The sequence below is a fragment of the Manis pentadactyla genome, chromosome 4 (genome assembly GCF_030020395.1).
Source record: "Manis pentadactyla isolate mManPen7 chromosome 4, mManPen7.hap1, whole genome shotgun sequence".
Taxonomy (NCBI): Eukaryota; Metazoa; Chordata; class Mammalia; order Pholidota; family Manidae; genus Manis; species Manis pentadactyla.
This window is the reverse complement of record NC_080022.1, coordinates 26,234,378-26,306,466: the sequence shown is the minus strand read 5'-3', so window position 1 is coordinate 26,306,466 and position 72,089 is coordinate 26,234,378. Positions and strand designations below refer to the sequence as shown.

Here is a 72,089-nt window from a genome sequence, read left to right as displayed (position 1 = left end):
TCAGTGGCTCCCCATTGTTTTGAAATAAAATCTCATATTGCTGATATGGTTTGTGAAGTCCTGCATGATCCAGCCTCTGCCTTTCCATCTTTGTACTCCAGCCACACTGGCATTCTCTCACTTTCTAGAACATAGGAATATCTTTCCCACCTCAGGGCCTTTGCACATGCCTTAGCATGCTTTTCTCGTTTTCTCTGAGCTAGCGTCAGCTCAAGTTCCAGACCTCAATTTAAATGTCACTCTCAGAAAAGCCTCCTTTGACTGCTGAAAGTAGGTCAGGTTCTGCATTATCTATTCCTTCGGCACATGTTTCCTCTGGGAACTCTATCTCAACTTCATCTGCAGTTCTGGTGTGTGTTCAGTGGTTTGCTATGTGTTTAATATGCTTGTGTGTTCAGTGCCCTCTGTTCCTTTAGGCTGTACTCTTCAAGGAGACCAGGTCCAGAGGTTGGGTCACGGGACTCACGTTCACTCTTTCATCTGACCATCTGGCACAGCTGCTGGCACACAGTAGGTGCCTAATGAGTACTTGATAATGAATGGATGAATGAGTCTGTTTATCAATAGTAAAGGAGCCAAGAGCAGTGCCAATGGCACTGAGGCAACACTGTTATAAGAACACAGGCTCTGGAGCTGGCCTGGACGATTTCCACCCCAGCTGTCCTGCTTGCTGGCTGTGCAACCCTGGGCAAGTTTCTCAGCCCCTCTGGGCCTCAGTTTCTTCATCTGGAACTTGGGGACCACTGTAGAACCTACCTTATAGGGTTATTGTGGGGTTTAGATGAATAGAAATACATAAACCATGTGTTCCTGGCATATGATAAATGCCTAATAAAATCTAGTGGTTGTTATTCTCAGCTAGGACCACTACCTGGGAGTGAGACCGAGCTGATGCTGCTTTCTGGATTTCTTTCCCTCCTTATTTTGTGATGATCTTTGGGAGAGTCTGTCTCAGCACTGCTGAGGGGAAATGGGGGGAGAGGTAAATGGCCACATGGACCTGAGCACCCCATCCTTCACCATCATGGGGAGGATACAGAGATGCCACAGATTTGGCTCTTGCCCTCCAGTTGCTTAAGACTCAAAGGGGAGTGCGGGACACCCAGTTTCATAGGTTCTGGAGAAGAGCAGGGCCCAGCCCCCCAGGGAGAGCTCCCTCTGCAGATGATCTGTCTGTTGCAAAGCCTAGGCCAGTTTGAGCCAGATTGCCTGCTCCTTTGCTAGAGAAGCTGTGCTTTCTCCTGGAAATGGAAACACTTGTGAGTTCCCATCCCCAGTGAGACTGAGGACTGTTCTTCTGCAGAATGATGGGAGTTGTAGGATGGCAGGTGTTTAGGAAGGAGGTAAGGGTGGGAGGCAGGCACAGATGAAGAGGCATAGCTGCGAGATGGGGAGAGCTGTGTGACAGACAGAATCTACACAGACCTGGGCTCAAATCCCACTTCCAAGGGCCTCTCCCACTTTCAGGCCCAGCTTCTCCCCCAGAGAGCCTGGTGGGGGCCATCCTCAAAAGCGTGCTCCTTACCTTCCTCATCCCTGTCCCCTGCCCCTGGCCCCAGGCCATGGCTGCGGCCCAGGGTCAGCTGGGCAAAGACACGTGCAGTGCAGCTCAGGGGCCACTGGTGATGCGAGGGCTGCAGCCTGGACCTAGATCTCTGCCACAGCTGCCTGCCTCTGCTCCCTGGGGCCCCTTGCTTTGTGCAAAAGAAATTCCTTCTACCTAGGGGACTTTACTCTCCACCAGGCCCATTGAATGCACTGTCCCTGCCAGAAAACTCATCAGCTGGAAGATGCATGACAAATTTCAAAGTTCATAGACCTGCCACTAGAAAAGTTAAACGAAAAAGTTTAAACATGGAAAACCTGAAGCCACATTCCATTTTAGAGGATATCAAGGGCCCAACCTGCATGCAGAAGCTGTCTCTTCAATAAATATTTGTTGAATGAAAAAAAAAAAAAACCAGAACAAAAATCAATTAGTCCCTGCAGCCTTGGTCAAAAGGCATTTTTCCTTTCCAAGCCTTAGTGTCCTTTCTGCAGGCTTAGGGGTCACAGAGCTGTTGTGGGTAGTGATTGAGAGACCCTGAGGAAGCACGGTGAGTTACAGTCGGCATGGCCCCCGCCCCTTCTGTTACTTCCCTGCCATGCAGGCTGTTACTCTCTGGTGGGTATGGAGGACATCCTTGTATCTTCCTGGGGCCCCAACTGGACCTCATGGTCATGTTCTTCCGCTGTGACCTGCATCTCTTCCTGGGTCCCTAGACCCACCCCACCAGTTCTGCCAATGCTCCCGAGCTCAGCCTGATGGGGCTGGAGCTGGCCTTGCCCTTTGTTGTCTCTCTACTATTTTGGAGGCTCTGGGTGAGCTGGGTCATGCTGGCTGTGAGACCTGCCATCCCTGAGACTGGGGGCCCAGTGCTTCATGCCTCCTCTTCCCTCTAGCCAGGCCCACAGCAAGGCTGAGTCGATGGTCCCAATCACCTAGTACCCTGCTGTCTCTGGGCAGCTAGTCCCTGTGGGGTCTCCTTTGCAAATGATTGAGAGACTGATGTGTACTTCTTACAGATTTGGCCACTGGCCACCACATTCCCCCAGCTGGCATTCCAGGGCCAGGGACCTCCCTTTGGGCTCTGGCATGCGTGCTCAGAACCCCTGCTCATTTGTGGTCTAGTGTGGGGACCATGTGGCTTATTGCAAGCAATCAGGCAGATCTGGGTTTTAAATGTTGTTCTATCAAGTGGTCACTACATGTAGTAGGTGCTATTGGTACCCACTCCATGTCTCCTGGGCCTGCTCCATTTTGGTGATTGATACAACTTATATAAAGCATGGTGATTTATAGGAAACAGGCTCAGTGGCCAGTGGCCAGTGCCTGTCATTCTGCCTGGGGCCCTCTGAGCTCCTGGGGCCTTTCTGCCTGCATATGGGTTAGACTGGAAGTGCCAGTGAATTAATCTCTCACTGGGAGCTGCCCTTAACCAATGACTGATGGAAGTTAGGGCATAAATCCTCCAGCCTCTGCATCTGCATCCTTTGGTTGAGATAATTGTGAGCCCACATCCTACTCTTTTCCAGAAGTCCCCAGCAGGGTTAAGCTCAGGTGCCCATGGAGGTAACTCGCTCAATTCCATGTCCTTCCTCAGCTTCCTGCCCTGCTCTGCCTCACTTCTCATTCCCGTGCTGATATTTCCTGGGATCACCTTTCAAATAAACAACTTGCAAGCAAATCCTTTTTTCGGGCTTGGCTTTGGGAAGAGCCCAAACTAGGACATCTCTTTTTGAATAGACAGCAACCTCCTTGCCTGTGGAACTCGCCCGTTGCTGCTCTACTGGGCCGCATTGCCTCGCAGAGCTCACCCTCTTGGTGGTGGTTGATTGGCCCAGGGCTGGCACTGGCCTCAGATCGAGTTAATCAGCCATACTTCCATTGCTCATTGTTTGGCCTAATGCGAGAACGCAACGCCTGCTGATCTAAGGGTCCTTCCCTGGGACTTCTGCACACGGGACAGGGACAGTGTCTGTCCTATGATAAGCCCGGTGAGGCTCTGGATCTGCTGACTGAGACCACAATTCTGGGACAAAAAGCGAACAAGAAACAAAAGAGGTGCAAGTGAGGTAAGTGCTCAGAAGGTCTCTGTCCTGATTCCATTTATCTCTGGAGTTCAGTGACATCATTTTCCTTCCTGCATGCATGTAAGCCATACATAGTCCCTTTGCCTGAGTCTGTTTAATTTAGGTCTCTGTAGCTTGCAGCCAGGAATATTCTGTGTGACCTTGGGTTTGACATAGTAGGTGTTTGATAAGTATTTCTTGACCGACTTATGCCCTCTGGACCTCACTTCCTTTATTTGTGTGTTGGGATCAATAACTACCTTCTAGAGTGTTGGAGAGATAAGCAAGAAATTGAAAGGGAGGGGGCTTTGTCAGACCCAAGCAAAGAGCTCCATTCTGCCCCGTCCATTGGGAAGGGGCTGGGGATGGCGAGACATCTTGGATGAGGTGCTCAGAGCCCTGCTTGGGTCTCTGGATGGGCAGGGCCTGGGGGCTGCTGGCCAACCACAGCTGCATGAAGATGAAGAATAGCTCTATGTGATGACAGGAGTAGAATGGGAGGAATGGCTTGGGGAGATTTTTTTCCCCTTTTGAAGGAATCAATACGAAGGGCAGAGAAGGGAATTAATGTTTATTGGCTTTGTTATGAGCATGCACTGGGCCCAACTCCTTGCACACATCAGAGAATACAAAGTGGCAACCTGGAGGCAAATGTTTTGTTTGGCCTCCATGGGGCTAAAGTAACATTTCAATTGATTGCCAACATATACAATCTGGAGGTTCCACTTGAAAACATGGTTGGGAAGTCAGAAAACTGGAAGTTCTGCAACAGGGGCCCATATCCCCTGTGGCATCAGTAGCTGGAGTGACAAATGGCTGTCCCCTCTCAGCGGGGCATCTGCTGTCCAGTTAGCCACAGACCCCACCAGCCTCTTCGCTCATGTGTGTTACTTGTCTGGCCCGGTAGTTACTTGAGATTGCAGTTCTGTACATTCTCAACCTATCTTCCCAAAGCCCTACAGGCTCAGACATTTACATTATGCAGGTGATAAAATTGAGGGTCAGAGGTAGAAGCCATCTGCTTTAGGTCACACAGCTGGGATTGCAGCTCAGTTCTTCCCAACCCCCAAATCCATTCTCCTGCCACATCACAGGGACTGCTTGACTGTGTGTAGGGTGAGCAGGAAGGCGTGGAGAGGTTTGGTATCAGTGATTGGGAAAGGGGGGTGCCACAGATGGAGGCAGAGAGACTGGGGGAAGGTGATATAGTCAGACAGGGGCACTGCCAGTTGAGGGACCATGGGCTGTCCAGGGGAAGGGGTCCACTCCCAGGTAACTTTTAGGACATGGAAGCTGGTCCTGGTGGTTTGAGGTCAACAGAGAAATAGATGGTTGTGGCAGATTAGCTGACCAGAGGGAGGCAAGAATGATGTCAGCTGTCTTGTGGAGAACTGGGGTGGCTGGTGCTTCGAGAGTGGAGTGGGGGTTTGTGGGGAGAGGAAGCAGATCTGGTAGGGGGACGGTGCGTCCAGGTTTGTGGGATGCGTATGAGAGGTGTCCCAGGGAGAGTCGGCTGAGCATGGCCGGAGCGAGGAGAGAGCTCCGACTGGGGATAATGACTTAGAGATACAGCTGTGATGTCCAGGACAGACAAAGGGGCCCAGGCCTGGGGGCTCAGGGCCTTAGGATGTGGTGGAGGTTGGGGGCTGCCCCCGTTCACTTTCTCTGACCTTCTACATGGTAATGAGGATCCCCACCCCTCCTCACCCAGCGGGCCAATCCATAATTGGCTTCCCTGGAGAAGTTTGAGCAAAATGGATGAGAGGAGGCAGGCAGGGGAGGAGGGAGGGAGAACTGGTTATCACTTCTTCTCGGCTCCGAGTGGATAATTCCACAGCTCTCTGAGCCTCAGGACTGGGCCGGGTGGCAATCCATACAGACAGCCTCTCAGAATTAATGGACTCCAAGGGGTTGGGGTTGGGAGGGCCAAAGCTTAGAGAGGCTGGGTGAGATGAAATGCAGGGTCTGAAGCAGAGAGGGAGGGAGATAGAGGGAAACAGCAAGGAACTGAAGCTCAGAGAGGTTAAATCCCTGATCATAGTCACACAGTAATGAAGCGGGGGTTTGGCTCCTGTCGGTCTGCCTCCAGAGTGACTGATCTCAACCCACTCTGTGGTTCAGCCTTGTCTTCACCAAGAAGTCCCAGGGAAATGGGCCTGTAGGAAACCCTGGTCTGGTACCTGAGGAGGAGCCCGGATTTCTGGAGGTGGTAGAGGAGGCAAAGGGAGCAAGCGCTGCTTGTGCCTGTAGGCCTGGGACCGTCCCCTGCTGGAACCCAGGGCTTCCCCCCAGGGCCCACCTGCCAGCCCGCCTCCTCCAGCTGCCCTTGTCACAGGGCAAGTGCCTCCTTTTCTTATCTGCTCTTGGCGCGTGAGCTCCCTGAGGCTAGGACCAGGCCTGAAATATCTCTGTCCTAACAAAGAAGGCTCTGTAATTTAAAAATTGAGCCAAAAAGGGACATTAGTGGAGTTGGAGTCTGGATACATCTGGAGTTTGGTTGACAGTATTGTGCCAATATTAATTTCTGGGTCTGATAAATACACCACGGTCACTTACCATGTGAGCAAGAAGGGCGCTGGGTGAATGGCAGAGAGAGCTCTCTGACCTGTATTTGTAATTTTTACCTTTTCCCCAAATTAGTTTATTAAAAGGAAACAACAGCACATTCCAGCTGTTGGTTGGGGCAGGGAAGGGAGCTGAAAAGAGCTGGGCAGAGGGCAGGGCTCGGAGGGGTGTGGGGGTGCAGATCAGTTCACCAGGACGGTTGGGGGTAGGGAGAAAACATCAGAAATATCCCAACAATCTCTACCATTTCCTCTACACCTGTTATGGGCTGGCAGCTTCCTAAGCTGCTTCATATGTAGTACTGAGTTAAATTCTCACAAAATTCCATTTCATGGAGCAGTCTAAGGCTCAGACAGGTTAGATAACTTTCCCAATGTCACACAGTGTGTTCTGGCCAGAGCTCTTCTGAGAGTCAGGATGGAGACTTTGTAAGCTTACCCCACAAAGGCACCTGCAGAGCCAGGCCTTGGCGACCAGGCCTCCAGCAGCCCGGAGCTTGGGAGTCAGCAGGAACAAGGTTGTCTCCAGGCCTCTCTCCCAGCAGCTTCTTGGTCTTCTCATCTCGGCTCTTGTCTAAGTTGCTGCTCTGTCCTCCCTGACCCCCGGCCCTGAAGGCTGTTCTGTCCCTGATTCCCAGCTTTTCCTTTGGCTCCATGCCGACTGCCCCCAGTCTGGCTAAAGGAGCATCTGATTGGCCCAGCTCCTCCTCTTGTGAACTGGCCACCCCTCGGTCCAGGTGGCTGCAGCCTGGATGGGAGGGGCACACAGGCCAGCATGACTATCTGCACTCTGCTGACGGATTGCCTGGGTTTGAATCCCCACTTCTTCCCTGTGTGACCTTGGTAAGTTACTTCACCTTTCTGTGCTCTCAATCCATCATTGGAGGTGATAATGGTACACTGCTCCTGCGGTTGCTGTGAAGACTGAATTCATGGAAAGGTCTTAGGACAGTGCCTGGCATAGGGGATGCACCCTCCCACTACTGATTATTATTATTATTGCTAATATCATCAATAGATAATGTGGTATGTCTGCCTGGCAGGGGCAGTGAATGCAGCAAGCAGAGGTGGGCGTGCTGCTACACTCAGTCCACCAGCTGCTGTCTCCAGCATTCTTACTCCTAATTTGTTTGTGATGCTACATGAAGAACTCATCCCAAGGAAAGGGAGAGTTCAGGCTTCAGGGCATGGGAGCGTGTGTGCATGTGTGTGCGTGCCCATAATTCTGGCACCCCTCCCCCCACCACACTGTGGCTGAGACCTTGGACTGTGGCCCCGCTTTGGCACCGATGTCCTCACAGTGGTGGAGGAGGGCTTCTCCTGCCTAGCAGAGCACAGGTGGTTATATGGGCAAATTGCAGGCGTTTAGTAGAAAGTAGGGGCTTTGTCTGAGAATCAGGAATCTCCCAGGATTGTAGGAGACTCATTGGGTCTGGGTAAGTTAGCAAGTGGGTGATGGAAAAGGAAGGCAGTGATTTCAGGGGACAGCTGCAAAACTCCTCCCACCCCCATCTGCGAACACCTATTTCTCCCAGCTCAGAATCCCATCTAGAAGCCTCTCTGGATCCCCAGTGCTGGGAGTATTGGTGGGGAGCAGGGACAGGAGCAGACTGAAGTGGCTGGTGAGAGGATGGCTCAGGCCTTCAAATGCTGGGGCTGTGAAGGATGTGGGAGGAGGAATAGAGGCCAGAAGGAGGTTGAATAATAATAGCAAACATTGAGGCCTTACTTTGTACCAGATACTGTTCATTTAATCCCAACAACAACCCAGGGAGGAACTGTGATGATAGTCATCCCCATATTACAGATGAGGAAATTTAGGCTTAATGAGGGTAAGTAATTTTTTTTTCTGTTAATTTTGGACATGCCAAGATTACTTCGTTCCCCAGGGCTTTTGTGTTTGCTCTTCTCTGTCTGCAGTGCTCTGCCCTCAAATCTTCATGAATCCAGTATATTAGTGCTCTCTTGCCATATAACAAATGACCCCCAAATGTAGTAGCTTAAAGTAACAAATACTTATTATCTAAGTGGGTCAGAAATTTGAGAGCAGCCTCAGGACCACATTATGGCTTTCATGGAGTGGAAGCACTTTTGCTCTCATTGGCCCCTTCCTTCTTAAAAGAATGTTAAAAGTATTTTATGATTGTATTAGTATAAAGATGGAGATACTACCTTGAAAACATTTTCCCTAACCTTACATTTCCTTATTATTATTACTATTATTTTTTGATTTTGGTTTTTATAGTAATATACATAGCTAATTAAATTTGAGAAAATGTTTCCCTTTAATTTGATCACAGGATCACAGAAATTCCCTTTACTTTCTTTTTTTTAATTAAAAAATTAAAAGATTTAAATTAAAAAAAATTAAAAATATCTTCATTCATTTCTTCCACCCTCCACCCCCTGCCTCTGGCAATCACCAATTTGTTCTATGAGCTCGGTGTTTTCTGTTTTTAATTCCACATATAAGAGAGGTTGTAAGTATTTGTTTTTCTCTGACTTGCTTTATTTAGTGCAATGCCCTCGAAGTCCATCTATGTTTTCACAAATGTCAAGATTTCTTTTTTATGGCTGAATAACATTCCATTGTGTGTATGTGTGTGTGTGTATACACTACATTTTCGTTTCCATATCTTGGCTATTATAAATAATGCTGCAGTGAACATGGGAATGCATACATCTTTTTGAGAAAGTGTTTTTGTTTTCTTTGCATAAAGGCCCTGCTAGATTGGATGGTAGTTCTATTTTTAACTTTTTGAGGAAACTCCATATTTTTTTCCATAGTGGCTGAGCCAATTTAAATTACCACTAACAATGCACAAGGGTTCCCTTTTCTTCACATCCTTGCCAACACTTAGTATTTCTTGTCTTTTTGATAACAGTCATTCTAATAGGTGAAATCTCATTGTGGTTTTGTTCTGCATTTCTCTGATGAATAATGATGTTCAGCATCTTTTCACGTATCTGTTGGCCTTCTGTTATATGTCTTCTTTGAAAAAATGTCTTTTCAGATCTTCTGCCCATTTTAAAAACTGGTTTGTTTGTTTTTTGGTTTTGAGTTGTATGAATTCTTTATGTATTTTGGCCATTACCCCCTTATCAGATATATGATTTGCAAATATTTTCTCCTGCTCAGTAGGTTGCTTTTCCATTTTGCTGTCCAGAAGCTTTTTAGTTTGATGTAGACCCACTTGTTTATTTTTACTTTTGCTGTTTTTATGTTAGGTGTGAGATTCAGAAAAATCATCACCAAGACCTTTGTCAAAGAGCTTACTGCCTATGTTTTCTTCTAGGAGTTTTATAGTTTAAGATCTTTTGTTCAAGTCTCTAATCCATTTTTAGTTAATTTTTGTGCATGGTGTTAAGATGCTGGTTGAATTTCATCTTTTTGTGTATGGCTGTCTGATTTTTCTAAGACCATTTCTTGGAGAGACTATCCTTTCCCCATTGTATATTCTTAGCTCCTTTGTCATAAACTAATTGACCATATGTTGTCATAAATCACTTGACCATATGTGGATGGGTTTTTAGTTCTGGGCTGTCTATTCTGTTTTGTTGATCTATAAGTCTGTTTTTATGACAGTGCCATACTGTTTCAATTATCATAGCTTTATAATATAGTTTGAAACAAGAGAGCATGATATTTCCAGCTTTGTTTTTTCTCAAGATGGCTTTGTCCAGGGAAAAATGATGGTGGAGTAAGAAGGCAAGGCCTAATCCTCCTCCCCACCACACACAGAGGAAGCAACTACAGTGGTACAACTAACCTTGAAAATGACCTGAAGACTGTAGAACACACCGCCTACCCCTGGTGAAGAAGAGAAGACCACACAGAGAAGGGTAATGTGTAGCTGTGATTGACCAGGATCCAAGCTCTTCCCCCATCCCAGCCCAGAGTCTGGAGGGAGAGGAATGGAGTAGGGAGGGGATAAGTGCTCAGGAACTCTGCACACCTGGCCATGGAGATGCTCTCTGGGAACATGAGTTCACACTGCACTAGGTTCTGGTGGTTAGTGGGGTTGGATACCAGGGAGAATTGGAGCACTCTGGGAGACTGAGACTCCAACTGCTGTGGAGGACAGGAATGCTCTATTGGTCGTGCTGAGACCCAACACAGAGGTGGTAGTTTGAAAGATTTGCCAGCAGCGGGAAGAGTGACAGAGGGGTGAGGGTTGGACAGAGCTCTCTCTATAGGAGAAAAGGCAGGTGAACACTTCCCCAGCCCTCCCTCAGCCCAAATGGTCAGGTCTTTGCAGGAACTCCAAATTCTCCATGCCCCTTGCTGGTGGCTCAGCCCCTAGGCACTTCCCTGCACATCTGCCTGCCTGCCTGGCCTGCTTGGCCAAGCTGTATCAGACTTTGCTGCCTGGCAGGCAGAGGGAGGCTTTTAAAGCTTTCTTGGTCCTTTCTCAGTCCAACTGGGGAGTCCTATGGGAGCCAGATCTGAGCAGTCCTTCCTCCTTGCTGGTGGCCTAACCTGGCCATGCTCCCTTGCACACCTGCCCCACCCATCCCATCAGCTCAGCACTACAACAATTACTGCAGGGCAGGGAGAGGGCAACCCCTTCCAGAAGCATCTCAGCAATAGCTTTGCTGGCTCACAAAGGGCAGGCTGAGGTGAGATGCCACCTTCTACTGACAGAGATCATCCACTGCTGGCAGACAGGCAGAAAGGCAGCCCCATCCATAGCCCATCAATAGCAACTGTGGCTCCACTGCAAAGGAGAACCAGGCACTGGTGAGCAAAGAGTCTTGAGCTTCTGGGCACTATAGGATGCCTTCTCCCTAGACAAGGAGGCATAGCAGATCTCTTTAATACAAAGGAAGAAACACAGACACCTTAACAAAATGAGGAGGCAGAGGAATATGTTGCAAACAAAAATTCAAGATAAGACGTCAGAAAGAGGGTTAAATGGAACAGATATCACCAATCTTCTTCATAAATATTTCAAAGTAAAAGTCATAAATATGGTCACTGATCTGTGGAAAAGTATTGGGGATCTCAGGGAGGACTTTAACAAAGAGAAGACCTGAAGAATATCATATCTGAAATGAAGAATACAATGGAGGGAATGAATAATAAATGGCTATAAGTAGAGGAGACAATGAGATGGGGAACAGAGAAAAAAGAATCTCTGGAAATGAGAGGATGCTAAGAGAGCTGTGTGACAACTATAAATGAAACAATTTTCACATAATAGGGGTACAAGAAGGAGAAGAGAGCGACAAAGGAGTAGAAAATCTCTTTGAAAAAATAAGTGTTGAAAACTTCCCCAATCTGGGAAAAGAAATAGACACTGAGGTCTTGGAAGCACAGAGAGCCCCTAACAAAAGGAACCCCAGGAAGGCAATACCAAGACATATAATAATTAAAATGACAAAGATTAAGGATAAAGAGAGTTTATTTAAAGAAGCTAGAGAGAGGCAAAAAAAATTATTATAAGAGAAACCCCATTAGGCTATCAGCAGACTTCTCAGAAGAAACTTTATAGGCCATAAGGGGGTGACATGAAGTATTTAATATATTGAAACAAAAGAACCTTCAACCAAAAATATACCCAGAAAGGTTATCATTCAAGATTGAAGGAGAGATTAAAATTTTCTCAGATAAATGAAGGCTGAAGGAATTCACCACCACTAAGCCAGTCTTGCAGGATATGTTAAAGGGACTTCTGTCAATGGAAATGTTCTTAAGCCTAAACATTTCTCACCATTGAAAATGATTTAGCAATTTCAGTGGTGACCAATCACTTGGCAAGCAAGTATGAAGTTAAAACAAAAGTAGTAAAACCAACTATACACAAAATTGGTCAACGGATACACAAAAAATGCAGATTATGACATCTAATACATAAAGTGTACAGGAAGAAAAAGAATAAAAAAGAAATAATTTTAGATTGTGTTTGAAATAGAGCAACCATCAACTTAATATAGCCTGTTATATATTTAGGAGACTATCTATGAACCTTATGGTAACCACAAAGCTGAAGCCTATAGTAGATACACAAAAAAATAATAAAAAAAGAAACCTAACCACAACATCAAAGAAAACCATCAAATAAAAAGACTGTAAGAGAGGACAAAAGGAATAGAGAAGAACTACAAAAACAACCAGAAAACAATTAATAAAATGGCAATAAGCACATATCTATCAATAATTGCTTTAAATGTAAATGCACCAATCAAGTGGCAGAATGGATAAATAAACAAGACCCACTTACATGCTGTCTACAAGAGACTAATTTCAGACCTAAAGACATACATGAACTGAAAGTGAAGGGATGGAAAAGGTATTTCATGCAAATAAAAGAGAGAAAAAAGGAGAAGTAGCAGTACTTAAATCAGACAAAATAGACTTCAAAACAAAGAAATTAACAAGAGACAAAGAAGGATATTACATAAATTCTTCTTGATAAGGGAATCGATCCAACAAAATACAACAATTATAAATATCTGTGCATCCAACATAGGAACACCTAAATATATAAAATAGTAACAGACCTAAAGGGGAGAATAGAAATACGATTATATTAGGGAATTTTAATCCCCCTGTTCCTGAACTTATACAAATGGACAGATCATCCAGATAGAAAATAAATAAGGAAAGAGAGGCACTGAGCAACACATTTGATCAGATGGGCTTAGCAGATATATACAGAACATTCCACCCAAATACAGCAGGATACACATTTTTCTCAAGTGCACACAGAATGTTCTCCAGATCACATACTAGGTCACAAAAGAGCCTCGATAAACTCAAAAAGAATGAAATTGTATGAAGTAACTTCTCAGACTGCAATGGTATGAAACTAGAAATAAATTAACCAAGAAAACTAATCCCCCCACAAACATATGGAGGCTAAACAACATGCTTTTAAATAACCAATGGATCAAAGAACAAATCAAAGTGGAAATCATGGAGACAAATGAAAACAAAAATAAAACAGTTCAAAATTTGTGGGATGCTGCAAAACTGTTTTATATGTTCTAAGAGGGAAGTACATAGCAATATAGGTCAACCTCAAGAAGCAAGAACAATTCCAAATAAGCAGTCTAAACTTGCAACTAAATAAACTAGAAAAAAGAACAACAAATGAAACCCAAAGTTAGTAGAAGGAGGGACATAATAAAGATCAGAGTAGAAATAAAATAGAGAAGAATAAAACAATAGAAAAAATTAATGAAACCAAGATCTGTTCCTTTGAGAAGATAAACAAAATAGACAAACCTCTAGCTAGACTTATCAAGAAAAAAGAGGACACAAATAAACAGAATCATAAACAAAAATGGAATAGTCACAACTGACACCACAGAAATACAAAGAATTGTTAGAGAATTCTATGAAAAATTATATGCCCATAAATTGGACAACCTAGAAGAAATGGACAAATTCCTAGAAAAGTACAACCTTCCAAGATTGACCCAAGAAGAGAGAAAATCTGAACAGGCCAGTTACCAGTAATAAAATAGAATTGGTAATCAAAAAACTCCCAAAGAACAAAAATCTAGGATCAGATGGCTTCACAGCTGAATTCTAGCAAGCATTTAAAGAAGAGCTAATACCCATCCTTCTTAAAGTATTCCAAAAAGTAGAAAAGGGGGGAATACTTCCAAACTCATTCTATGAGTTCAACACCATTCTAATACAAAAACCAGACAATGACACTACAAAAAAAAAGAAAATTATAGACCAATATCCCTGATGAACATAAATGCAAAAAATCATCAATAAAATATTAACAAACCAAATTCAAAAATACATCAAAAGAATCAGCCATCATGACCAAGTGGAATTTATTCCAGGGATGCAAGGATGGAACAATATTCATAAATCAATCAATGTGATATACCACATTAACAAAATAAAGGATAAAAACCATATGATCATCTCAATAGATCCTGAAAAAGCATTTGACAAAATTCAACATCCATTCATGATAGAAATTCTAAACAAAATGGATATAGAGGGAACATACCTCAACATAATAAAGGCCATATATGACAAACCCACAGTTAATACCGTACTGAATGGTGAAAAGCTGAAAAATCTCCTCTAAGATAGGAACAAGACAAAAATGTCCACTGACACCACTTTTATTCAAAATAGTACCGGAAGTCCTAGCCATGACAGTCAGACAAGATAAAGTGATAAATGCATCCAAATGGTAAGGAAGAAGTTAAACTGTCACTATGTGCAGATGACAGGATACCATATATAGAATACCTTAAAGACTCCACCAAAAAACTATTAGAACTAATAACTGGATTCAGCAAAATTGCAGGATACAAAATTAATACACAGAAATATGTTGCATTTATATGTACTAACAATGAGCTATAGAAAGAGAAATCAGGAAAACAACTCCATTTACAATTGCATCTAAAAGAATAAAATACCTAGGAATAAACCTAACCAAGAAGGTGAAAGACATACTTTGAAAACTATAAGACACTAATGACAGAAATTAAAGAAGACACAAATATATGGAAATCTTACCATATGACCCAGTAATTCTACTTCTAGGAATTTACCCTAAGAAAACACAATCTTTGACTCAAAAAGATATATGCATCCCTATGTTTATTGCTGTGTTATTTACAATAGCCAAGATATGGAAGCAACCAAAGTGTCCATCAACAGATGAATGGATAAAGATGTGGTACACATACACAATGGAATATTATTCAGCCATAAAAGGAAAGAAATCCTATCATTGTGACAACATGGATAGACCTAGATGGTATTAATCTAAGTGAAATAAACCAGGCAAAGAAAGACACATACCATATGGTTTCACTTATTTGTAGAATCTAAAAACAACAAAATGAGCAATATGGTGGTAGGCTCATAGACACTGAGAAGTGACTGGTGGTTACCAGGGGGCAGAGGTTTGTTGTGGGTGGGTGGGGAGGGTGAAGGAAATAAAGGGGTACAAATATTCTCAATTATAATATAAGTTGATCACAGGGATGGTTATACAGCATAGAGAATATAGCCAATGATTCTGTAATATCTTACTATGTTGACAAATAGTAACTGTATTAATTGGGGTGAAGATTTAATAATATGAATAATTGTTGAACCACTGTGTTGTATACTTGAAACCTATGTAAGATTGTATATCAGCTGTACTTCAGTTAAAAAAAGATTGCTTTGTCTATGCAGGGTCTCTTATGGTTCCATACACATTTTAGGATTATTTGTTGTATTTTTGTGAAAAATGCCATTGGAATTTTGATAGAAATTGCATTGAATCTGTAGATTGCTTTGGTTAGTATGGATATGTTAACAATATTGATTCTTCCAATTCATGAGTGGAATATCTTTCTATTTATTTGTGTCTTCTTCAATTTCTTTCATTATATCTTGTAGTTTTCAACATACAGGTCTTTCACCTCCTTGGTTAAATTTATTTCTAGATATTTTATTCTTTTGATGAAATTGTAAATGAGATTGTTTTCTTAATTTCTCTTTCTGATAATTCATTACTATTATGTGGAAATGCAACAGATTTTTATGTATTGATTTTGTATCCCACAACTTTACTGAATTCATTTATTCTAACAGTTTTCTGATGGAGTCTTGAGGGCTTTCTATATATAATATCATGTCATCTGTAAATAGTGACAGTTCTTTCCTTCCAATTTGGATGGACTTTATTTCTTTTTTTTGCCTAATTGCTCTGGCTAGGACTTCCAATACTTTGTTGAATAAAAGTGTAAAGAGTGGCATCTGTGTCTTGTTCCTGATCTTAGAGGAAAAGCTTATAGATTTTCATTGTTGAGTATAATGTTAGCTGTGGGCTTGTCCTTTGTTAGCATGGCCTTTATTATGTTGAGGTAGATTCCAACTGTACCCATTTTGTTGAGAGTTTTTATCATGAATGGATGTTGAATTTTGTCAAATGCCTTTTCAGGATCTATTGAGATGATCATATGATTTTAAAACTTCATTTTGTTAATGTGGTTTATCATATTGACTGACTGTGGATGTTGTAACATCGTTTCATCCCTGGAATAAATCCTTCCTGATCATGGTGTATGATTCTTTTAATGTATTATTTAATTTGGTTTGCTAATATTTTGTTGAAGGTTTTTCATATGTTTATCAGATATACTGGCCTGTAATTTTCTTTTCTTGTGATGTCCTTGATTGATTTGCTTTCAGGATAATGCTGGCTTCATAAAATGAGTTTGAAAGAGTTCACTACTCTTAATTTTTGGAAGAGTTTGATAAGGATTGGTACTAATTCCTTGAATGTTTGGAAGAATTCACCAGCTGTCTGGTCCTAGACTTTTTATTTGTTGGGAGGTTTTTCATTATAGATTCAATCTCCTTTAGTAATTGATCTGTTCAGATTTTCTATTTCTTTGTGATTCAATCTTGGTAGATTGTGTTTCTAGGAATTTGTCCTTTCCATCTAGGTTGTCCAATTTATTGGCATATAATTGTTCATTATAGTCTCTTATGGTCCTTTGTATTTCTGTGGTTTCAGTTGTAATATCCCTTCTTTCATTTCTGATTTTATTTATTTGCATCTTCTCTCTTTTTTTCTTGGCAAGTCTAGCTACAGGCTTGTCAATTTTGTTATTCTTCTTAAAGAACTGGCTCTTAGTTTCAATGGTTATCCCTGTTGTCTTTTAAGTCTCCATTTCATTTATTTCTGCTCTGCTCTTTATTTATTTGCTTCTACTCACTTTGGATTGTCTTTTTCTTTTTCTAGTTTCTCAAGGTTTAAAGTAGGTTGTTTATTTGAGACTTCCTTGAGGTATGCATTTATTGCCATGAACTTCTCTCTTACAATTGCTTGCACTGCATCCCATAAATTTGGTACGCTATATTTCCGTTATTCATTTGTCTCAAGGTATTTTTTGGTTTCTTTGACCCATTGATTGTTCAGTGCATGTTGTTTAATCTCACATAGTTGTGATAAGATTTCTTTCTTTCTCCTAATTTTGGCAGAAATTAAAACATTTTTATGGGTCCTAAAAATATTGTGCTCTCTGGGCAGTGTGCCAGGGACCACAATTGATCCCATTTGTGGATCAGTTAGGTGGATGCACTCAGGATGTTGGCACAGGCTGCATTCTTCTGAAGGGCTGACTGACTGATACGGGAACATCTGCTTCCAAGATGATGCACTCACATGGCTTTTGGGGGTCTCAGTTCCCAGCCATGTGGGCCTCTCCTTGGGGCTGCCTGAGCATTTTCATGACATGGCAGCTGGCTTCCCCGAAGCCATCCCAAGGAGAGCCAGAGAGTCAGGAGCCATCCACAGTGCCTTTTATGTACTATCTTGGAAGTCACACATAGTTGACATACCATTACTTCTGCTCCATTCTTTTTGTTTGTAAGTCAGTACCTGAGCACAGCCTGCTTTTAAGGGGCTTATGGGAAGAAAATTAGATTCCACATTTGAACATATTTTAGTGGACATATTTTAAAGAATTTGTGGACATACTTAAAAATGATCATGCTTGACTTCCCTGACCACCAACTTCTTTCCCTGCTGCCCGCCTTCCAGCACTCTCATATAACACACCACTCAGGATATCACTACTGAGATTACCTTGTTCATTTATCTGATTGTCTATCTGCTTCAACTACTGGGTAAGATCCATGAAAGGGGACCTTGTATGACTGCTATTACCCCAGGGTCCAGCATAGATCCAGGCACCTATGAAGCTCTTAGTAAATGATTGGTGAATGAAAGATGAATGAATGAGTGAAAAACGTGGTGGTGGTGGGAGAAGCAGGACCCACTTCGCCTGGTGGTTGTGGCGGTGTGTGTGGAGAGGCTGAAGCTGTCCTGGAAGTGGATGGCTCCCAAGGATCCAGGGTCTTAGGGAGGGTGGTAAGGGGATGAGAGGCTGGAGAGGCTGGCTGACTGGAGGGCATGGGACTACTGTGTGAGCAGCGGCCTCAGTTTGTAGAGTCTAGTGCGGGAACCAGGTATAAGAACAGATAAATTACAAAATATTATGACAAATGCATAATACAAGTGTGTTTGGGACCCATTAGGCTGTATCCTGACATTACTACTGACTGAGCCCGTTCCTTTTGGCCTGACCATGACTGGACCTTGTTCACCCTTGATGAGTCCTGGGGAGATGGGCTCTGTTTCTGGGTCGCTGAAAGCCTAGCTCACCTGCCTGTGCTGCTCCATTCAGCCTCTGGGTGGCAGCAGAGGCCTAGGCTTGGCTGTACCTTCCCACCTTTCCAGCTCTGCTGGGGTGGAGGGGCGCTCAGGCAACAGGTTTGAGGTGTTCCAGCCCGTGCTCCTGATTTCAGACTGAGCTCTTCCTCCCACTCTTTCTCAGCCTTCTCCTGTGTCCTCTCCTCCTCTGCAAGTCTTCCTTTTAGAAGATGAGAGCAGCAGATGGGTGGAGTGGGGGTGCAGAACTTGCCTGTCTTTTATGAAAGAGGTTGGACATTGCCGGAAGGACAATGCAAGATTCACTGACACATTTGAAGCAGGGCAGCAATGCCATCAGATTTGTGTTTTTAGAAAGATCAGTCTGGCTACAGGAGGAAGGATGATGGAAGCTGAAAGTCCAGATAGGAAACTGTGGCAACAGGCCAGGTGGGTGAAGGCCAGGGTCTGCGAAGAACCAGCCAGGCCTCTAGGCAGATGGTGCAAAGCCTCCTGGGAAACAGCTGGGTCAAGCATGGTCGGGCTGGTGCTGGAACCCAGAATGACAGTCCCCTGCTGTGATGGCAGAGGGCTCAGGATATGGGCTCAACCCAGACAGGAGTGGGGGGCCTTTAATCCTACATGGACGGGCTTGCCAGGAAAGGTGTCAGGGCTGCAAATCAGAAACAAGGGCCAGGGACCTACACCTATGATACAGGGTGAGGTTTTGACTTTGGCACCAGGTAGAAGGGCAGCTGGCTGTGCAGTACCCAAAGGCTGTTCCCTCCACATCCGTGTGCCCCAAAGATGCTGTTCCAGACATTTGGGAAGATGTGGGGAAGCCCCAGAGGATTTGTTTGGGCTTGGCTCTGATCTGGAGTTGACAGTCCTGTGCTTTCCCGCAGGGCTGAATCCATGGGTCCCACCAGCCCTCACCCCACCGGCTCCAGGTCCTCCATCAGGGCCAGTGTTGAGCTAGAAGCTTGCTGTGTGATCACAGGTGGCCTTGTGCCCAGAGACTGCAGTTGGGCTGGGTCTGGCAGAGTGCCTGGCTGCCTCCCAGGGCTCAGGAAGGGGCGGGGGTGCTCCTCTTGCTTCTGGCCTGCGAGCTCTTGCTGCAGATGATGAAGGATTCATTTCTGAGCTGCTAGAAAGGTTTGGGTTTGTTTCCTTTTCCTCCTCACACAGGCTTTTACCTATGACTGGAACATTCTCCCAGTGCTCCCTTTTACCTACCCAACTCCTATTCATCTTTTATGTCTCAGTTTAAATGTCACTTTCTTGGAAACGACGTTAGTATCCCCATTATTCTTGCTCAATGCATTCTTTGTTTTTTCTACAGTGCATTTTTTACAAGTTATTATACTTTTATTGGAGTGTGCGTGTGTGTGTGTGTGTGTGTGTGTGTGTGTGTGTATTTTAACATCTTGATCCCCTGAGTAGACTGGAAGCTCCCTGGAGGCAGGGAGAATTTCTCTTTAACTCATCATTCTGTCCCCAGACTCTACGCCATGCCTGGGACATTGTAGGCACTCCACAAATATTTGTTGAATGAGTGAAAGAAAGACAGAACGAATGCATTATGGATGCCCATGGGGACATCCTAGGTGTGTTGGGAATTCATAAAGCCACAGAGTAAACCTGACATCTCCCTGGATCATCAATTTTATTTGATGACAAGGAATTAGAAGTGTTATAGTTACTTGTTAATTGAATATTTTTGCATTACAAAAGTAATACATGTTCCTTGTCAACATTCAATCAAAAGGCGTTATTTTTATTGAAACAAACCCTGACACATGATGGAATAGAATGCAAAGTTCACCTGGTTTTTAAGGAGAAAATACAAGGCTTCAAAGACATTTTGAGCTTAAGAGGGCTGCAGGTCTGAGGTTACTCTTATGGGCTGGGGCACCTGTGTGGTTGGGTCTGAAAACCGGCTGACAGGCAATGTTGTGGCTGCAAAGCACAGGCAGCTGCCTGTCATCATGAGGCTGCATCTGCCTGGGCTCGGAGAGAAAGCAAACTCCGGCCTCACACAACACGAAATCCGCTGGCCAGATTCTGGGGCAGCGGCCTGGAGAAGAGTGTTTAAGTGGCGTGGGGATGTAAGGACACATTCTAGTGAGTGGGTATCGGGAAGGAAAACCTCCCTGGTGGAGAAATAATACAAATCTTGCAAGCAGCGCAAGAAAGGGAGTTCACTTACTGGGAGGGGTCCTATAACAGGGCAGCCAGTTCTGGGTAAAGAGCTGGCTTCCTGGGGCCAACAGCTATTCTGGGAGACCAGAAGTGAGTGAGCCATGGAGAATGCCAGTGTTACAGGCAAATCAACAGCCAGGAGTAGAATAAAGAACATGGACTACTGCTCCATGTTCAAATCCTGCCTATGCCCCTTTCAGTTATGCGACCTGGATCACTTTCCCTCTTGGAGCCTCCGGTTCTCCATCTGTAAAAGAGAGGTCCTGCTCTCCATCTTTAAGGGGTAGTGAGGGTCCATTAAGAATGGCTCTCTGCACGTTAGAATCACCTGGGTATTGTTGAAACCCAGACCAAGTGAATTGGAATCTCTGGGAATAGTTCCCAGCTTGCAGGATGCTTTAAAAGTGCCCAGGTGGTTCTGTGTGCAGCTGGAGGGGAGCCCTTCTAATAGGTGATCTAACCATAGCCTTGTGATCATCTCTAGCAGAGGAAGCTGTTGATGTTTCCCAATTAATCCACAAGCAGCCTTCCCAGCCTTTGTGGTCAGTCAACAAGCTGCTTTGTGCTTCTAATTGGGTAGATCTCCTTTTCTGAGCTGTCTGCTCTTTGTGTGCATCCAAGCTGTTGGGGACAGGGGAGACCCAGTGAAGTGTGCCCACGGGGATGCAGCTGCTTCCTGCCCAGAGGCCTCCAGCGTGACAGACAAACACAGGCCTACAGGGAGAAGACACAGTGACAGACAAGGCTGAGAGCAAGGGCCCCCTTTCATCTCCTCTCTCCAAACAGAGCAGAGAGATTGACTTGGTGCTTAAACTTGACCTGCCTCAGAAGTCCCTAGCCACCCGGAGGGGTGGTACCAGCACAGATTGCTGGGCCCCCCTCCCAGAGTTTTGGATGCAGTGTGTCTGGGCTGAAAAAATTATTCAGTGAAATTTGTTAAAGCATAGTAAGGAAGATTTTATTCAAGGAGGGACTATCCTGATAGGTATAGGGGTCACGCAATGGGATTTTGCAGTGAGATTGGGCTCAACTCTGAACACAGCAGGGGCAAGTGGGAACTTTTAGCCAGGGAGCAGGGTTGGGGGTCACGGATGGAAAATTACTGAGAGGAACCATCAGGGGTAAGAGGAGATTCTGGCTAAAGCAATCTAGTAGGATTCTTGCTGAAGGCAGCCCAGGATGATCGTACATCCTCTGGGGAATGGTGGAGCACGAGGAACCTGATCAGGTATTTAGGTAGGGGGTTCTGATTGAACTGGCTTAGCAGGATTCTTGCTAAAACTGGACAGTGCAGAGATGAACATGGAATTGAAATCTAGATGCAAAAGAGCTCAGAGGAGAGAATCTTTGTCAGGGGTGAGGCCATGAATGTGCATTTCTACTAAGTAATCTGGCCCTGGGAACTACACTTTGAGAATCACCAACTTAGAGAGAGTCCCAGGGAAGCACTGGGCAGACAGACAGGCAGAATCCGAGACACATAAACCCAGATGCACACTGCCCCCATTCACATATACTCTGAGCCAGAGAGAGAGACTTGGAGAGAGAAACAGGTCCAGAGAGGGGACAGACAGCCAAGCAGACCCACGAATGTGGGCAGAGGCAGAGGTAGTGAGCAGGCTGAGAGATCCAGGCACATGGAAGCAGAGCTGGGGAGAGACAGGGACCCCAAAGTACAGATCCAGGGAGTAAACCCCTCCCGGGCCCCTCAGTCCAGGCCACAGAATGACCAGATACCTCTAAAGACTGAGAGAGAGAGAGAGAGAAAGAGAGAGAGAGAGAGAGAGAGAGAGAGAGAGAGAGAGAGAGAGAGAGAGAGAGAGAGAGAGAAAGAGAGAGAGAGAGAGACTGCTCCAAGGAAGACAGACAGACAAAAAGAATTCAGAGAAAGGGAGACTGAGATTGAGGGCAGGGCCAGGGAGACCAAGGGAGAGAAAATCAGGTGAGGGACACCAGGGTCAACTCACCAGGACCAGCGGTGGGGGTGGGGGAGAGCCCCTCCAGGGGTTTCATGGGATTGTCGCAGTATTAGGAAATCTGCCAGTTGTAAAACCCCTAATGTTTGAATTTGGCCCTGGTGGGAGTGTTCGCCCCATGTCATGACCCTTGGGCAACCCAGTGTGGGGGATTGTATGGGCAACAGCTCCTCTTCTGAGTTTGCCCAGATGGGACCTTGTTCTTCCACTTAAAGGGCGAGTCTTGTGTCTTCCTCCTGAAAGCCACCCTGATTGCACCACCCATGGGGATCTTGTCTTCCCAGAGTCTTGCAGCTCCAGCTTCTTGGCTTTCTGCGGATCTCTAGGGCCTTTTGCTCCCTGTTTCTGGGATGCCTCTGGGCTAAATGCAACACCCTCCTGGCCCTCAGTGTCCCCATGTGTGAAGTGTGGGTGGGAGTTAGTCGAATGACCCCTGGGAAACAAACAATTTGTTTTCCTCCCTCCCTTTTTAAATCATGTTCCCCTGTCCTTGAAACATTCTTGAGTGAGGCCACTCAATATATATTTGTTTATAAAATATATGCATCATAAGACATACATAAAATATAAATTAAAAAGGATGAGATAAAAATACAAATTAGAAGTTACAATATATACGTACTTTTTTCTCCCCTGGAAGACCTCTGCTCTGGTTTGTAAGCGTCCTGAAGCCACCTCTGTCTCATGTAACCCACACAGAACTTTCTTGGCCCTGGGGGAGCTGCTCTGTGATTTTTCAATAACAACAGTAATAGAGTATCTACTCAGCGTTCACTGTGAGCCGGCGGCCATGCTAAGCGCTTTCCATGAATCAAAGCTTTTGAGTCCCATCACAACCCTCTGAGGTGGCTACTGTCATTATCTCTGTTTCTCGGGGTGGAGGGACTGAGGCACAGAGATGGCAAATTACTTGTTATTATTACACAACCAGTGAATGGCGCCGTCGGGATTTGAACCCTGGTCTGACCACCGAAGTTTTGGGCATTTGAGGGCGTTTCTGCCTCTGAGGCCTGACCCCTGAGCCTGCATGCTCCCAGATGTGGAAGCCATGCCATCTATTTTCATTAGAATCATTCCTACCGCTACTAAATAGACTCTGCGAGCTTCCCGTAGCCTGTGCCAGGAGTCCCACCCACCGAGTCCCATATACTCCTTCCCCAAGGCCCTCGAGGTCGGTGTTGTTATTCTTAAGAAGCCTGAACCTGGTAGGCAGTGTTCTCCCCTGGGCCTGGCTGGGGCACTCTCAGGTCACCCTGCTGAGCTGGAAGGTGCAAATTATCCATAAACACAGTTAGAGGTGCATCAAGTTGTCCTAGACACTAGACTCTAGTTAAGTGCCTGAAAAGTAATTATAAACTCCAGAATATCTTTCTGCCGAGCAGGTGGCTGGAAAATTAGAAATCTATTTCTGAGACACCTTCTGCTTTCCAGAAAGGCTGCAGTTACATTTCAGGCAGCGGCGCTCTGGTGGCCTCCACGGAGCGCGCGCGCGCGTGTGTATGGATGTGCGCACGCACGTGTGTACGTGTGTGCGTGAGCCCGGACGTGTGCGGGCCACAGCAGCCAGGCCTGCGGAAGGGAACACGCAGTCAAGGGGTGTAGCTGGGGTGCCTGCCCTTCTGCTGTGCTCCCCGCAGTGTGGGGGCAGCCAGGCGCCTCCTCTCCAGTGTCACCCCCGAGAGCTGGGTTGCTAGGACACCGGAGCTGAGGAGACACCAGCTGATTTGCCAAACAATGTTTCTTCCAATTAGGAATAATTAGACAAAGGGAGACAGTGTGCACTTGGATGGTGGCAAACAGGCTTGGAGCACGGGAACCCCAGGGAATGCTCCACATTGAAGATGGCTGGGGGTGTTGGCCCTCCAAAGGAGCCTCTTTCTGCACCTGGAGCACCCAGCTGGCGAGGGGGAAAGAGAGCTCACATTTATTATCTCCACGCCTCAGGTCATCCCTGCTGCCTTACAGGCACGAGCTTCTTTCCTGTTCAGGACAATCCCGGAAGCCATGAGCACCTTGAGCTAAACCCCTTCATTGCAGCCAGCCATGCCGGGCTCCTCCTGTTTGCAAACTTCCTGGGCACGCTCTGCCCTCGACCCCATGCTCTTGCTCCTCCTCTCTGGGAGGCCTCCCCCTTTTGTCCTTGCCTGACCCCTCTTACCCAAAGGAGGTCCCCTCCCTCTCACTGCCCCCTCAGCCCCTTGCTAATTTCTTTCACGTTGCTCATTATGGCTTGAAATTATTTTGTCTGTTCACTTGTTTTCTCATCTGTCTTCCTCCCTAGACTGTCAGATGCATGGGGACAGCGTGGTATAGTCCCCGCGCAGGAAAGACTCCTAGTACCTATCTGTTGAATGAGTGAGTGAATGAATGAAGGAGGATCTCTGAATTATTGAAAGGCAGCTGAGGCTAGGCGAATCTAAGGTGCTCCCCTCCGGTGTGCAGCTAGGAAGTGGTAGGTGGGCCTCAGCCCTGCATGGATCTTATTCCCAAGCTGGTTTTCTTCCCACAGCCTCATGCTGGCTTGGGCTGTGCCCCTTTCCAGGGAGGCCTGCTGCATCTCATGCTCCTGCCTCATGAGAGGGAAGGCTGCTGGGTCTACTGCCATCCGTAGATGTGATAGTTATGTGGCTCTGTAGGGTAGTGGTCCCTGGAATCAACCTGTCTGGGTTCAAATCCCAGATCTGCCAATTACTGGCTTTGTGACTCGGCCTCAGTGTTCCCATCTGTGACAGGGGACACCAGGACCTATTTCATAAGGGTACTGTGAGGAAATAATGACATAATACATGTGGAAAATTCAGAATGGTGCCTGGCACACAGGAAATGCATCCTACAATCTGAGTTTTAGAAGAAGCAGGGATGACAGAGTGCCTACGTGTGTGTCTGTGACATGTCAGGGGCCAGATCTGTAGCCCTTTGAGTGCCTGGTATGAATTACTCAGCCTGGCATATGAAGCCCCAAATTCTTAACTGTTCTACTTTCAGGAAGATGAGAGAGGCTAGCAGATGTGGAAGAGCCTAGGATAGCATCTGGCACATAGTAGGTGCTCAGTAAGTGACAGTTGAGTCATTCCTGAGATAGCCAGGCTGAACATCTGGCTAACTGCTGAAACTCACCACCTGGGGGTGCTGTTGGCCCCTAAATTACAACCATGATATTAGCTACTGAGCAATATTGTGTGTCACTGAATTATTTATATATCTTTATCATTCTACATTTGATTTTAAGCTCCATGGAGGTATAGTCATTTGTAGTCTTTTTCAAGTCCATAGTTGGTATTCAATATACATTTGTGAATGAGTGAATGGTCTCATTTAATCTTCCCAGTAACTTTGTAGGTTAGATATTATTCCTATTTTATGGAAAGTAAGGTTAAGAAAGGATAGGTTACCTGCTCAAGGTCACACTGAGCAGTGGCCGAGGCTCATGCTTTTAATGCTCCTCTCTGTTGCTCCCTTAATGCTGCTAGCCCCAAACTGACCCACTGTCTTCTTGCTCCCCCTCTGGTTTCCATTACTGTCAAAAAATGAGACAGTGCAGAGCAAAACCTGAGCCCCATGCCCCGTATTACTTTGGTCCCATTGCAATGACCTGCAATGTCCCTCTCTGCTCAGCATCATGAGTGGTATTTTTTTTTTTTACCTGTGTCAGATTATGTCATTCCCCTGCTCCAGTGGTTTCCATTACCTTGGAATAATATCTAACCTCATTAGCATGACCTACAGGCCCTGTAGATCCAGTGGCTGCCCTCCTCTCTGACCTCGTCTACCGTTCTCCTCTTTGCTAACTTGACCATTCTTTTCCAGCCATGCTCTGTTCTCAAGCTCAAGTCTTCTGACCTCAAGGTTGATCCCACCTCAGGGCTTTTGCAACCACAGCACATTTGGTACATATGGTGGATTACAGATGACCACAGATTGTCCTTCCATCCACTGAGAGGTGGAGCCTGTTTCTCTGCTCCTTGAATCTGGGCTGGCTGGCCTGCAATTGCTTTGAACAATAAAGTGTGTTAGGAATGATGCTGTGCCGATTCTGGACTGGGAGCTTCTGCTTCCTTCCTTTCAGAACTCAGTTACCATGCTGTGAGGAAGCCCAAGCAGTCACGTGGAGGTCCATGTGCAGGTTGATAGGCACACCTGGCCAACAGCCACCATCTTCCCAGACCATATGGGCAAGCCGTATTGGAAGGATACCCTGCAGCTCCACTTAGACCATCCCAGCTGATGCTACATGTAGCACAGATGAGCTGTTCTGAGCGCTGCCAAAATTGCAAAATAGGGAGCAAATAAATGACTGTTGTTTTATGTCATTAAGCTTTAGGGTGGTTTGTTATGGAGCAAATGTGGAGCCATACAATCTAAGATGCTCTTCTCCAAGATCTTGATGGGGCTAACTCTTCATCATTCTACCCACTTTCTCAGAGAGGTTTTCCCTGACCACTCAATCTGAAGCAGCCCCTCCCTGCAATTAATAACTTTCTATCACGCACCTTTTCTTACTTTCTTCATGTACTTTTAACTATTTGCAATTATCCTGTTTACTTACTTATTATCTGTCTCTTCCACTAGAATAAAGAGCTGCAGGAGAGTGGACTTTGTCTGCCTCCTTAGTGCCCTGGGCATTTCCTGGCACACAGTAGGCCTTCAATAAATCTTTGTTGAATTAATCACCCTCATTATCCATTATGGATTCTGTATTAGTTTCCTATTGTTGTTGTGACAAATTGCCACAAACTGTGGCAAATTGCTTAAAACAACACTAAGTTATGTTACAGCTCTTGGGGTTGGGCGTATAAAATGGGGAGCAGGCCCTGTTCCTTCTGCAGGTTGGAGGTGAGAATCTGTTTCCTTGCCTTTCCAGCTTCCACAGCCCTCTGCTCGTGGCCTTGCACCACTCCGACCTCTGCCTCTGTCATCAGTGTTCTCTTTCCCTGATCTGACCCTCCTGCCTCCCTCTTACAATGATCCTTGTGGTTACATTGGGCCCACCTGGAAAATCTAGGCTAGTTTTTCCACCTCAAGATCCTTAACTTAGTCGTATGTGTAAAGTCTCTTTTGCCTTGTGAAGTGACATGCACAAATCCTAGGGATTGAAATGTGGACATCTTTGGGGCTGTGTTGCCCATCTATCTTTTTCAGTGATTTTTTCTCTTCCTGTCTACCTCCTCCCTCCTCCCCGACTCTACTGCTCCTCACCTCTGCCTCCAGGCTTCATTACATCGAGGGGCTGCCTCAGTGGACATCACAGATTCTCTTCCCAAACAGCTCTGGACCATGAAATCTGGGGGTCATAGGGGACTCCAAGACTTTTAAAAATTTAATATTCTGGTGTTCTGGTACACTGCATTGTTGTTAAGCACTGAAATACAGTCAATTTTTGTTAGTGTACCAGTGTTATTGCAATATTTAAACAAATATGAAGCCTACCCAGGGAATTAGATGCTGCATGAAGAGTTCCGACCGAACAAAGGTGCACTCATTCAGAAAGCGCTCTGAGCACAGCTTGGCCCTCTGTGAGACCCCTCCAGGATCTCGCCTGCAGCTCTATTTCCCACCCCTGGGTAATCATGAGGACTATGCCCCATGTTTCGGTCACTTTGGGTTTCTGAGGGAATCTGCCTAGCATCAGGGGATGGGTATGGGTGGGTGTGGGGGACTTTAAAGCAAATGGGGAGGTGGTTTGGTAAGGGTCTCAGGGGAAAAGAGAGGGCAAGGTGTAGGGAGATTCCCCAGGCCCAGTTCTCAACACTCCCCGCCTCTCCCCACCAACTCCTTTCATAAACCCTCCAACAGAGAAAAATGTGTGCCAAGTTTCACTCCGAGGACTTTCTAAATCATCCCCACAAACAACCCACTGAAGCTGGTATTGTCATTATCCCTGCTTCGCAGACAAGGGCGGAGAGTAGACGGGCAGCTCAGTCAAGGTCACCCAGACAGTGAAGAGCAGCCTGGGACTGGACCCAGGCGGTTTTGCCGCGGATTCGTGAGTTCACCCCAGCATGATGCTGTATTTTGCCAGGTGGCGCAGTTCCCTCTGATCTCCTTTCCTTGTCCCCGCTGAGCCAGCTAGTTCCTCATGCGGCATGCTCTTTCCTCTCCAAGCATTTATTTTGGCCAGGACCTTCTTCCCCTGTCAGCCTTCCCAGGGAGACTAAAGCCAGAGGCCCGGGGCAGCTCGATCACAGACCCTGCACCCAGGTGGGAGGCTACCTGAGGAGCCCGTGTGGGTGTAACTGCCCAGGTAGCCCGCCTTCTGAGGAAGCCTCTCAGACTCCTCATTAACAAAGAGAAGAAGCCTAAGTCCCTCAGTTATGACCCAGGGTGTGGGAATTAAATTGAGTACTTAGAGATTCAAGAAAATGGGAGTTTGCGAAGGGAGGCAAAGCAAACTAAACAGACACAGGACTCTTAGTTCTCCCTCAAGGCTATAGATAAACTCTTGACTTGTATACCCTTGAGGTATTGTAGTACAGGAATTTAGACCCCACGAGATGGGCCACCTCCTGACAACAGGTAGTGGACTCCAGACTGGGTGGAGCCGGAAGGCTAATGCTTAAGATTCCTGAAGCAATCCTGTCACCTCATCACTGACAGATCAGAAGAAAGGGCATGAGCTGATCACACACCCTGCAACCCTTTCCCATGATTTTGCCTTTAAAAATCCCTGCTAGGGAGCCAACGGGGAGTCTGGGACCTCAGGCATCAGCACCCACTCTCTGTGCTTGGAGCCCCGCATGAAATGCCCTTTCTTTCACTGCATCCTCAGTCAGAGTTTGGCTTTGTAGTGTGTCAGGCACATGGACTCAGGTGTTCTGTTTTGGTAACATGGGGTTCAGGGGTAATCATAGCTTTTAGTGAAATGTTGGTGGGAGCACTAGTCTTTTGATACCATGTCAACTAATTACTGAGATACAACCATTGATTGTTTTGCCTCTGAGCTGCAGCCACTGGGCCAGGATCAGAAGCTAGTTAATCATTCGGCCACGGGGGCAGTGGCCTGGAGCTCGCAGCTGTAAGGAATCTCACACATTGCTGGAATAATGGGGAATAAACTGCGGGTTCCACACAAGGCTGTGTACGGCTGGCCAGGTGTGAATGGGTCCTATTGCTCCTGAGTAGACGACACTCTCCAAAGGGAACACTGTGAGACATCTTTGACACATGTCATTTATTTTATTCCCAATATCAGTTCTGTGAAGTGTGCATTCTTCTGGGCACTTTACAACGAGGAAATTGAGGCTCAGAAAGAGGCTCAGCAAGCTACCCAGAGTCACAGCAAGTAAGAGGCGGCGCTGGGGTACGAACCTGGGGCTGCTGTGTCTGTGGCTTGTGCTTTTAATGTAGTTACCCTACTGTCCCCAGAGAGATGGACAGAAGGAGGCCTTGACAAGGACATGGCCCTGGACACTTCCTCCTCGTCCCCTCTCCTCTCCCAGCCAGTGTGGGGCAGAAGTGCTGCAGCGAACTCAGGTCTGTGTCTAATAAGGAGCCACTTATCATCGAGGCACATGCTTCAGGCTTGGGGAAAAGGGGAGGGGAAGGATGGCAGGAGGCCTTAAAGTAAGAGGGGTGTTGGAATGGGGTCTCTGATATGTGGAACGACGTATCTCCTTTTATGACTGTGTGGACATGCATAAGTTCATTCAGTAAATATTTTCTAAGCCCCTACCATGTGCCAGAAACCACACTGGGCACAGATATGTGTTGGTGAGTAGGGAAGACATTGCCCTGCTCTCTCGCAGCTGCAGTCTGTCCAAGAGAACTTTGGGTGGTGACGGAAATGTTCGTGCTATGCAGTAGAGTAGCCACTAGCCACATGTGCCTGCTGAGCACAGGAAATGTGGCTAGTTCGACTGAGGAATGAATTTTTGGTTTTAATTTTAGTTAATTTAAATTTAAATAGCCTCATGTGGCTATGCTATTGGATGCAAAGGTTTAGAGGGAAAGATAAACAATAAACAAAGAAATTGCTTACGGTGGTAAGTGCCTTGCAGAAACAAGGTGCCATGGATTGAGAATAATGGGGAGCATCCTGTTTAGACCAGAGAATTAGGGAAGACCTCTCTGAGGTGGAGACATTTCAATAGAGACCTAGAAGATGAGTGTGGGCTGCAGGAAGGGTCAGGGAATGAGCATCCCAGGTGGAGGGACAGTATATGAAAAGGTCTGGAAGGAGGAAGGGATTGGCACACTTGACACCATGGAAGGAGGCCAGTGTGGTGAGACTGGGGAGGGAGGTGCAAGATCAGGTGGGCATGAGACAGAGGTCTGGGCATGTGACTTGTACGCTTGGGTAAGGAGTCTCCATTTGCTTTACGGGTACCATGGAAGCCACAGAAGGGTCTTTTGCTCCAGGCTGCCACGTGGAGGAGGGACTGTAGGTGGCGTAGTGGAAGTGAGGAGCTGGGGAGGGCCTGTAGCGGGGGTGCAGATGAGAGATGGTGCCATGGAGCAGAATGGGGGCTTCAGAGAATGGCCTGGAGGAGGAGGGTGAGGAAGGTGGTAGAATCAAGAGTGATCTTCAGGTGTTTGGCTGAGCCACTGGGCAAGTGGTAGCACCCTTTTCAGAGAAGAGAAACTTAAAAAAATCGCAATGCTGAATGTGTGTTTGATTATGTTGTTTCTCTGTGGGCTGCAGATGTGTACACACTTCGTGTGGGTGTGTGTGCATTCATGCTTGTGCGCAACTTTGGCTGGGTAAAGGGGAAGCACACATTTGGTGTGGGATGGGTGTATATGCACATGAATGTCTATATTTTGGATGAGTGTATATGAGTGGGCACACACATCCATGTAGATGTGGGTCGGGTCAGTGTGAAGATGTATGTCTGTGTGTGTCTGTGTGTGGGTGAGAATGCCTGCTTTGATCTAGGGTGAGCCCAGGCCTGGGTTTGTCTCTGTGAGATGTGTATAAATGAGGTGTGTGCATGTTTGTGGGGTGACTGTGTGCACGTCTGTGTTCATGTACGGGTGCAGCAGCAGGTGTGTATATTTATGCACAAAGGGAGGGCTGAATGTAGTTGCACATCTCTTGCTAGATGAGAGAAGAGTGTGTGCAGGGCCTGTGTATGCAAATCTGTTTGGGGAACTATGAGCATAGATCTGTGCGTGTACATGTGTGGGGAGAATGCATGGACACACAGGCACAGGTGTGGGAGGAGTGCTCCAGCAATGGGTGTGCAGGAGTGTGTGTGCCCATCTGTGTGCAGTGAATGTGCCTGCCTGTGCCCTTTGGGGCTCCAGTGCCCGCAAGTCACAGAGGCAGCAGATTGCAGAGCATGTTATGACATGTTTATAGGTCTCTCAACCTTAATGCATTTTAAATTTCCAACCCAAGGCGATCATGGTGGATTGCAGAGCCATTTGCTTCTTGCTCTGCTTTAAAAAGCAAGTTTCCAGAGTAAGATCTTTTCTGCCTCCAGCCTGGCAGTTCTTTCTGATGCTTCAGGACTCCTGATGGAAGGAAGACACAGACTTGGTCTGTGTCCAAGGAACTTCATGAGGTCAGCCCAGGAAGCCCTGGGGTGCAAACTATGGGTGGGGGCATGGAAAGAGAGCTGAGGAGTGGGGCTCTTAGTGTGGAGCAGGATGAGTGGGTTGAGGCTGGGGTGAAAATGGGGACAAGAGGCGAGAAGAATCCCAACACCCTCCTCGCTAGGGCAGGCGTGGGCCACACATTCAGTCTGCTTGCATACCCTCTTTCTCTTCTGTCTGCTTGAGGATTTGAACTTGACCCTCTGCTTCTTACACTACACACTCCCTCTGGGCAACTTAACCCTTAACTGCTCTGAAATTGTAAATCCCTTGCCAAGTTGTTTGGGGCATGCTGATGACACCTCATGTGTCTTTGACAACCATTAGCATCCACCATTTCCCTCCTATCCCTGTCGAAGCCCAAGGTGTCACTGTGTATCCCCTAGCCTAAAGGGGCCACAACTCCTGTATCACTGTTTGTTCCCAGGGCCCAGAGGGATCGCTGCTGACTTAGCTGCTTGCAGGGACCCTTGGGTGTAGGAGAGAAACAGCTCCTCAAACTTTAACTTGTACCAGGTCTTAGGCACAGTGCCACTGGGGTTGTGCTGTGGTACTGGGTGACACAGCAGAGCTGGGCTGGGTCCCTCACCTATGGACCAAACCCTGGACCTCAATTCTCCCTCCCTTAGGATGTGTTTTCTCTAGACTCCATCCTTCATGCAACAGCTCCCATGGACCTGCCTTGACCTCCTGCAAGGATTTGCGGAGATTGTGTTCTTGCTGGGCCCCCTGTATCCTTTGATACCACCTTCCCGGTGATCTCCCTCTCTAGTTTTGATGTCTTATTGAAGCAGATATTTATCATTCATTTTTCTAGCCTTGAATGGAGCCTGGAAGGCAGGAGCTATCATTTGGGTCTGCAGGCTCTAGCAGTTTTCTTTCTTGACCTTTGGTTAGCCACAGGCTTAAAGGACCCCACCCTCGCACCCCAGGGGATAAACCTTCAACTGAGTCTTCACATTCTGTTTGTGCCACAGGGCTTCCTGGGCTGACCTCGTGAAGTTCCTTGGACTTCTCCCAGTAGGAATTCAGTCTGTATACCCTGCTGGGTGAGAAAGCAGGAAAATCCTTCCCAAAGACCCATGGATTAGCCTTCTGGAAACTTAAAGCTTAGGTAAAAATGCCTGGTCAGGTGTGGAGAGGCAGCTTAGCTTTATGGCTCTGGAGTCTGACTGCCTGGGTTCAGCTCACGCCTTTGCCATGTACTGTGTGACTGTGGGCAAGCTGTTGGACCTCCGTGGGCCTCTATTCCTGTTCTCTGAAGTGGAGGTAATGACAGTATCATAGCGTTGCTTTGAGGATAAGATGGGTTAATGTATGTAAGGGATTTACAACAGTCTATACAGCACGTAGTAGGTATAATATAAGCCTCCCCATCATTATTAACCATTTGAACAATGCAGAAGAAAGCAAAATTCACACCAAATGCTACTACCCAAGGGACCTGCTTCCAGCCATTTCTATTTGTGCTGAAGCACACAGAGTTTTATGTAAGTGTGATTTATGATATGTATTATTCAGAAACTTTTTTTTCACTTAACCATATGTCTTGGAGATTTTTCCGTATCAGTCCATACAGATCTACTTCCTTCTTTAAAATTAGTATTAATGAACCACAATTTATTTGCCTAGTTTATCACCAACTTGTGGACATGAAAGCTGTTTCCAGTTTTTCACTATTATAAACAACACTGGTTGTGCCTGCGTAGGCCTATTTCTTCCTGCATTTGGGCTGCTATCTCCTGGGGCTAAATTCTAGAAGTAGGGATGCTGGGTCAAAGAGGAAGCACATTTTATATTTTGATATATGGAGCCAAGCTGCCCTTTGAAAGGACTGTGCCAGTTTACACCAATTTACACAATGAAGTCTCTTCTTGTTGAACCTTTTTCATTTTGATTTTGGGTCTCCCATCAGATTTACCCTATGACCGGGGTGAGGCCACTTGGGTGCAAAACTCTGTGTGAACTCCTGTTTTTCGTGAGTCCATGAGATCATCAGCTGCTGGGGGAGCGCTGTCACTGAGGGCACTTCCGAGGGTGGCCGTGGAGGTGTGTGGTGCAGCTGCGGTGGCCCTTCCTGAAGCAGGAAGGGCAAACCCGTGAAGCATGAGGAAGCCTGCTGAAAGAACGACATTGATGAATGTTAAGCACTGTTGTCTGCAGCCTGCCCGCTGAAGCAGGCTAGTTGATTTGATACGATTTTGCAAGGGAGCGGAGGCTTCGGGTGGCAGGTTGCCCTTTTTTCAAAGATGGCTGCCGCACCAGCTCCCACTGCCTATGCTTGTGTACGGCGGCCCCTCGTCACCCCCATCAAGAGGCAGAGCCTGGTTCCTTTCCTCTTCAATCTGGGCTGGACTGGGATTGCTTTGGCCAATAGAGTATGGCGGAAATGACGCCCTTCCTGAATTCCCGAACCACAAATTTGGGAGCAAAATTAAATGGTGATTGTTGTGTCACTAAGTTCTGGGTAATTTATTACACAATTGTGATAACTGGAATAGTTAGCTGCCACTTACTGGGGAAGATAGTCCAGTGACGTGCAGCAATTTTCAACCATAGAGCACCTGTGAATCAACTGGGGCTCTCTCTAATAATGGAGATTCTTGGGCCATACCTCCAGAAGTCCTGATTTATTAGACTTGGTATGAGAATGGGAATCTGCATTTTTTTAAATGACCATCCCAGGAAATTCTGACATAGTTGGTACAAAATCAAAAACTTTGATGAATTGTTGAAGAGCAAGTTCTGTGGAGCCAGAAGCACATGGACTTGAATTCTATTTTGTGACTACCAACTCTCTGTGCCTTCATTCTTCATTTGTAAAGTGGGGGGCAGTCTTGGTTCCTGTCTCATGATGGCATTGAGAGGATTAGATGAGATAATGCTTGTAGTGCAGAGGACAGTTGTGATATATAAAAAACAGAGAAGAAATGGGGACTGCTGTCATAGGGCATGATTCTTAAGCTGGAGTCTCTTCTCCCTGCCCTTTTGTTTTGGTGTATTTAACTAGGAATGGGGTCTGTAGTTTCAAACATATTCTCAAAGGGTCCTTTATCTAAAGAAGGTTGAAAATGGTCAAGAGACAGTTTCTGCTGCTTGATCTGGCTCCAGCCCAGGAGCATTTTTCCTTCCACATGGATCCTCTTGACCACATCCCATGGGTCAGCTTCACCCCAGAGCATGGAAGGAAGACTTGAAGGCATCCCAGTTTCACTGTCTGGGACTCAGTGAAAGGACATGGTGGTTGGAACAGCATGGACAAAGATCTGGAGGTGAGATTGAATGGGAGTTCATAGGGGGCAGTAAAAGGATAGGAATTAAAAGAGGCAGTATGGGGTTGATCACAAACATTAAAAATGCCTGGTTGGGGAGTTAGGACTGAGGAAATAGGGAGCCATGGTAAATTACTGAGCAGAGAAATGGCAGGATCACCACAGTGATTCAGCAAGACATGTCTGTGATGGTGGTTAGGGAAGAAGGTGGCTTGGTTGTTAAGGGAAGGGAAGAACCCTGGATCCAGGAGCAGGCCTGAGGCAAGGGTAAGCTGTGTCCTGTCTACCAGGGAGTTCTTGAAGAGCTTGTCATAGCTGACTGCTTCTGTCTGCCTCCTCCGTGCAGGTGTGCGGAGTGATGGAGAAGTGGGGGCGCTAGTCCCTAGGCTGGAGTGCTGAGGCTGGGTGGTAAGATAACAGAGGGAGAATTAAACTCCTAGTGTGTTGTTGGGGAAGCTAGTGCTTCTCTCTCAGCCTCAGTTTTCCCATTAGTAAAATGGGGGGATTAGGAGACCTGGGTGGGTTTGTGACTGCTTTGAGCTGCTTCTTTGAGACCTGCCATCATAAGATAGCAACAACAAGCAGGTTTTAACTCCTGGGTCAGTGCTGCCTAGAGTGCTGTGTTGAGTTGGATTTATTGACATGCAATATATATACAGAAAAGGACACAAATCTTAAATGTAAGCTCCATGAACTGAAAATCTCAAAATTTTAAGAGTGAATGTACCCATCTAATCACCTTTCAGATTAAAAAAGGAAACACTGCCAGTTCCCACAAGCACTCCTCATGTGTCATATGCTTGTGAGATAACTGGGCATTTTTTTTGTGTGCCTATTTCAGTCTTTGGCTCATTTTTCAATTGTGTGGTCTGTCTTTTTATGATTGGTTTGTAGGGCTTTATATATTCTGGAAGCAAGTTTATTGTTGATCATAAATATTGCAACCATTTTCTACTGTGTTTTTTTTTTAATTCTCTCAGTGGTGCCCTTTGATAAACAGAAGTTCCTAATTTTGAAGTAGTCTATTTTTCAACCTTTTCCTATATGATTAGTAATTTTTTGTCCTGTTTAAGAAGGCTTTGCACCCCAAAGTCACAGAGATTCTTCCATGTTTGCCATCTAGAAGCTTTATTGCTTTTAGGATATATATAACATTTAGGATCTTGGAACCAGTTCTCATGTAGAGTGAAGTAGGGGTCTAAATTATGTTTTCTCCATAGAGATATCCTGCAGACCCAGGATCATTTATTGGAAAGATAATCCTTTTCCACTGTGCTGCAAGAATCCCATTTAAAAAATATTGAGTATTAACTGAATCATAGGTTTGATGTGCTAATTTATTTTTTAACCTATGTTATCTTTTAGTACCTATCACCATGGCTTAAGAAATAAAACTAAAAACCTCTGTGTTCTCTTCCCTGATTTCACTTCCTTTTTTTGCACCCTGAGTAACCATTATTTTAGAGTTAGTGCTTCTCATTTCCCACATATGAATATATTTCCACTACTAAATCCAAATGTATCCACTAATGAGAGTATTGCTTTGTAGACTTTAAAACTTCATATATATAATGATATCATACTGTACACTTCCTTTTGTAGGTTGTCTTCTTCACTCAAAATGATGCTTTTAAGTTTTATCAATGTTTGGGTATGTAACTTTCATTTAGTCATTTTAAACTGCTGTCTAGTATTCCACTATAGGAGTTTACCAAAATTGACTCACCCATTCCCTATTGATCATACAAAAAAAGAATGATACTAACTTCTTGTGTAATCTGTAAGAGTTTTACCTAGGACCAGGATTGCAGAATTTCAGGTTGAAAGGTCTAGGTCTTCAACTTTACTAGATATTGCTTGCCAGATTGCTCTCTAAAATGGTTATATGGTAGTTGTCCCTTATCTGTGGGGGATACAGTCCAAGACCAGCCAATGGATGCCTGAAACCATGGATAGTACGTAGCCCCATATGTATCATGTATTCTCCTATACATACATACCTATGATAAAGTTTAATGTATAACTTAGGCATCAGATTAATAATAATAATGAATAATAAAACAATTATAACACCATACTGTAATAAAATTTATGTGAATGTGGTCTCTTTCTCTCTCTCTCTTAAAATATCTTTTGTACTGCACTCACCCTTCTTGTGATGAGGTGAGATGATAAAATTCCTAGGTGATGAGATGGAGTGAGGTGAATGACGTAGGCATTGTGACACAGTGTTAGGCTACTAATGGCCTTCTGCCAATGTATCAGAAAGAGGACCATCTGCTTCCAGACTGTGGTTGACCGTGGGTAACTGAAACTGTGGAAAGCTAAACCACAGGTAAGGCGGGGACTACCGTATAAATTTCCAGTCCTATCAGCAACGTATACAATTTCCTGTTGTTTTACATCCTAACTAGCCTTGGTAGTTTACAATTTCTTTTTTCATCTGATGGGTGTGAAATGACATCAGTATTAGACAGACTATAGTTAGGAAATCTGCACCACACAAGGTATTTCAAATAGAGGAAATGTAATAGAGGAAATTGGCTACATATGCAGTGGGGAGCTGATAGAGGAAGAAGGGAATGCAGAGTTAACTTGGAGAAAATAACTGAGGGAAGCAGTGCCACCCTTAGGGCTAGAGGAACGAAAGAAAACCTGTGGGGAAACTAGAACCTCGGAGCTCAGAGCAGGGGTTCTGCGGTGCTCAGCCCTTAGAAGAAGGGGTGCTGCCAGCTGCTGCTGCTATCTCAGAGGAGGCTTTGGAGGCTGGGTTTGGGAGGGCAGGAAGGAAGAGGAGGCTGGAGCCCACTGCTGCAGCTGGAGTGATGCCGGCAGGAAAGGAAGAAACAGGAACTCCCGTCCCTTTTCCCCACCCTGCCTTCCAGTCTTCGTCAAGTACCTTCCATTGCTGGAACCTGATGGGAAGGCAGCAGTCTTGGAGTCTGGGAAGTGAGGTGTGTAGAGTTTCAGCGCCAGCAATGGAACAGAATATGGAAGGGTGGATTCAGGCTGAGAGACATTAGGTAAATACCTTGCATAGCATCTCACTATGTGTATGTTAAATATAGGTTCTGTCTGTTTTTATTGTGTAGCTATTTTAAACAGTGCTCCCCAAACAATCTTGTATATATCTTTTCCTTAGAATAAGTTTCTGGAAGTGGAATTATAGAGACAAAGAAAATGTATATATATATACATATATATATATACATTTTTTTTTGTTTGTTTTTGAGAGGGCATCTCTCCTATTTATTGATCAAATGGTTGTTAACAACAATAAAATTCTGTATAGGGGACTCAATGCGCAATCATTAATCAACCCCAAGCCTAATTCCCAACATTCTCGTCTGAAGCATAACAAACAAGTTCTTACATGGTGAACAAGTCTTACATAGTGAATAAGTTCTTACATGGTGAACAGTGCAAGGGCAGTCATCACAGAAACTTTCGGTTTTGATCATGCATCATGAACTATAAACAATCAGGTCAGATATGATTGTTCATTTGATTTTTATACTTGATTTATATGTGAATCCCACATTTCTCCCTTATTTTTATTTTTATGTTTTAATAAAAAGCTGAGGTGGTAGGTATATGCAAGATAAAGGTAGAAAACATAATTTAGTGCTGTAAGAGGGCAAATGTAGATGATCAGTTCTGTGCCTATAGACTAAGTATTAATCCAAGCTAGACAAGGGCAACAAAACTTCCACGGATGCAGAAGATTTTTCTCAAAACAGGGGGGGGTGAGGTTCTAAGCCTCACCTCTGTTGATCCCCAATTTCTCACCTGATGGCCCCCCTGCGACTGTGCCTGTCTTAGGTTGTTCCTCCTTTGAGGAATCTTACCCGTCTCTGGCTAACCAGCCGTCTTCCGGGGCCATAGAAAATGTATATTTTTAAGGCTTTTGATGCAGGCTGACAAAATCACTGGAGGAACAGGTTTTAAAGGAAAGGGAGTCCCTCCTGTGGTGTATTCCTGGAAACCACGTCAGAGAGCAGATGGCAACAAAAAAGACCATCTTTCTATACTAGAGTGCTGTGCTACTGGGGGTTGCTTTCTGACCAAGGAATGGATGCTGAGAGACTAGTTCTAACTATCCTGTGTCAGAAGAGGGATACGGCCTTAGACTTCCGTGTCATCTAGTTATAGTAGCCTCTGAATTCTACAGAAAAGATATAAATACCCACTAACCATTGACCCCAGAAAAGCCACAATGCATTACAAATTGTACCCACACGATGAGAGCCTCAAAATGTAATTCCATATTATTGCTCATGCAATTTGCCTCCAAATGCTATATTCCTACACTAAATGATTATTATTTAATTAACTGTGTTTTGTTGACTTAATTTGGCTTATGGGAACCAGGAATGTGTGTGGTGAGTCCAGGGGGCTGGAAGGCAGGGATCTGAGCGGGAATAGGGAGGGAGATGAGAGTCTGAGCTTAGGAGGGTGGAGGAAGCAGAGACCAGTTAGCATGCCGGGAATTCTGGAGACGAGCAGGGTGCAGAATGTACAGAGAAAAGAGGGAAGTTTGAGGGTGAAGGTGGGGCAGTGATGAATAAAAATCCCACCGTCATCACAATATAGCTAACACCGCTCTACCTGGCCCAGATTCTCTGGCCTGTGTTATGCTCTGTCGAGAGCATGAATCCCTAATCAGATGATTGCAATCGTGGGACTCCCCACCAGCAGGTAATCAAGAGGCCAGAGTGCCTGTCCGCTGGGCCTGCTACCCACCTCCGAAGGAGCTGCCTCTGCCATGCTCACCTTGGGGAAGAAGGAAACTGGATGTGGTGCTGGCATTGGCTGGGTATTGTAAGAAATGCAGGGTTGAAGTCTGGGCCTTAACAAAAGCTCCTGGTGACTTCTCTAGGTCTTGACACTTCCTGAAGCTTATGTCCAGGGCAGTTGGGAGAATGACACCAAAACCTTCTTTAGCCCTGACTCTTCCCTGAATTGCTTCCTAGGCATGTCCTCTGGATGTCCCAGAGGCACCTCGGTGGCTTCCTATCACCAGGCTGTACCCCCCATGAGGGCACGTTTGCCACACCCTGACACCCTCAGAACCCCATGCAGTGTCTGGCATGGTGACTGATGAAGGGATGGAGTTCTGAAACAAAAACTGATGCTTTCCACTTGGAAACACTCCATCTCTGGGCTGCCTTGTCTGTCACTAACATCGCCATCGTTGTTGTCAGACTGATCCTCCATCTTCCTCCTTCTCACATCCTGTTGGTCAACAAATCCTATGCATTCCACCCCAGCAATATCTCTCAAACCCATTCCCCACTCGTTACCACTACAGCTGCCCTAGATGAGTCTCTTTCTGCACTTTGTGCCACTCTTCTACTTCCTGATCTAAAACCATCAGTAGTTCTCTTTTGCCTTCAGCGTAAATCCAGACTTCTTAGTTTCACCTTCAAGGTCCACCACTGGCCACCATCATCCTTCTGTCTGTATCATCCATTTCTCCTCTGCATGTCTCTTGTTCCTGCCGAGCTGGTCTCCTCCTTAGCCCTCAAACATGTCCTGGGTCTACCTCTTCCTACATCTGGGTCATATCCTTGTCTATACACTCCTCTCTTCATTGGCTGATCCTGGATATGATCACCCCTCCTTCCACTGAGCTGAGAATTAAACTGAACTCACACCATACGGCCTATTCTGTGTGGGCACTGGGTGTCAGGTGCTGGTGATAAAACTGAGGCTCTGTAATGCTCAGGGATGGTCAAGGTCACACAGCTGGTAATAATAATAGCTACCACTTACTGGTTATCTTCCATGTTTCAAGTATTCTTCTAGGTGTTTTACATGCTTCCTTTCCAATCCTCCCAATAAACTTGCAACATGTCATCCAAAAGGATTCCACACCAGCTGTGTCTATTGCCACACAGAACTGCTGGAGGGAATTGTGGATAGACTAAGTTATGACTGAGAAGACCAAGCTTAAAGTCCTGCTGAGGATACCAGGGGTCACCTTGTGGATGTAGGGTTCCTGGGAAGGCAAGAGGAAAGCAAGGGGAAAATGCAGGGAAACCTCTCCATTAGGGTCAAAGTATTTCTGTCCTGAAGGAAGATGAGAGAAAATCTGGAGGCTCAAATGGTGCTGTGTCTCTACCTGTATGTAAGAAACACTGAGATGCTTTTTAATGGTATTAATGTAGATTCCAATTGGGTGTATCTCAAGCAGGGCCTGGGATTCTGCATTTCTAACAAGCTCCCAGGTGATGCTGATGGTGTTCGTCCACCCTTTGAGTAGCAAAGGCATGGAATGTTCAACCTCTAGCAGCCTGTGATAGGGTCTAGGATGATATCTGCTGGGGTCCAGGATCAGTGTAAGGTTGGGAAATTGGACCGGCCTATAACTGGAAAATTGACCAGTTGACCAGACTTTTGACTGACCAGCACTGCATCTCTCCTCCCACCCTATAATCATAAATCCTAATAAAAAGAATGAAGGAGAAGAAAGACTTTCCCTGAGGTAAAGCGGGGAGGAAGATTCCTGGGTGTGGATAAAATGAAGGTTCCTGTGTCCAGGATTCTCACCTGCCCCTGGTTGGCTAGCTCACTACACACGTGTGGGCAATATGTTGCTATTGACTCTATATAAAGAGCTCCACCCAGTACTCTGGGCGACACAGTGGCACGGCTGCAAGGCTGCAGGAGAGCAGAGGCTGGAGTGGTGGCAGTGTTGAGGACAGAGGCCCAGAGAATGGCTGTGCAGGACGACTGTGCAGGCAGAGAGGCCTAAAGGACGGCTGTGCGGGATGGCAGTGCAGGCAGAGAAGCCCAGAGGCAGAGACTGGCTTGCTGAATGCAGTCGCTCTGAGTGAACGGGATGATTGACCTGCCACTGTAGAAATAAGTTGGATATAACCCTTTCACTCCAAGAACGTTTTACTGTCATTTTCTTTGGTCACATTGAATCCATAGTGAACTTGCCAGGGGCTGAAACCCACTGGCAAGACACTGGGTCACTAGGGTTGGTTGGTTTTTGAGGAGCCGCAGTTCCTGACCTGCCGAGAGGCTGGGTGTGGCCAGTGAGGAGTGTGGTTAGCAGGGAGCGGGGGGTGGGGGGTAATGTAGCCCCTGTTGCCTTTACCTCTCTTTGCTCCTTTCTCCTTCATGCTAGCTGGAATGAGGATGTGAAGATTTAGCAGCTGTTTTGTACCATGAGGCAGGAGTTTGAGGCCCTGACTGCGGAACCACCAAACTCACCCAGACCTGTCGAGTCCATACCTGTAAGAGACATGAGCTTCTGTCTTATCTAAGCCACTGTTAGTTTGTTTCTTTTTCTGTAAGCTGAAAATAATCTTAAATAGAAAGGTGAAATGCATATTCTTTATCCAGGGCTGTGGTTCTCAAACCCAGATGAACCTTAGAATGTCTGGGTTTCCCTTAGACCAGCTGAATAAGAATCACTGGAGAGTGGGGCTGGGCATTGGTATTTGATGCTCTGTGGGTGATTCTAATGTGCAGCCACTGATCCTAGGGAGTCAGACAGGATGTAGGAAAAGGATGTTCATAAAGGTTGGAGGAAACTAGGAGAGTAAGCTGTGAAACCAGAGGAAGAGAGAGTTTGAGGGAAAAAAATAGATGGGCATCAGCAACAAGTGCCTTAACTGGAGGCTGGGAAGAAGCCATTGAATTAGGTCAGCAGGGCTCATTGGTGACCTGGGCAAGAGGCAGGAGGACAGGGAACTGTTTGACAGGGGTTAAGGGCGCTTTCGCGCTTAGGAAGTAGCAGAAGTCTGCTAGTGAGAGGAGGGAGAGAGACCATTGGCTTGATGGAATAGTGAGCTCATGTTTCCAATAATGATAACTTTCCTTGAGTAATGGAAGGGCAAGCACTGTGTTACGCCCTTTGCAGGCATCACCATCTCATTTCACAGCAATCCTTTCTCTGAGGTAGGGCCTATTATTTCTACTTTACAGATGTGGTAACTGGGTTGCAGAGAGGGAATGACTAGCTCAAGGTCACACAGCAGGTGTGCCAGAGCCTGAACCCCAATCCAGATCTGCCTGATGCAGAGATAGGGCTAGGCTCTACCGTTAGCATGGGGGGATCGGGAGGGAGCCTGTTCATCGGCAGAGGTCAAGGAGAGGTTTGGTTGCAGCTCCTTGACGAGGTGTCAGTAGTGGAAACGCAATGTTGGGGTTGCTCTTGGGTGGGAGGAGGAACCCTTTCTCCATCTGTGATGGGGTGAGGATGTGGGCAGTTGTTGAGGAAGGAAGTTGAGCCCTCCCACGGCACCCCCATCTTTTCGGGAAGGGAAACAGGGTCCATTAGGCACTCACTGAAGCTCACAACTGCAGTGGTTTGTCCTCAGTCAGAGGGCAGGGGAGTCTGCCTCTCTCTGACGTGGATCTGAGGTCCTAGGAGGTTGAGAAAGGACCCAGTTCCAGGCGCCCAGAGTGCTAAGCCAAGCAGAGCTGATTATTAAATGTCCCAGGGCACAGCTTCTGATAGAGACACAGGTGAGCTGCGTCCTCCTCCCCTCCCCAGGACAGTCTGCCAGCAGAATCCTGTTGTGCCTGCAAATGAATTCCCCATGATCCCTAACTCCTTGATTCAAGCAGCTATCCCTGGAGAAGAGCCCTTAGGGAGAACATCCCGCCCATGTAGACTTTTACGGAAGGGAGGATAGCTGTCTGACCGCGGCCTGGACCTCCTTTCAAGTCTCCTCAAATTACTAAGTCAACTAGTGGGTGCTTAGGACATCTCAAGTTCAAAGACTAGCTGGCTGGAACCAGACATCTGAGGGACCATCAGGCACCTTAGCAGGAGGAATATTAAGACGTGGCAGGCTGGGCTTATCAGGAGACTGGCTAGGGATCAGAAGGAATACATTTTTATTCTGTGAGCTACAGAACACAGGAGTCCTTCTTCTGATGTCAGGCCCATTGGTAGGTCCGACGTTTGTGCAAGGTTCTTGGCTGTGGGGCTTGGACAGAAGGGAGTGGGGTGCAGTGGTTTGGACCTGGTTCCTTGGAGCTCCAGGGGGTAGGGGAAGGTGGGGGTGCTGGGTGAGTAGAAGGAAGGAGAAATGTGAGCAGGGCTTGTTTCTTCCCCTGTCCCTGCCTCAACAGAAGCTCTGCTTTTAATTTAATTTTATAAATTAGGGTTCCCATCAATGTCATGTTTCATTAAAAAAAAGTTCTTTATTACTTTAGAAAAAAAGCCTTAATGTGGCAGTTGAGTCTTTGGAGTGAGAAATACTGGGGTTTGGGTCCTAGATCTGACTAGACTTAGCACATGCTTGGGTGCATCATTAACCTCTTTGAGTGTGTTATCTGGAAAATGGGAGGATCAAGTCTTTCTAATGGGAATGTTTGGAAGACTAAGTGAGATAATGTATGTAAAGCTCCTAGAACAGGGTTTGTCAGGACGATGTTTGTGATGGAATAAGTCAATTGTTTTCATAAGAGTTTTTCTCAGAGAGAGAAATCACAACCAAGAACTCGAGAGCCTACTATGTGGAGAGCATGTTCTCATTTTTCCCTTACAACTGTCCCTGAGAAGCCACGACTCAGCCTAGCTCCTATATAAGAGTTTTCCAGGACCCAAGGAGGTGGAAAGATATTCCAGGTAGAGAGAGTAGCATATGCAAAAGCAGAGAGAGACAGGGAGAGAGAGACTGTGTGTATATGAGTGTGGTAGGGAAACTCCAAGTGTTCAGAAATTTCACGCAGGCCTTCTGTCCTCCCCACAGCAGGTTGCCAGAAGATGTGGAGAGGCGCAGCTGCAGACAGCTGCTTGCACCCAACCTGCTGGAGGTCTCATTTCTTCTCGCACACCTGTCTGTTTAGAAGGGCGCAGGCAGACTGTGAAGCTCTGGGGGACTCTTCTCAGGGCTGAGGCTGGGGGAGAAATGTTGGGACAGCTGTTCTGGGGACCAGAATCCAACACCTGCTCCCCAGCCCTCTCAGTGGTGAGGCGCAGCTCCCAGGAGGAGAGACGGGGGAGCATGTGTGACCAAGACCCTTACAGCTGGGGTGCAGTAGGGCCCTGAGGGCAGGCTTTGAGGTGGCGGGCAGTGTTCCAGGGCCTTCATGGCAGCAAATTCCAGGGTCTGACTGGCTCGGAAGTTGGGGGTCTGTCTTTCTCCAGGAGCAGTGGGAGCTGGGGGGCTGGGTGGGTATGTGGAGGTGAGGATACCGGTAGAGCCTACAGGCCCTGCCTGCCATTTCCCTGAGCTCACCCTGACCCAGCTTTGAGAAGGGAGCCCAGCATGGCAGTGGGTGGACCTGGTACCAGTTGTGCTTCCCTGAACACAGGATCTGAGAGCTGGGGGACCCCAGACACCCAGACCCCACAAGGCCAGTCACTCCCCTGGAGTCGCTCAACACCAATGGCTGGTTCCTAGTGTTTTTTTTGAGAGGGCATCTCTCATATTTATTGATCATATGGTTGTTAACAATAAAATTCTGTATAGGGGACTCAATGCACAATCATTAATCAGCCCCATGCCTAATTCTCAACAGTCTCCAATCTTCTGAAGCATAATGAACAAGTTTTTACATGGTGAACAAGTTCTTACATAGTGAATAAGTTCTCACATGGTGAACAGTGCAAGGGCAGGCATCACAGAAACTTTCGGTTTTGATCATGCATCATGAACTATAAACAATCAGGTCAATTATGATTATTCGTTTGATTTTTATACTTGATTTATATGTGAATCCCACATTTCTCCCTTATTTTTATTTTCATTTTTTAATAAAATGCTGAAGTGGTAGGTAGATGCAAGATAAAGGTAGAAAACATAGTTTAGTGCTGTAAGAGAGCAAATGTAGATGATCAGGTGTGTGCCTGTAGACTATGTGTTAATCCAAGCTAGACAAGGGCAACAAAACATCCACGGATGCAGAAGATTTCTCTCAAAACAGGGGGGGTGAGGTTCTAAGCCTCACCTCCGTTGATCCCCAATTTCTCACCTGATGGCCCCCCTGCGACTGTGCCTGTCTTAGGTTGTTCCTCCCTTGAGGAATCTTACCCGTCTCTGGCTAACCAGTCATCTTCAGGGGCCATACAGGGAAATGTAAAGTTGGTAAGAGAGAGAAGCAATATTGTTTGAAAAGGTTAGCTTTTTACTTTTTTGCAGATTTATGCCCTGTGGCTTCTATGTCCAGCATTTGTCTTGAGGTATTTTTACCACTTGGAAGAATTATGATACTCGGTAATTTCGATATGAGGCATGAATTCTACTTAGGGGTTGTAATTATGAAGGAAGAAGAGAAGCTATAGAAGTAGCAGACGGAAGAAAACATGGGAAGATTGATTATTTCTTTGACATATCTTCTTGTAGTTTAACATAAGTGTGTATAGGTTTTAAATTACTAATTAAATTGCGTGCACACATTAACATGATAGGAATACAGCTACATAACCAAAGCAGACCTACAATTACCAGCCATATCCAGTGAAACCAAGAAAACCAGTTAGGTACCCTAGGCATTTGTGAAAACTTATCAATGATATGATGGATATTGTCTAACTGAATTTGAATATTTTGAGAAAAATCAGACAAATTGAAACAACACATTCCTGGGAACTGTTCACATCCCATATGTTCTTTTAACAGTAGATAGTCTATAGTCGCAAGATTTTGGAGTGCTGCAACTTGCACTTCTCCTAATTCTTGGTTGAGTTCCAACAGTATAGATCCATTCAACTTTGTTGTTTTACTGTATGCACAGGCCAACTTAGATATCTCCTTCTTCATTCCAATGGCAAGTCCAGGGACTGGTGGGATGAATGCAGCTACAACTGTTAGTGGCTGGTTCCTAGTTTTGATCTCTTCTTCTCCACTGAGACAAGGCCCGGACGGCCAGCTTCACCTTTGGGAGTAAGGCCTCCCCAGCGGCTGTTCCTGGTGCCTGACCTACTGCAGTCTGGGAATCTGCTTCTCCCAGAGAGGCTCCACCCAACCCCACCCAGGTGCTCTGCACCCACCTTTGCCCTCATGATTAGACTCTCAGGCGCAGTGTGGATTAGACTCGATTCACCACCTCTCCCTGGATCCAGCTAATATTTTAGATCCCAAACTGTCCCTGGTTTAGCCACATGCAAAGCAGACCCTATCTCCCGACCTGGTTCTCCCTCTTCCTCAGTCTCATAGGTGTGTGTCTGAGTACTGTGATCATGCTGTAATGCATGAATGTTCACTGAGGTCGTCATGTGTGGCTGGGCCCTGTGCACTGGGTGGCTCTGTGTCCACCATGAACGTGAACATGCCTGATGTGTCTGTGAGGGGGTCAAATATGCATGATATTCAGGTACACAGGTATGTGTCTATGTACACGTACAGAGCTCTCCAGTATGTATGACTGCATATGAACATATATGTATATGGCTATCTAACCATGTGTTTGTGAGGGTCCTTGTCTGGGATGGACCTTCAGCTCATTTTGAAAGAAAAGGGAACAGGAGTCCAGTCTTACTTCCTGTAGTCCCACAGGGGACCGGGCTAGCTTGTGACCAAGGGGGTGGTGGTGAGGGGCCTCCCAGCCTCCTGGACTCTCTCTGCCTAACACTCCGGCATGTTCCCAGCTGTTCCCTAATCCTGGAGCCTTGGCTCTGAGAGTTTGAAGATTACCTGGTGCCTCGGCCCAGCCCCTGTCCCTTTCCCTTGGAAAGTGTGTACCTGCAAAAGGTAAAGCAGTCAGTGCCCCCCAAATTCAGTCTGGATAATGGTGCCCACCCTTCTGGAAGCCACCTGTGTGGCCCACGTAGGCCCTTCCCTTCCACTGCTAGTGTTGGGGTTTCCCTCTGTGGGCCAGAAGGGCCCAGGGATGGGAGTCCTGGCCTGCTGAGGCTGTTGGTGAGGCCTGGGTTTGGAGGCACTCCCACGGGCCCTAGGCTGTGTCTGCGTGCATGTCTAGAGCTTCCCCTTCCCAACAATCTCCTTTGGGCAGGGGAACACGTGTAGGGAAATTACCAATTTAAATAGGAAATGCAAGCAATTTGGATGGAACCCCAGGATGGCAGTTTGAGAGCTCATTCTCTGCCCCGTGGGGGTTTGATTACAACCAACTTGGCTGATAATGTGCGGAGAGGGCCAGAGAAATGGTTTCCAAGGAAACTCAGATCTTTCTAAGCCCCTTCTGGCTCAGGTGGGAGCCAGGGCTGGTCAGGAAATCAGAGGCTGTGCTCAGTTCCTCAGCGCTCTCTACTCCCTGTGAACCCCCTGCCCACACTCTGCCTGTTCCCACTCCTACCCCTACACACTGCACCTGACCTGTACTTCCATTCTGTCCACAACAGTTGTTCTGCTCTTAGTCGGTTTGTTCCCTCCATCACCTTATTTATCTCAGCCTTTGTCTGCACAGACTTAAAATTTGGAAAAGTTGGCAAATAGTAAAAAAAAACAAAAACAAAAACAAAAAGAATTCTGCTAATGGCTGCTATTCAGATAACACTCAGTATGTTCCAGAAAGGTCATAGTATTTGCTTTTCTTGTTTCCAACATCAAAGGGACCTTGTGGCGGAGAGGATACTACACATTCATCAAACCCCCTTCCTTTCTCCTGGAACTACATTTCCCAGCATCCCTTGTTAGGTCAAGACATGTGACTGAGTTCTGGCCAGTGGACCACGAGTGGGAGTAATACATGCCACTTTCATGTCTGTCCCCTAAAAATATCATGCACAGTCTTTTGCATGCATTTGCTCACTCTTTCTTGTTGTGGTCCACTGAAACAGAAAATCCCATGAAGGACTCTGAGTCCTGGGGATGGTAGAGACACTGAATCAAAGTCCTTTGTAATCTCACTTAGTAGCCCCTTCGCTGCTTACCTTCACTGGAGTGTAATATTACGTTTTTTAAGCCACTGAGGTTTGGGGGTTGTTTAGTAAGCAGTAATACACCTGCCTGTTAATACAAAAATCTGAAAAAGGAGTATTTGTACCCTATTTTTCCAAGGAGGAAATGGACTCATAGACGCTAAGTAACAATGTCATGCAGCAAATAAGTGGCAAATCTGAGATTTGAACTGGGTTATGTCTTTTCCACTATGCCAGGACAGCAGGATGACTGCCCCTGTATAGAATATGTATAGAATTTGCACTGACCTTTTTCTGTCTTTTGATGAGTCACAGAAACAAAGACACAGAGTAGGACTAGGGAATGGAGTGGGCAGGCAGGTGTGTGGAGAGGCACATCACAGCAGCCAAGAGAGGCAGAGTTTCTGGGAAGAGGTGGTCATTGTGCCTAATGAGACCCAGCCAGGTGGAGGAGGAAGAGGCTGAGAAAAGACCATTAAATTTAATCAGCTATGTGACAGTTGCAGCGGAGTGATAGGGCAGATGCTAGATTGCTGCCGGTTTGAGAACAAGTTTGGTGCTGTATTGGCAAAAGGGAGGAGAGAAATAAAGGACAGTTTTAAGCAGGGGCCAGGGCAGGGGTAGGAGTTTTGAGGAGCAAGTCAGTGGTTAGGAGGAGATTAAAGACAAAACACAGAATCATGACCTACATAACAGAAAGCACCAGAATGGGATGCTTTCCCTTTTTTGCCTTGTTCTGGTCAGCTAGGCTGACCAGCCAGGAGGCAAGGAGGGGAGAAGGGTGGACACAGCTAGCAGGTCACACAGCATTAACTACGCTGCAAGGCTGTCTCCTGAGGGGCTAGAGCATGGGCAACTGAAGTATTGTGATCAGAGAGCCTGAAATTCTTCAGATTTTTCTAAGATTATCCCTTTTTATTCTCTATATTAAAGTCTATAAAATTTTCTTCTTAGCCCTCCCAAGGTTTCTTTTTCAGCTTTACTGAGGTATAATTGACAAATAGAATTATAAAATATTTAAAGCATACAACATGACTTGATATATTACACATTGTAAAAGGATTCCCAGCATTAAGTTAATTAACACATCCATCACCTCACACAGTTACCTTTTCTTTTTTTTGGGGGGGTGAGAACTCTTAAAATCTACTGTCTTAGCAAATCTCAGTTATGCGGTACAGATTTATCAGTTATAGTTGCCATGCTATACATTAGATCCTCAGGCCTTACTATAAGACTCTCCATTTGACTGGATTAAGGTATTAATGCCAATAAGCCGAGGTGACACACTTGAGGAGTAGAGGGGGTAGCTGCCTGTACAGCACCTACAAGAAGTTTCTAGACCCAGTGCCAGAGCTTGTTACTTATGCCCAACATCCATTCTCTCCCAGCCTCCCTTGCAGCTAGGTGTGGCTATGTACTTAGTTCTTGCCAAGAGGAATGTATGCAACTTCCATTCAGCTCACACCCATGTACGGAAGCTGTTTGCACTGAATATTGGAAAGGGAAGCCTTTCCCTGGGATGGAATTTGGAAGTGCTAGTGATGAGCCAGCTGTGGTTATATGGACAAAGGCAAGACTCTAAGGGATGGCAGAGCAACCAGACAGAGGAAACTTGGCCACTCAAGACTCTATGGAAAAGAACAGTCTACTGCTCTGGACTGTCTCTCTCTCTCTGGACTCTCATGTGGGAGAGCAAAGAACTTCCATTTCTTAAAGCCATGATATTTATGAGTCTCATTGTTAAGGTAGCTTGGCCTACACCTTAATTAGTATTCCTTTTTTGTCCCTATGCATGTCTCTTTCCACTGTGTGTTCACCATTCAGCAGTTGCCCATCCACCCCACCCTCCCATTCCTTCCCTTATTTTTCTCCTCTCCTCACTTCTCTGGCCATATTCTCAGTCTCCTCCTCACATCCAGGACTTCTTCACTTCCCTCTACTCCTCTGTTTGCTTTGGAGCCGCCCCGCCCCCACCAATGTTAGCGTTTCCCAGGGTTCTGTCCTTGACCTTGCTTTTCTCTCCTCTCCACATTCTATGTGCTTGCCTTGCTCAGTCTCATTTACTTCCTCAGTTTACATCCCACTTGATAACACCAACTTGAGTTCCCTGGGCTTCAGATTGAAGACCTATCTGCCTAATGGGCACCACTTCTTTTGTGTCCCACAGGTCACCCTGGAGATGCTGCATTACACAACTCCAGGGGACTCCGTGTACTGGGTCTCCTCAATTCAAAATATCCTTATCAGTTAGGAAGCTTGTAGCTGTATGTAGCAGAACACCCAACTCAAAGTGTCTTAAGCAATAAAGAAGTGTATTGGCTCACATAAGAGACTAGGTTGGTTGAGCTTTTGGGAAACCTGGTGCAGTGGTTCAACAAGTTCATTCAGGATGCTGGTTTTTCTCTCTCCACTGTGCTCTTCTCCTGGAATTGCCTTGTCCCATGCTTCCTGAGGTGCTGCTCTGTCAGGAGGTGCTAGGACTACTCGTCTCCTTATTCTTATCAGGAGAGAGCTCCTCTCCCAAAACTGTTGAGAAAGGTGACTTCTTATGGTCTGAATGGGCCAACTGATGATCTCTACACCAGTAAAGTCTCAAAGGGAATACTACGTGCACAGTGGCTTAGACCAATGCTCTGTACCAGTCATTGGCAGGGGGATTATTGTGGGATGGCCTTATCATGATTGTGTGATATGAGTCAGGGTGCACCCTGGATCTGTAGTTCCTCAGACTGCATTTCTTTGACAGAGGGCAGAGGGGTTGAGTGGATGTTGGGCTGTCAATTACAATGTCAACTCCATTATCAAAATCTAAATTAATCATGTCAACTCATTCCCTTCAACCCAGACCCTCCCCCTGTATTCTCTGTTTCAGCTAACGGGCCCACCATTAACTCACTACTTTAACCAGAAAGAAGAAACTGTCGCTTTCTCTTTGTGACCCCTCACTCAATGATTTATGCCATCACCAAGACCCGGAGCTTTTACCATGCGTGTTCCCCTCATATCTGCCATCACTGCTTTCACAGCTCTCTAGCTGCTTTCCCCTCTCCGTTCCCAACACCCTTCAACCTACCCTTGCTGCAGCAACCAGAATGAACTTTCTAAAATGCAGATATGATCTTTCTTGTCACCCCCCTTTGCTAAAACCCTTCACCGGCTTCATACCCCACAGGATACAATCCAGCCTTCTCCCAGATGGTTGGGGGCTAAGCAGGATATAGAGAGCTTTATCTTGGCTACAAAGGGACCACAGCTAATACTGACCCATGGGGGTGTCTGTAAGTGTTTGTGGAACTAAATGGAACATTGTGTGGTATGTTTGCCTGGGTGTAAGGACCTGATGAGAGGGTGTGCAGTTTAGGCTTTGAGCCCCGGGTACAGCAAAGTAGCTTGAAGTTTGAGAAAGACCAGAATTTACACAAGCATTGTGGATTGTTCTGTTTTTGATTGTAGTCCGGTGAGTAAAGAGCTTTGGTTTAGAAGTTTGACAACTGGGGTTGGGTTCCAATTCTGAGTTTATTCTCTGCCACAGTGGGTAAGTTGTTGAACTCCCCAGTCTCAGTACCTTCCTCTGCAAATGAAAAGAATCATATTATCCATCTCAAAAATGGGTTGTGAGGATGTGATGAGATGATACCCATGATGCACATGGTAAATGTGTGATAAATGTTGGTGGCTATCGTTATTACTTAATTGAAATCTAATATAAATTAAAAATATTAATTTAATTTCCTAATAATAGTAATACAAATTACTAATATAAAATATTAGTAATATAAGTTACTAACAGATTAAGAGATGCTTTACCACTACAAACTTCTTCTATAAGAGAATGAATTAATAACATTTCCTCTCAAGAATGAACACAAGTTTTCCTACTGATTGTCTTCAATGTGATAAATTTGGGATGAGACATCTTTTGAGTATGAATTTTTTTATATCACTAATTTAAAGAGTTAAAATCCATTATAAATGAAAATACAGCCCAAAATTTAGGGAACCTGGAACACTTCTGGGGGGTGCTAAATTCCATGGAACATAATTTAAAAACCATGGGCATAGCCCTCTACCATACAATCTGGCAGCCACTAGCCACGTGTGGCTGTGGAGTACCTGCCACTGGCCAGTCCAAACAGAGGTACTGTAAGTATAAAATAAGCAGGGAACTCCAAAGACTTAGTACAAAAACATTTAAAATCTCATTAAGTTTTTATATTGACTACATATTGAAATAATATTTGAGATATATTGGGTTAAATAAATATATTAATTCCACCTGTTTCTTTTCATTTTTGAAAATGTGCCTACTAGAAAATTTAACGTTAAGTATGTGGCTTGAGTTACATTTCTACTGAGCAGGGCTGATCTAGACTTGCTTTAGCATCACCTCCTTCTCCAGTCTGAAATGCACTGTCTCTCTTTCTGCTTTGCTCTCTTTGACTGGTTTCAAAGATTTCTAGCATCCATTTTTTGCAGATGGCCTTTGGCCAGAGGGCTGTGATTCTGCTCTCAGTGTCTGTAAAATCTCAATTAGAACTTCCTTGGCCCGTGCTGCCACGTAATGTGGGTGGAGCTGAGACTCAGGAGCACAGCCTGACGTCCCTGGAGGCTTCATTAGGGCCAGTCCTTGTGTGTAGAACTCAGCCGAGCTATTGGCTGAGTGGGGGCGGCCAGGTGCAGAGCCAAACACATTTTCTGTGTCTCTGGGGGCTGCTGCTTCACCAAATACCTGCTCTTAGATTTCGGCCCCACTGTAGTGGCATGCAATTGCGTGAATATGGGCTTTGGGGACAGAGAGGTTCTCATCCCAGCTCAACCTTACTAAATGTGTGACACTGAGCTTGTTTCCTGAGCTCTTTGTGCCTCAGTTCCCTCTTCTGTGAAATGGGGGGCAATACCAACCTCAGAATTTTGGTAGACTTAAATGGGATGTGCATTTAAACTGCCTAGCCTAGTGCCTGGCATATGTGTAGCTATGCAGTGGATCTTACCTCTCCTCTCCAACCCATTCTCCACACTTGGTGGGCAATAAGTTTTGGTAAAGGGTGGGGAAGAGCAGGGAGACCGAAAGAGCTCAGAACAGAAAGGCCAAGGGGAACAAGGTAATGCCTCCAGGCTGCCCATTTTTGCCCATGGCTAGTCCTGAGGGAGGAGACAGGGTTGGGGCTGCTGAGAGCTCTAGGTTAATGAAGAATTGGAGCCCACTCCACTGCTGTCACCATTGATTTTTCGTTTTAGGCAGCTTGCAAGCTGCCCTAGGAATCAATGTCGGGAGGTGAAAACAAATTTCTAAAATTAGCCTGGAATATATTGCAAGAAAAACTTTTTGCACAACAATTGTAATGAAGCAAACACCAGAGGAAGGCATCATAATGGGAATGCAGGGGACAGGCAGTGCCCCTGAGCTCACTGCCTCAGCATGTGGGTATCAGTCCCTATACGTAACGATCCCATCTGCTGGGAAATGTATGCCATCCATCAATACACAGAAGCATGCACAGCACATTCCAGCACCTTGTGGGTCCTATTATGTGGCTGTTAAACTAGCAAGAAAGGATGGCCACGCTAAGAGCTGACTTTGGGATGGCGGAGAAGGAGGCGCATATATTTATACCCTGTTGGTGGTCCAAGAAATTGGTCCATCCTGCTGGAGGGCTTGTAAATGCCAGGAAACCGTTTAGATTTTTGGCTAGGCTACTCTGCTGGGCAGTTGGGTGTAACCATTTGCCATGGGTTAGGAATCCCAGACATGCCAGTTTTCTGCTCACTTTTCATGACTATGTATCTGAGGCCCATAACCTTACTCTGAAGTGAGTACTCTCACTGGAGCCCAAATGCCTGTGTGTCTTATTTTGCAGCTCCCCCATTGACAGGCTAAAGGAAGGAAGGAAATAAACACTGAATTTCAGGGAAATCATTTTGTGCCAGGAGACATGCCCCTGGGGCCCACGGTGGTGTATCTGAAGAGCTTCCGGGAAGGGTGTGGACAAATGAAGGGTGAGGACATTTATTATGGCTCCTGTGACTCAGAGATGATAGAAATGAGTTGAAGAAAACTCCGTGGACCTCCCACTCTATGTCATCTCTGGATGTTCTAGTACAACTAATTGTCTGAGCTAGAAGTTTCTTGGTCTGTTGCATGCTTGCTGTGGGACTGGGAAATCATTACAATGCATAGCAGCTGGGAGAATTCATGTTTAAGGCCCCAATTCTGCCAAAGGAGCCAGTCACCAGTTGGGTGAAAATATCCCCACATTTTCTCCTGCAAAGTAGACTCCAAAGAAATAACCATGAAGGAAAACAAACAAATATTTGCACGCTCATCTGTAGCTGCCTACTTTGTAAATGTAAAATATTGGAAATAACCATAGAGGTCTAGAGGCATGGTGGCATTGCAAGGTGCTATGGGAAGCCTCAAAGTGAGTTAACTAGGGTGAGGTGCTCTAGCCTGAAGGAGTGCAGAGCCATCTGTCCCCTGGGACTGCAATTGGGTTAAAGGAGGGCATTGGACATTGGAAGAAAGGCATTATGATGAAAATAATCTGGACTTTGTAGATGTTGATTTTAAGTGCTACAGGATCATAGACTCGTAGTTCCAGAAGGGCCCTTAGTGGTAATCTGGTCTAACTCTCCATATCACTAATTAAATAGTTAATCCAACAGATTATTTTTCTGAGCATCTACTATAATTCAGGTATGTGCTAAGGACCTGGGGAAATAATGTTGAACAACCTAAAATCCTGACCCTCATGACCTTTGAAGTTTAGGGCACAAATCCTTTCCATACTACTTCTGACAACCAGTGACTGTCCACTGACTGGCATACCTGCTCCTGGGAGACCATGGCTCCCTGAGGTCAGTGCCAGTCCATAGTGGGACCTCACTGGCTGGAACTTGACTTGTGCCTCTCTTGATCCTTCCCTGTTAAAGCTGGCTCTGCCCTCTGGGTTCACATTGAACAGGTCTCTTCCTCCTCCTGACTAACACGTGTGGTTCAAGATGGGACAGGTATCTAAAAGCCCTATCCCAGAGTGCTTGGTCACACCCAAGAGGAGAAGTGTGCTCAGTGGCCTTTCCTCTCCCAGGCCTGCAGGTGGACCTTTATCTGGTGCCCTGCTCTCCGAGTCCACTGCCATGGGCTTTACTCCCCCAAAAGAAATTTTCTGAAGGCATGATAGAAGCTTTGGCTGACCTAATCTGGTCTGGCACTCAAGGAGTCATATTTCTTTTCGGTTGTTCAGTTCTTTATTTTTTATTTTTTATTTTTTATTTTCAGCCTCATTTTTTTTTTTTTTTTTTTTTATTGAAGGGTAGTTGACACACAGTATTACATTACATTAGTTTCAGGTGTACAACACAGTGATTCAACATTTATATACATGATAATTCTAGGTACCAGCTATCACCATACCAAGTTGTTACAATATTTTGACTATATTCCTTATGCTATACTTTACATCCCGGTTACTTATTTATTTTACAATTGGAAGTGTGTTTATATATATATATATATATATATTTTTTTTTTTTTGTGAGGGCATCTCTCATATTTATTGATCAAATAGTTGTTAACAACAATAAATTTCTGTATAGGGGGGTCAAAACTCAATGCACAATCATTAATCCACCCCAAGCCTAATTTTCGTCAGTCTCCAATCTTCTGATGCATAACGGGTTGTTCAGTTCTTGATGAGAGGTTGCTGAAACTGAGTCCCCTGGAGTCTGGGCTGGGTTGAATGGGAGGATGTGGGTAAGTTTTTGATAACCACTCTGTGCTAACTTTCCTAGTTTTCTCCCCAACCCAATCTCATGTTCCTTGATTTCCCCAAACCTGAAAGTCGAACTTTCTTTACTTTCTATGAGAGAGGGTCTTAATTCCAGTGTCTGGGGGTCTGAAATTCAGTCCTGATGGCCCCCACATTCAGTCCCAAGGGGGCCTTCCCAATTTCTCACAAGAAGATCAGGGACCTTAGTCAATTAGAACCCCTGGGGGCCAGTCCAGACATTGAGGATTCCCGTCTGCTGGGAATGCTTTGTGCTTGGAAGCACTCGCAATATTTGCTGGGAAGTTGTCTCTTTGCAGACTTATTCCTGGGTCTATTGTCTCCAGCAAATCCTGGGGCTTCTGTGAACCGGGTGCTCGTGGTCATGTTCCTGGACCTCTCTGAGCCTATGAAATGGAGAAAACAGTGGTAGAATTACTGAATAAGGTGACAGATTAAAAGAATTTAGTGCACTTCCAGGCACACTGTAAGCACTCAGAAGGTTTGCTCTCACCATGTGTCTCTAAGTGGTCCTTTGTTAGAGAGAGGTTCTTAGAACTAGACTCAAGACCCCAGGCTCAGGTGTGCCGAAGAAGAGTAGAACTTTCTCCAACTTTTTAGACACTAGAACTCTTCATGTTTGAGGATTGCATTGGCTTTCCAAAACCTTCAAAAACTTCACACACTTAACAAGACCTCACCCTATACCCAAGTCACCCCTAATAGCACCCAGAGACTGCCAAGTTTACATTTTGGTGTGTATCTTTCCAGCTTTTTTTCCAATCCTTTCTTAAAAAAAATTGGCTCAGACTGAACTTCTTGCTTTGTAAACTACTGCTGTTTACTTAATATTTTCCTATGTCATTTCATAGATTCTCATGCTATTATTATTTTAAGGAATATATAGCTGTCAACTGTACAGATGAAACATACACACTGGACATTAGATTTTTTCTGATATTATGCTATTATAAACAATGCTATGAGGAACATTCTAGATTATTCTTTTAGTGTCATGGCTATCTTGACTGTGTTGACTAAGGATCCAAGTCTTATTAAAACCTGCTGCTGTTAAGTCCCATTACTGTCCTGCCCACCTCAGTCCTATTCTTGAGCAGTTATTGTTTTGAAGCCAAGTTCAGGACCTGCCATTTATCTGTGTTTTATTTTATCTTATTAGATTCAGCCCATCAGCCCAGCCTGTCTAGAGCCATCTGGATCCTGTCGCTGTTTTGCAATCTGCCCATCATTTTTATTTTCATTTTTAATCAACTACAAATTTGGTAAACAGATCTTCTATGTTTTCAACTAAGTCATTAATAAAAATGTTGTACAGGTCAAAGTTGAGGCCGGAACTAAGTGGCTGGCCACCAGAGACCTTCCAGGAGTGATCAGCCCTCATGGGGTTCAGCAAGTTACAAATTCTCCTAATTGAACCAGCATTCAGCTCACCTCCTCCTGTAAGCTTATAATAAAGTTCATAAAACAAAGTTGGACCAGATGGTCTCGACATCCAGGCTCAGGCAAGGGTAACCATCCTCAAAAGCAGAAGCCCAGGTTCTGGATGGAGAATTGGGCTTCCACTGTTTCTGTTTTAAGTGGGGCACTTGGCCACCTGGCCTACTTACTGCTTTCTCAGTGGGACCCAGGCTGAGGGCTCCCTAGGGTTACTGGCCCCCCCATCAGTCAGTGATGCCTTGCAGAAATGGCTGATAAGACCAGCTGAACCCCAGCAGGAGTGAAATCCCATGCTGAAGGAGCCCAGCTGGGCAGTAGCACCTCTGGGTGCTGCATCAGAGCCTCAGCCCTCCCCTTACGCAGCTCTGAGTGACAGACACCGTGGGTGTGGGCCACTTCCCAGGCTTTCACCATCTGGGGAGGCAACCTGGTGCTATAAGGTGGTTTAGGGCCTGGCAGAAACACAGACTCCAGTTTTGGTACTAATCAGCTGTGTGACTGTGGGCAAGTCCCTTCCCTTCCTCTAAATCTCAGTGTCCTGTCTGTTAAATGGGATGAATATTATTTCCCTTGTAGGGGCTTTGTATGTGAAATTAATAAGATAAAGTAGAAATAACATATGTGGTACAGTGGAGGCACACTGGTGATGAAGGGGCTAGATTTGGCCAGCAAATGGGTTTTATTTGGCCTTACAACATTTAAAAAAAATTTGACTCAGTTTCCAAGAATCAGGAGATTCCACTTAAAAGTCTGGATCCTGACTTCTCTTGAAAAACCAAAGGGCTACCTCCCCAGTTTCCTGCATGTGGCTGCAGTGTGATAGACCACTAGTGACCACTGCCTTTCAACAGGCACCCTTCCCATCTGCCATGGTCTCCTCTGCTCACAATGCATGTGCCTGGGCCCTTATACCCAGCCAGCTTGACCTGCTTTCTTTCCAGGCCAGGGTTCTAGAGGCAGTTAGTTCATCACCCCGGTATGATGTGGAAGAGTACTGGCTCAGGAACTGAATTGCTTAGCTCTCCTGTGACGGCTAGCGCCTCGAGTTCCTCTTGCATCAAACTGGCATAATGAGGGTTGTTACAAAGATTGTCCATTGAAGCTCTTGGCTGGCACCCTTGCATGGCCATCCGTGGTGACCTCAGCTGGGAGATCAACAGGTAACTGGTGGAGCCAGGGGGGTTCCAAAGTGCAGAGAGGCAGCAAGCACAGCAGCTTTCTCCTGGCCCGTCCTTCAGTCAGAGGCCTGGGAAGCTCTAGAGGAAAGGGGTGACGGCGTTCCCCATAGATAAAGGTGTGGAGCGGGGAGAAGATGTCATCTGTCATGGAGCACCCTGTCCCTGCTCTGCTGTGTCCTCCATTCTCCTCGGTCCACTTCTCGCCACGGGCACTCCTGGGTTATATCTCCCCCCGCAAGCCCATTCTTTCTTCTCACTTTAGTGGATTAGGGGCTCTTCTGGATTTTCCGAGAACCCAGAACCACTCCTGTAGACCTCAGATGAGCAAAGAATTCTTGGAAGAGTGCAGCCTCACCAGGCTACAGGTAGCAAGCCTCTTGGAAACCAGAGCTTGTTCCCTTTCAGGCCAGGGCTTGCGGGTGCACAGAGCAGCCTGGTGTGGTGCTCTCCGGTGGCAGTGGGGGAGCCATTCATCACTTCTGCCTGCCCAGCGGTTTGAAAGTGCTGGGCCAGGCAACCAGCTGGCTCTGTCTGCTGGCCCAGAGCCCTGGTCTGTTGTACCAGCTTGTACCTAATCTCCTCTGGCTGTGTGTTATCAGCAGGTTTCAAAGCTGCCTCCCCTCTCCGCATTCCAGTCCCAGCTAGAGACCTCCCTCCTCGGGGGAGCATTAATGGACCCGCTGGGCACAGCTGTGGGGCCGCCAGGATCTGATGTCTGCCTGCCCTGCAAGCCTTTCCCACATTGGTGGGGCCACCAAGCCTACACCTCCTGAGGCATTCTCTTCTCTCTTCAGGGTGTGAAGACCATCACGCTTGATCTCCCTACCCGATGATTCTCTGTAAATTCACCCACGCTTTCCTCTTCCCTCCTGCCTTGGAGGCTGATAGTTCAGGTCAGTATCCAGTGCGCCCCTACTGTGTGCTGCCTTGTGGATGGCATTGCGAGGACGAGGTCTCCCTTCTGCTCTCCAAGTTTACTACTGTGGCTGCTCCTTCTGTAGAGCCAGCTGCGCCCTGTGCTCTAGATCAGGGGTTGGTAAACTACTGCCCAGGGCCAAATCCAGCCCTCTCTCTGTTTTTATAAACAAAGTTTTATTGGAAACAGCGTGCTTATTCATTTAGGAATTGTCTTGACTGCTTTTGCACTTCAGTAGCAGTTGAATAGCTGTGACAGAGACTGCAAGGCCAGTAGAGCTGAAATGATTTTTTCTGACCTTTTAGAGAAAAAGTCTCCAGATCTGTGGTCTAGACCTCACGCCTTCCTGCTTATTCCTGCTCCCAGGAACTCATGCTGTGACTGATCCCTCTCTCTTCTGTGTCTTCAACCTCTGGATCTCCATGGACTCCTTTTTGTCTGGTCCAGGTTGCTTGCCTGGACCCTACAAAACCTCCCTCTCTCCTCTCACTGCCAGGTTTCTTGAAGGAGTTGTCCGCACCCACTGTCTCACTGCCTCCCTGTGTTGACAGCCAAGGAGGTTAGGGTGTCTGTCTTCCTGGCACTGATGGCCGCTCTCTGGGGGAGCCTGGGAGGAGTCTGAGGGGCCTGCTGAGACCCCTCCCTCCCTGTGGGGCCCCAGTCACCCACCACTCTTGTTACTGGTGCCCCTGGGCTCATTGGTGATGCAGGGAGCTGGGAAGGAAGTGGGGTGATGAAGAGGAAAGAACACAGGCTAGGGTATCAGGCAAGCCTGGGGGACCCTGCTACTGCTGCATTGTGACCCTGTGTTGGGTCCCCTCACCTTATTGACCCTTCTTATCTCCACAACAGAAATGACATCGCTTGCCTCTGGATCACTGTGACAATGGAAGTGCTCAGCACCTGGTACCTAACAGACTCCCTCTTCTCATCCGCCATCAGTCTCACTGCAGGGAGCCCACTCCCGGACCTGCTGGAAGAGGCCAGAGGCCAGGCGGTGCCAGCAGAATGCCGCAGGAGCTCAGAGGCGGAGGAGGCAGCAGCCCACGGCCTGGCCTGTTTCTAGACTCTGGATTCGCGCACAGGACCCTCCCCAGCTGGTCCTTTCTCTCCCGTGGATGGGGCTGGGGGCAGCGAGTGAGTGTGCCCAGCTGATGGCGGGCTGCAGAAGACGGGAGCCACAGGACTGAGGCGCTTCCAGAAGCACAGGTGTGGGGCTTGGCAGAGGAGGCCCGGCTGGTTGCTATGGAGAGAGAAATGTTATGCAGTTAACTTGGTTGACTGGCGGCCTTGAGAAATACCCATGTCCCTCTGGGGCCTCAGAGCCATCCATCACTCCAGAAAGGCTCTTTTCATGATGAGAGTTATCTATTTGGCTAATAAAACTGAAATCACAGTCCCTTACATACAGACAGCCCTTCTCTCTTTATACATTTTATGGAGCCCTCTTCAGTTTATAAGGAGCCTGAGGCTTCATTCTGCTTAGCTCTGACTCTGCCACTGAGACAGGCATTTGGAGTATATATTGTGGGCTGGGCAAGGAGGGCAAGGTTCTGAGTATGGAGGGGTGGAGGTCGCCTTGGACAGGAGCAACATCCTCTTCTGCAATGGGAAGGAAGGAGGCAAAGAGGCATGAAAATACAGGTTAGTGTGAAGGTTGCTGACGACCATTACACATCTGCTCCAGGCATTTGGCATACATCTGTTCATTATCACAACAGAATTCTTTTGGTTGCAAGTGACAGAACCACAGTGCAAACTGGCTTAGACAGACATGGTTATTGGCTCAGGTGTCCACATTACAAGGAGGGCTGTGTTGACAGGGCATTTGGAGTCTTTTTTTCATGCTGTATAGAAAAAGGCCACCAGCTGCTCCCAACCACTTGGGGGAAATTTGCTCTTTTCCTGGCTGTTGTTCGAAATATCTCAGGGAAGGGCTCTGGTTGGTTCATGCCTAGTCATGTGCCTACCCCCTGAGCCAATCACTGTGGCCAAGGGAGAGTCATGTCAGAAGGGCAGCTGGCAGCTTCTATTCTGCAAAATGTTAGAATCCGGGTGTGAAGGCCGGTGCTGCTGTTTCTCAGAGCAGTGGTGGTGGTGATATTGGTAGCACAGAAATACCCCTAGATAGCCACTTTAGAGTTTTTTTTTCTGTTTTCTTCATTTAACAAGATTTGATGAGCACCAGCTGCATGCCAGGCATTGTTTTACCATCGTGGTTTACTGTGACCAAGAAAAAGTCCCTACTTACCTGGAGCTTACAATTTTGTGAGGGGTTCAGGCAATACACAAACAAAGAAATATAATTTCAGGGAGTGTTAAGTGAAAAAAAAAAAAGATGAGAAAAGAGGAAGGTGGGTGCTAGTTTGGATGGGGTAATCGGGGAAGGCCTTTCTGAGGGGACCTGCCTGTGGGGGCATGAGTCATGCCAAGATCTTGCAGAGAGAACAGCGTCTTCAAAGGCCCCGAGGTGGGGATGAGCTTGGTGTGTTCTGCGGATGCGGCTGGAGCAGCTCAGCCAGGGAGGGAGGGGCAGCTGATGAGCAGGCAGAAGCAGGGCACAGAGGGCCACTTTTGCTAGCTGCGGTAAGGAGTTCAGATTTTATTCTGTGTGTGGTGGATGGAGTGTCATCTCGAAGCGATGACCATTGTCTTACAGATAAAGAAACTGAGCCACAGAGAGGTGAAGTTGACTTGCCTAAGAAGGAAGGTCTTACACGGTGGGACAGTCTGCTTGGAGCCAAACCCTTGTTCTCTCCCTTCCGCATCATTTGCCTTCCTCTAGTTAGCTCTGGAAAAACTGCGCAACAGTCTGGTGACCTCTCTTTTCTCCGTGCTGTAGGATGGATGGCTTTCTGAGTGACGAGAAGGGGTGGGTCGGTGGGGCCGGCAGAAGATGGAACGGGGTTGGCACAGCTGCTGAGCAGAATGGGAAATGGACTGGACCAGGGCAGCGGAGAGCCCAGCAGAAGTTAGACTGGGTTTGTAATGGAGCAGAGCCGTGCGCTTACTTGGTTTTCTCCAGTGGTACTTTGCAGACAGCTGGCCTGGGATGGCAGAAGAGAGGAAGGAAGAATCTGTGAATCAGAGTAGGGACTGGGACAGCAGGTTCAGGGGCAGCAGAGGACTGGTGAGGATGTGTCTGAAATGAAAAGAAATGTATATGTATAGCAACCATGTATTTTGCTTTTTCTAGAGCCACTTCAATATGATGTTATTTTTTATTTTCAACAAAGGTGGTTACTTAAATTATTAATTTATTGAGATTTGGGTGTTATACTTCTGTCAGATATTGCATACAGGAAACATCATTATTATGGGCTGAGTTGTATTCTCCCAAAGTTCATATGTTGAAGTCCTGACCACCAGCACCTCAGAATGTGGCTGTACTTGGACAAAGGGCCTTTAAAGAGGTGACGAAGTTAGAGTGAGGACTTCAGGGTGGGCCCTAATCCAATCTGACAGGTTCTTCGTCAGAAGTGGAGATCTGGACACAAAGAAAGACAGCAGGGATGTTCATGCGCAGAGGGACGGCCACATGAAGGGGCACAGGAGGGCGGCCATCTCCAAGTCAACCCTGCTGTCACCTTGATCTTGGACTTCCAGCCTCCAGAACTGTGGGAAAATAAGTTTCTGTTGTTTAAGCTGCTGGCCCTATGGTGTGTGGTGGTCTTTTGTTATGGTAGCCATAGCAAACTAATGTGATCATGAATCAGAGAGTTTTCTTTGTGGTCAGACCACAACCCAGCTTGGCCCGCAAGGCCCCGGTCGGTCTGGCCCATGACCGGGTTTCCATCCTCACCTCCCTCCTTTCCCTGGTGTCTCTCTCTCAGCATTCCAACCACAGTGGCCTTACCCTTCCTTCTTTTCTCAGGGTCTGTGCATTCTGTTCCCACTTCTTAGAACATTCTTCCTCCAGATAACTCTTTTTCTTCAGATTTCAGCTCAAATTTACCTTCGTTAGGAAAGCTTTCTGTGACCCTCACTCCCAGTCACTGCTATCGCCCCTCCAGGTTGTCTTAGGTGGGTTCCTTGGGAGGTAGGAAGAGAATCGTGTGCAAGAATTTTACTGGGGAGTGCCCATGGGATCAACACCCGTGGAGTGGGGCTGAGGGAGTAGGAATGGGCCGCTGGAGGTGTTGAGCTTTGATTCCATTAAACAAAGGCCAATGTCAGTCCCAGGAGGACCTAGGGAACCAGGTTGGTCCTGGAGAGTTTCTACCTTGAGACAATAGGGCAGCAGAGACCAGTCACTGGAGGTGGGTTGTCCCCCAGGGAAGGGGTGTGACTTTTGTCAAGGTGGCTTTTAAAGACTGAGGGCAATTTCTGGGGAAGGCTCCAGGGAGAGCTGTCACATCCAATACTCCCAGCAAGTGAGGGGGACAAGTGCCTAAATCCTGGAGGGGAGCTGGGGAGCACATACAGCATCCACTGCATGTGTCCTTACCTCTCCTATGTAGCATTTGGCAGTTGCAAGTTCATATTTGTATGGTTATCTTATTAATTTTTCTTCCCCACTAGGTGTAGAACAGAGAGGAATTCCTTGACAGTAAAAGTGCCACATCATTGGACACAGAGGAAATGAAGTGAGGATGGGGATTTGAGGTGGGGGAGAGTGGGTGGGGGGAATAGCAGGAATGTTAGGAAAATCTAGAGGAAATGCTTGTGTGGCTAGAAAGACTCATTGGTTAGTATTGTAGGATAAAAGAGAATGGAGCGACGGGGAATGTTTATTTGCTACCTGCTATGTTCCAGGCACTTTCCTATTTTAATCCTTATAACAACCGTGGGACAAAGATTGTTGTAGCTTGAAAAGGGTTGATGAGAGGTCAGATGTCTCTAAGAGAAGGCTGAGTAGTTTGGTTGCTAAGATGCCTTTGAGCCTGGCATCAACACTGTGAATTTATTGCAGAATAAGTATGGCCAGCTCCTGGCTCCTTGGGCTCCCCTGGTCTGTGCCCCAGGCAGGCATGCTTTCTCTGTTCACAGTCGTTGCCAACTGATTTAGTTAATTAGGTTTCTGCTTCCTCAATTACCACCACCCCTCATTCTTACCTCCCTGTGACCATAGCCAGGCCACCACGGTTGGCGTTTGGGGTCTTCCCAAGCTCTTTGATCCCATTTTCAGGCCTTCTCTTGGTTCGTGGCAACAGATGGCCTATCTCATCCTTCTGTGTGGATTTTGCTAACTTCTCAGAGGGTTTCCAGGTTCCACACTCCCTCCCATGTGCTGCTAACAGTGCTATTACTCCTTTGTTGAAGCTCAGAGACGTTAAGTCACCGGCCCCAGGCCATCCAGTCAGTAGAGCCAAGGTTTGGTACCAGGTCTTCTGGCTCCCAAGGCAGGGAATGGAGGGGTAGATAAAGGGCAGGGGGACCATGTGCCAGGTTGTATGGCCTCACGGTCCGTGAGGAGCTCTGGGCAGGGAATGCTTTGTAGGCTTGTCTGTAGGGTCTTCCAGGACTTGGGGACAACTGCAGCCAGGTCAGCCAATGGCCACTAGGAGCTTTGAGCTGTACCCATGTTCTGCCAGAGCTGAGTCTCTGCCCCGGGGATCTTGCAGAGCTGAGCCCACTGTAGGGCCCCTGTGGGGAGCTCACTAGCACTGCTGCTTATGGGTGGGTGAACTGAGTCTGGGGGGGTCAGAGGGTGTGAAATTAAGCCTACTTGTCGCTTGCTAACTTTTGCACCCTAGTTTGAGGCTTCCATAGTGTGTAGGAAGGAGCGCCTTCTCCCTACCATGGAGGGTACTGTTTTGTAATTCCACCACCAGGAGGGGGAGAGGTCTCCTAATTTGTATATAGGCTCCCTGTCTGCTAGGAGCTCTTCAGTGTGACTCTGTTCCTTGCTCCTTGGTATATGCAGCTCAAGCCCACATTCAGGTAGTTGACCATGGCCCTGCAGGGGTCAACAGGAGCTATCTGGGCATCTCTGTTGGGTCAAGAGTGTGCAGTAGTCAAGCCCAGAAGAGAGCCTAAAGTAGGGTTGTGCCTGGCAAGGTATGAGCTCCGCAGACCCTGCTTGTGCCCCCAGCTCTCTGGAAAACCCTCTAGGCAGCCAGCACAAGGTCAAACTCTTCTGCACAGTGAGTCCCTGTAGGGGGATTTGTTCCGGGAAGGGAATTACATTTCAATTTGATTTAATTCAATGAGAATGACACCAAATTGATCAGCTGGTAAAATGCCATTTGATGGGCAGATCTGCTCTTTCCAAGTCAATAGGAACCACCAGAAAAATTAGTTTTGCTTTTTCAGACAGAACTGAAAGTTTTACCCATTTCCTTTGCCTTTTAAAAAGGGCTTGAATTCCCTGCTGGTGGAGAGCATTTTCCTGATAGCTCTGTTGACCTGGGCAAAGTGATTAAACATCAGGAACCTAGGGAAACAAGTTCTATAACAGCATATATGTATTTTATTTTATTTTTATTAAAGTATCATCGGTATACAATTTTATGATGGTTTCAAATACACGCCACAGTGGTTCAACATTCACCCATATTATCGAGTCCTCACCCCCTCCATTTCAGTCGTGGTCTATCAACAAAGTAAGATGTTATAGAGTCACTAATTGTCTTCTCCATGCTGTATTACTGCCCTGTGACCTACCTATATTGTGATTGCTAATTACAGTGACCCTTAATCCCCTTCTTCCTCCCTCCCCACTCACCTTTTCCAACCCCTTCCCTTTGGTAATCACTAGCCCCTCCTTGGAGTCTGTGAGTCTGCTGCTATTTTGTTCCTTCTGTTTTGCTTTGTTTTTATACTCCACAAATGAGTGAAAGCATTTGGTATTTGTCTTTCTCTGCCTGGCTTATTTCACTGAGCATAATACTCTCTAGATCCATCCATGTTGTTGCAAATGGCAGGATTTCTTTTCTTTTTATGGCTGACTAATATTCCATTGTGTATATGTACCACATCTTTATCCACTCATCTATTGATGAACACTTCAATTGCTTCCATCTCTTGGCTATTGTAAATAGTGCAGTGATAAACATAGGGGCGCATATGTCTTTTTCAATCTGGGATCTTGTTTTCTTTGGGTAAATTCCTAGGAGTGGAATTCCTGGGTCAAATGGCATTTTTATGAGGAACATCCATATTGTTTTCCACAGTGGCTGCAGCAATTTACATTCCCACCAACAGTGTAGGAGGGTTCCCCTTTCTCCGCATCCTCGCCGACATTTGTTGTTTCTTCATAGATGTATTTTAAATTAACCACCCTGCACCAGGCTTTTGTGTAATCTTGAGAGACTTCTCAGATTCTTTGGCTTCAGTTCTGCTATCTGTAAAATGGGTGGGTAACCTCCCTTGGCCCACCTCTGAGTGACCTTCTTTGGAGATATAACCACTGCACCACAGTGGCCACTGCCATTATCCCACTGCCCACAACCACTGACATTACTTCTGAGCAGTTACTATGTGTCAGGCACTACTGAAAGCTTCGTATGCATTTTATCACATAATCCTTGTATAGTAATTCCACCTGCTACGTACAGTCAGGTCTTCTATTGTGCTTACTGTGAAAATGTGAATTTGTTGCAGTGCCATAGATAATTTCAGCTACCAGCTTCCTCAGTTTCCTAAGTGTTATGTGTGTGAGGAGCCACACATCTGGTGCCAGAACTCTCGTTCCCACTTCAGATGATCCTCCTTCGACTACTGCACAGTAACTCACAAGTTGTAACCCTTCAAAGCCCATTTCCACAAGCAAACAAAGGGTCTTTTCAAAGCAAAGTGTCAAGCAGTGTTTATGCATGTCTTAACCACTCAGCAGGTGTGAACCTCTGCTACTGTTTTTATTAGGTTCCTATTTTTTTGAAGTGTCACTGATAAAGTTTCTGAGCACTGTGCCCTAACCCCATCATTACCATGAGCTCTGTGGGTTTTGCAAAGTGGTGATTTATTTTTAATTGCAAAAAAATTGTGATAAAATACACATTACATACAATTTACCATCTAACCATTTTTAGGCACACAGTGCACTGGGACTAAGTATGTTCACACTATTGTTCTACCGCCACCATCATCCATCCATAGAACCCCTTTCATTTGCAAAGTGAGACTCCATAACCATTAAACACTAATTTCCCCTCTCCCCTCCCACAGCCCCTGCCAACCACCATTCCACTCTATGTCTCTATGAATTTGATTATTCTAGGTATTTCATTTGAGTGGAATTATACAGTATTTTAATTATATGTCCTTTTGTGACTGACTTAATTCACTACTCATAATGTACTCAAGGTTCATCTATGTTGTAGAATGTGTCAGACTTTCCTTCTTTTCTTTTAAGGCTGAATAATATTCCATTGTATGTATACATCACATTTTGTTTATCTGTAGTCTGGAGTATTTTCCAATACCAGCAACCAGTTCTTTGATTCTATGGACACAAACTGTGTCCATCCATTCAGTTTAATTCTTAAGAGCTCAGTCCACAAGACTGCCTCCCACTTCAGATGCCAGTTGTACGTCCCAGGCCTCCCATACTTCTGACCAACTGGCTGTATATATCAGAGTTTCCTATGACCCCTTCTTAAGATTGGATCATTTGCTAGGATGGCTCACAGAATTCAGGTAGTCACTTCACTTACCCTTACTGACTTATTATTAAGGGTTCAATTCAGGAACAGCCAAATGAGAGAGATGCATTAGGGCAAGGCGTGGGCCTGGGGATGAAGCTACCATCCTCTCTCCAGCACCTGCACGTGATCCCCTGCCCAGAAGCTCATTGTGTTGTTGTTGGAGAGTTTTTACAGAGCTTAATCTCCAGCTTCCTTCCCTTCTCCTAAGGTCAGTATGAGGCTGAGAGTTCCCACTCTATAGTCACTAGGTCTTTCTGGTGTCCAGCTCCATCCTAAGGCTATCTAGGGATTCCATTCTAAGTCACTTCATTAGCATAAAATCAGCTGTGGTCGAAAGGGGCTTATTGTGCATAAACAAAGATGCTCCTATTTCTCAAGAAATTCCCAGAGGTTTTGGAGCTCTGTGCTGGGGGTCAGGGACAGAGATCAAATACATTTTGTACTAAACCACACATTGCATGGTGCTGATTTTTAGGAAAGCATGTGTTGTGTTAGAGCAGAACTGACTGTCCTGTTATTTCTCCATTTTGCACAGAGGACAGTGAGCCACAGAGTGGTTAGGGACTTTCCCAACAAGTTTCTCAGCCAATAAATGTAGATCCAGGTCTTACTGATTCCACAACTTGTGCCTCGCTGTGTCACCCTGCTTCCTTTTCTTCATGTATTGTCACTAATCCAGATGACAATGACTTCAGGCCAGTTTGATTATTAATTTCCTGTTGTTAGCAGAAGATACAGCATCTGAAATCTCTGCTGCACCATCTGGAATTTTTAATAATAACTTGAGGAATTTCCAGGGGTTTCTGTGCATTGCAGATGTGTAATAGCAAGGGGGAAAAATTGCTATTTAGAGATGGAAATGCCTACAGCCACTTTTACACTACAGGTGGGAGTGTGAGAGGTGCCTGACAGAAGGCAGGTTGCTTTTTTGTTTAAGAAAATACTATAAATAGCTGGGTTTTTTTTTAATTCAAGGGAAGGCTTACTCCTTGTCTCCACCTAACATAGTCTGGAAGGAGGAGGCTCTATGGCAACTAAGTTGTTCAACCAAACAAACTAGTAGGAAGCAGAGAACTATCCACTGGCAACTCAGGAGGAAGGGAGTTTTCAGGGTCTTACAAGCCTCAGAGAAAAGGCGAAACTGAAAAGAGATCATGGTAGGGAAATTAAGAGGCCCCAAACAGGGCAGTGAGCTTCAGCCCTACAAGGGCAATAGCTCATAAGAAATCCCCTGTGTCAGGTTGGTTGAGGAGCTCTAAGATGGGGGGATGCAATTTTAAATGGTGCCAGGTATGTGCTATATTGTCCCCCACTCACCCTCAGTAAAATCAGCAGGCTTCGGAGAGTGGTGCCTCAGAGAACGCAGGTAGAGGGACTGGGGCCCTGAGAAGGAGGTGTGGTGGGGACAGGGCAGCAGGGTGGGAGTGGGAGGTGGGAGGGGCTTGAGAACTGGGTTGAAAGCAGGGGAGCAAGAAGTGACCTAAGACTGGAAGCACCCCTGAAATGGTAGGAAATATTGGGGAGAAGGCTGTTCTTCCCCCAGAGAGCAGGGATGGAGGCTGAGGTTCTTTGTGTGGATAGCAGAGGAAAGAATGCTCCAGAAGACACCATCTGTTGCCTTTGGAGTAACTGATCCCTGGGCACACCGTGTCCTGCCCTGCTGGGGCTGTGGGCCAAACCTCTGCACCTTAAGGGTGTGTACTTCACAACAATAAATGCAGCCAGGACCACTTATGGTTAGATTTTGCATATCTGCAGGTGCCCTTTCTACAGGTAGGTGCCTTTGTCAAAGTTGTTCTGATTTGAAAACTTAGTATGACATTTCCCCTGGGTTGGCAGTAAAGATGCATGAAGAAGACCACTCTGTCTAAGGTGCCCAAAGTCGTGGTCTGGGTGATGATGTGGCAGGTGTGTATAGCTGCTCTGTTTTGAGTACTTAATACATGCCCTGCCCTCCATACATATTACCTCTTTAAGTCCTCAAAACAACCCTGTAAGGTTGCCCTTGTTCAATTTTTCAGGAGGAGGGAAGAGAGGTTGAGAAAGGCTCAAAGCCATCCGCTAGGAAGTGGCAGAGCTGGAATGTGGCCCGGGATTCCTCTGTCTCCCTGACCTGCACTTGGCTTGTGACCACAGAGGCCCCTCCCTTTGTCCTTATGCTGCCGGCCGCTGCGTCTGGGGAGGTGTCTCCCTGTGCACTAGGTGAAGCACTAGGAGAAACCTCTAGACGGGGGAGGGTTCTTGACTCTGAACAAGAAAGAATTCTTCAACAGGTCTGCCAGAGTGTAGGTAAGGAAGGAATTCATTAAAGCGAGAGTAGCAGTGAATGGTAACAGCCACGCAGTCTGCAGAGAGCAAGGAAGAACAGAGGGAGGAAAGGGAAGCTCATTGAACTGCTTGGCATGGGGAGGATCCCTTACCAACTCCGGAGGCCAGGTCACCTGGCATCCAGGGTCACTTGAATCTACATGACGTGGGAACTACGCCCCTACCACCCCGGGATTTGGGGGAGCCGCAGAGCACTTCGTGGAGTGAGATTATGTTCTGAGAACTTTCCAAGGGCCAAGAAAGGAGATTTGGGGTCCGGCTACTGAAGAGCGTGATGGTGCAGCGGCAGCCCTGTCCTGCTCACCCAGGTGACGGGAACGTGCAAGCCCGAATCAGAGATCTCAGGAGCCTTTCCCTACTTCTGAAGTAGGACAGAGTGAAGACTTGTGCTTAAGTCTAGGAAATAGAATGAAATAGTGAAGTAACAAAGAGGCTTACCACTGGAAGAGAGCAGAGACAAAACACAGTTGAGCAGCGAGAAGTCTTTATTTAAGGTAAAAGTATACACTTGAAGAAAGGGGAGTGTGGGCAACCTCAGAGAGGAGGCATGTTTAAGGGTTTAGAATTCGGTCTTTTAAGGCTCTCAAGAATTGGGCAAAAGGCGGTGGGGATGGGAGCGTCTGCTTGACTTGCGGTCTCATGGCGTCTGTCTCCAGCGAGAGAGACACAATGTCATCATCCACAGGCAGTCGTCTAGGTACTCTGTAAGATAAACTCAACACAAGGGATTTATTGATCCTGTTCTTCTCTAAGTTAGTGATTACCC

At 46.2% G+C, this 72,089-nt stretch overlaps 1 long non-coding RNA gene across 1 annotated transcript; it reads left to right on the top strand.

Moving 5' to 3' along the window:
- The first annotated feature begins 42,435 nt into the window (after nucleotides 1-42,435).
- Nucleotides 42,436-61,797, top strand: LOC118912346 (uncharacterized). Its single transcript, XR_008997540.1, has 3 exons — nucleotides 42,436-42,544; nucleotides 54,951-55,089; nucleotides 61,260-61,797. It is a non-coding gene; the product is annotated as an uncharacterized LOC118912346 (long non-coding RNA).
- Nucleotides 61,798-72,089: the final 10,292 nt, after the last annotated feature.